At 39.3% G+C, this 72,089-nt stretch overlaps 1 protein-coding gene across 3 annotated transcripts; it reads right to left on the reverse strand.

Annotated features, from left to right (window-relative positions):
• Positions 1-27,553: 27,553 nt before the first annotated feature.
• N4BP1 (NEDD4 binding protein 1) lies at positions 27,554-46,404 on the reverse strand. Of its 3 annotated transcripts, XM_071440349.1 has the most exons (7): positions 45,240-46,401; positions 41,145-42,904; positions 36,709-36,839; positions 36,229-36,325; positions 34,866-34,973; positions 33,250-33,357; positions 27,554-31,173 (listed from the first exon to the last, which is right to left on the reverse strand). In XM_071440349.1, the coding sequence occupies exons 1-7, from the start codon at positions 45,480-45,482 to the stop codon at positions 30,843-30,845; spliced, it is 2,778 nt and encodes a 925-aa protein (XP_071296450.1). In that variant the 5' UTR covers positions 45,483-46,401; the 3' UTR covers positions 27,554-30,842. The 3 variants fall into 3 exon arrangements, with proteins under 3 accessions (XP_071296450.1, XP_071296451.1, XP_071296452.1); XM_071440350.1 differs by lacking the exon at positions 33,250-33,357 and having other exon boundaries at positions 45,240-46,403; XM_071440351.1 differs by lacking the exons at positions 33,250-33,357; positions 34,866-34,973; positions 36,229-36,325; positions 36,709-36,839 and having other exon boundaries at positions 45,240-46,404.
• Positions 46,405-72,089: the final 25,685 nt, after the last annotated feature.

Genomic DNA, 72,089 nt, shown 5'->3' on the forward strand with positions numbered 1-72,089 from the left:
CCCAGCAAACCTGGAAAAGCACAGTTCCAAAGAGACACGTGCCAACAGAGGGGAGAGCCAGTGGCTGGAGCAAGCACTGCTCCATCCCAGGAAAACAGTGCACAGATCCCTGTGTAATCCTGCACCTGCATCTGTCTGAGACAAGCAGAATGCCTGACATTTTCTGCAGCTGATTTCCTACAGCACTCAGAGTATCTCCATAGCTCCAGCAGCCAGCCAGGTCAAACACAATAAATAAATCAGGAGCCTGCTAAAATGTGCACTCAGCCAGAAATAGAGCTTTCAAACAGCTTTGTGGCTTTCTTCGTTTTTTTGGTTTTTTTTTTTTTTTTTTTTTAAACCAGCGGACACCTGGGGGCAAAATGGGGACTGAAGACCTCTCCTAAATCCCTTATCAAATTGATGATGAGATTACTGAGATATATTAGCCTGCATTGTACAAAAGCCACAAAGACTTTGACCTCATTTAAGCTACTGAAAAAACAGAGACACAAAAATGGCAGTGAAAAACATATTTAAAATTAGACGCTGAGCTATTCAGACATGGTGTGCTAAATACTGTTTTGTTCACTGTCAGGGAGGGAGTGCTGTAATCAGGAAGTTCCATAGGACCTGAAAATGACAGTGCCTTGTGGAGGGAGAAGGAAGTGAGAACTAATCCAGTGAGCTCCTCAGTATGTCTGCAGGCAACAAAATGCTTTGTTTGATTTTTGCAAGGCTCTGCACAGAGTTTAAGCTAACACATAAGAGTCCCAGCCCCTGGCAGAGCACCAAGGCTACAAGTTCACAGTGACAAAACTCACAGAACTCCTGCAAACTCCTTGTATGAAGAGGTACAGCTTGGTGGGAGCAAGTGACCTTTGCTGAAAGTCAAAGCAGTATAAACAGAAGTGCTGTCTTTCCATAACAAGTACTTGCATGACTCGGGCAATCCCCTGAACTGAGGAATTCAAGTACCTTTACAAAATACAGGGAAGCAAGACTATAGCTGGAAATGACTTGTCTTGCAAAGAATCTCTGACCGTTTGTTCTTTTTCCATTTGTACTTAAGGAAACATCAGAAAGGTTCTAATTTCCACCATTTTGTGCAGTGGTTCAAGAACAACCAGCACTCCTGATTTCCTTTGTCACCAATAATGTTGTAGAGTTTTCTGCCATGGTATTGTCAGGCAGCTGTCACATTCAAATCTCACTATTAGAGCAGTTGGTGTTGTTTCCTTTAGCTTAGATTTAGTGCTTGTTTGCATTCTTATTTTCTGCCCTTAACTTCTGGGGAATAAAATGCTAGTGACACATGTAATACTTCAGACTTTTGCAATGGATGCTGATAAATATGATTGGTGGAGCTTCTATACCATATAATTGGAAAATCAGTGAAAAAATGGTTATACTACTTTGGAAACTTTGCTCATTATACCTCTGAATAACCTGAAAAAGGCTTAGAAATAAAAATACTGAAATGAATTCATAGGAGGAAATGGGCAGGGAAGAATCTGTTCCTTTTCAATACAACATTTAGGAAGAGACAAAATAAATACAGCACAATCTCAGTCATTTAGATGCCAAGAAAAAGGACCAACTATGTTTAAAATAAGTGATTTATTATGGTTTGTATAGTACATGTATGCACCCACATCCCCCCCAAGGATCTGGATACCAAAGTTTCATGGACCTTCACCTACTGCAAACTGGGAAGGAGGCCAAGAACAACCTTTCCACTTGCTTTGATGGCTGTGTTTTCTATCAAGCCATGGAAAATTGCAGAGGGACAGTCAAAAAGTGAGTGTGTTTCTATGCTTCAAAAATCTGGACTGATCATTTTTGTAAACAGAATCTCAAGGAAAACCCCTCATAAGATCCATGGCAAGGGATATTCAGAGTTGATGCACATGGAATGAATATTGTGTCCATGTTCTGCACATCCCTATTGCTATACCATAAAATTTTAAAAGATATTTTAAAAACCCCAATATGGGCCCTTTGCATTAATATTTACTGTTTGATTTCTGAGCATTTTTATATTTTCCCTTTCTTGCCAGTTAGCACATATTCTACAATTCCCCCTAATGTTGGAATTTTGAAGTGAAGGTCAGAGAGCACAGCAGAGCCAGTGTGTCAGAGGCTGGCCTGATCCACCAGCTGGCTCTGAAGGATCCCTCTGGCCCTCTGAGACAGGGTCTTAGGACCACACATACAGCATTTACTATTTAGAAAGAATGTGAAACATGTACTGCTTCAAATTATTTTAAAAAATTATTTTGATCTAACAGAGAACATCTCTGAGAATATCTGTGCCTTATGAATGGGAAGCCAGAGCAGAAGTGAAATATCTTGAATCCTCACGATGATAACAGATATTTATGTTTTGACAACTGATTAATGCCAAAAATGCAGTTCCAAAACCCAGGGGCAGTAGGTGAGAGCAAGCAGGATTGGTGCCCCAAGCCAAAGCAGCTGCACAGTAGGAACTGCACACCTTACAAGGATGTAACAGTGCTTCATCAAACCTGAGGTAACACCTTCCACAGGTGGAAAATTTACTGGGTTAGTCTTTATAACCTGTAAGATATTGGCATGTGGTAATTTTACAAATTGAAATGCAATTATTTGATTTCCTTAACAGCAAGTACTGCAAAACTGCAAGGAATCCAGGACAGAAAATTTCTGCTGAAAGCCAGAGAAGGTGAATGCAGGCTGGAGCGCATCTGCTCAGTTCGAGCTCTCCCCACCCAGCTCCTTGCTCCCCCAAAGGCTTTTACTGCATCTGGGAACAGCCTCCCAGGTTGTTATAAATTGCAAAAGAAATGTGACTTGACCATGAAACTTAAATTCAATCAAGAAGGCCCATCACTTTGAAGTTACAGCTATATCTCAGGAATTAAATCTGTGCACTAACTAATCAACAATATTGATGTCTTTCATGGCTACTGGTGCTCAGAGCCAAAACCATAAATATTATAGTTATCAAGGGATGTTTTTCTCCATGGATTCATGACAGTGTTGATGTGGTATTTGGTACCTCAAAAGGAGATGCTTGGTACTGCCTTGGCTTGGTCATAAAGGCCCAAATTCATTTACTCTTGAAGAAAATAAATCAGACATTTGTGAAAGGGTAGCAAAGCAGCTTAACATTATTTCTGTTATGATATCAAATGGCAAAACCCAAATATCAATTCAGAGTGAAAACTTCCACTAGTCTGAATTAGAAATTATTTTACTGCCATATCTGTGCAAAGTGATTCCTAAAAAGGTTTTGTACACCTCTCTTGCAAATCCTTATTACACTGCAGCAACATTCTGCATGTGAACTTGAATTTAATTTTCAATTTTTTCTTATGATTCTTAGTATTAAAGGGCACTTACTGGGTCTCCATTAGTTGGATTGATGGTAATTTTTATCTCATAAGAGTAATGCAAATGAAGTATTCAAACCTCCAGACACCTATTGCAGTGCATTGGAGAGAGGCCAGCTTTCACTCACAATGTCCTTTGACTAAATTGAATCCATATGTTTACATGGAATAAAATATTACAAATGTCTCCCAGGGGCAGCCAATCATTATTGAGTGCTTTAATAACCTAAACCAAAAATTCTTTAAGGTGACAACTAACCTTTAGCCAGAAAGATACTTTTGTTTATTTTACTTTTTTTTTTTTTAATAATGCAGGGTGTATTATCCTAATTTAATTCCAACTTGTCATCAACAGAATACTTATCTGGGATAATTTTGAAAAAGCTGTACAACAAACCATTTGTGAAAGGAGTAATAACTTAGTTCTGAACATATGGTTCCAATTTTGTTTTTCCTTCCCCCCCCCAATAAATGTAACTTAGTTGTTGTAGTTTTATTTTTGCAACACATAAATCTGATATCTTTGAGAGAGAGATCTGGACATAAAAGAAAAGCTACATTTACATTTTAAAGCTGCTTCGGTTGCCCACCATTTTGTCCCCATAACAATACAGCCCTATTCAGCAGGGTACCAGCTCTTGAAGTTTAAATTCACAGAGAGGCTACTATTTAACAGGAAATTCCTGGAAAGGCATTTCATCTTTACATTTCTTGGGAAAATTACCTGACGCTGTCTAAACAGAGTTTACTTGTGTCTGCAGCCTGTGCACATCCAAATCTAAATTCTAGATTTCATTGAAATCACTGTGAAGTTGACATGTGAGAACTCAACAGCAGGTCAAGAAACTATATTAATTTTCAATAAATTCAAGCATACAGCAAGGTAGAGTGAGATTCCCACCTGGGTTTCAACCTTCTTGATTTACTTTATTAGGAACTTGTAATATGCAGAAAGTAAACTTATTGTCCATTTCAGTACTAGACAGTATTTTGGTGATCAAAAATGTATGCTAAATATTTATTCTTTTTTATTTCAATTTCTTAAATGCACTTACCAACTTGTATCTGCCCTGGTCCAAATACAGGCCCGGTTCCTGTTCTTGAAGGCTGAAAATGCCCATTCCTCTCCTAGGCAGAAGTGCCACTGGGTGTTTAGTAGAGAAAAACTACTTCATTACTAAGATTCCAGGCACAAATTTCTTTCTTCATCAAAACTTCTCTCCGACAAAACTCGTCTCCCTTCTCTGTTTCAGTTGTTGCAACCATTTTGCATGCAATGAATCTCCTGCCTCATGATTTACCAGGCATATTTACCAAATAAAAATGGTTAAATGTGGCTTTATCATAGAATAGAAGCATGTCCCAAGACTTCACAAGAAGTTTGTAACCAGGACACCTGGTTTTGTACAGTTTTGTAACCAGAAAAGCTGTTTATGTTACATATCTGTTAAAATGCAATATACAGATAGATAAGCTGAAATTCTGCATAAGGCACAGATGGTTCTGGAGAATTTTGTCTGTCCACAAATGCTGTGTGGAGTTACTACTGAGTTCAAAGAATGCTCAGCAACATCAGATAGACTGGAGAGTTTTACCATCCTGTTTTAGACTTCTCTAAAACAAGAGATGGAAATATCTGGGACTTGTTAAAGGCTTTCAGTGCATTTGCCATGTGCAGAGACAATGGAATATGCAAAAATGCATCAGCTAAGGCTCTTAAGTAAAATCCACAGAGAAATACTTGTGGGACTTACCCACCAGACATGCAAAGACCAAGCCAACACAAACACAGATGGTGAAGCCCTTTTCAGACCCTATCTGGTGTCAAAGGCAGCAGAAGGTATCAAATTAATTTTGCAACCTAAAAGTACGTGAGGAATCCAAATTCCTCGATCTCCTTTGCAGCAGCACTTGAGCACTCTAAAAGAGGCACTGATGAAAGAGGGAGAGTTTCTAGTCTTGCTTTGGGTTTGCTACCAGGGACTTCCCTCAGAACTCCCCAGGGAAAGAGGCTGACAAAGCTGCTGGCCCATACACACACATGGCTGCTCCCTTCCCTTCTCCTTGAATTTCATATCAGTTACTGAAATGAGATCCTGAGCATGTCAGTACAAAAATGTCCAGAGCTGGGCTAACACATGGAAGAGATGGCACAGAGAGGATTCTTCCCTGCCCTCCACTGAGGGATGGAGTCACTGAAAATATTCCACCTTTATTCCATTTGCACAACAAGATTTAGGCCCACCTTTTATTTTGAAGGTAGACTTGTGCCCCTCCCTGCTGACAGAAAAGCAGCAGCTTCCAGGAGGGTATTCTGACACTACAGAGGGAACTGCAGTAACAAATCTATAAAAACTGGATTACAGTTCACTCCCTCCAGGCCCCTCTCCTCCCCTGAGGACCCTAGCCCATTAGTTTAAGGGGGTTATGCACTCAGGTTCCCAATGCATTTCCATGGAAGCTTCTAGTTCTTTAAGATCTGTTGCAAAACTGTAGTCAGGGACAGATAATACCACTCCTCTTAAATTGCAGCTATTGCTTGCTTCCAAATTATCAAATCTGGTTTCAGATGCCATATCTTTTAAATAAAGTAACAGGATGTGTCCGATCATTTTTTTCCCCCAGTACCTTCACATTGTAAAGCAATCAAACAAAGGATGCTTAAAGCACGAGGTGTTTAGATAATTTTCATTCATATTTAGTTCCAGAGAATAATTTATAGCATCTTTGAAATGTTTCCATTTGGAACTTAGATAATGGACTGAGAATTGCAGAGAAACAAGGTATTGACTATACTTAAGGTCTGCAAGCGGTACAGAATAAAAGTAACAGGGTTGTAGCACACACATTCCCACACTTCCACACATGGAAAGTTTTTACAGCTACTCACAACTGAACTGAAAATATGCAATAAATAGTAAAAAAGGGCAAAGCAGACAATTTCTGACTTTGCTAGTAATGGCACTCATCTATATGACAGACTAAAAGTAGTTAGAATTAAAGTATTCACCTATGATCTGACATCTGTGCTTTTGCTGAGTCACATCATATAACATTTATATCATCTGTTGAGTCTGGATTTGGCTGTATTTATGCAGGTGCTTTAGTAGGAAAAAGAGCTTAATCTTTTTAGACCAAAATATCTTATCCTGACCATTAATTCTTGGTACCTTAAATGCTAAGGGAGACAAGAGAAGAGAGCTTATTTTAGCTTTTCAGTCTAGATAGGCACTTGCAGCCTGTAAACAAAACAAGAACAGTAAATGACCCAGTAATTTTAAATTAATCTTTAAGGGGCAGACATTAAAGAAAAATCCTGACCACTTCAGAGGTTCTTAATCTGTGCAAGTAGGAAAAAAGGAATTCCCAGCCATCCCTTCACTCTGGGCTCAGCCACAACAATTAACCAGCAAGGATGACCAAGGGCCAGCCCCTGAATCTGTGGCCTGCTCTGCCTTAGTTTGCTTGGACAGACTAAAAACCAGTCTATTTTCTTTCCTCCTGTAGCCTATATTTTCTTTTACATATTTTAGAACATTTTCAGTCCACTCAGACATCCTCCTTCTGCCATGGAAATTTACTTCACAAAAAAAGCAACAGTTGGTAGCCTCCTACTTAGATTGCACTTGAAAACATGCTTGTAGCTGTGAACTTCTACATTCCTTTTAGTTGGAGCTCTTTTGGGTTATTGTTATGCCTAGTACTTCTTGGAGAGCACATTTTCCAGCTGCCATAAAGGAAAAATATCTGGAGGTTAGACCATCTAGCAGTGTTTTCATTGCCACACAGAAACTAGGGGGAAAAAGCAAAGCATTTGTGTTCAAAAAAAAGATGGCAGATTTGGGCACACACTTGCGGACAAATTAAATATGAAAATGCTGATACCACCAGAAAATCAGCTTTACCACTAGGGCTCTTAGGCTTAGATAAAAATTAAAAATATCAGATTGATTTGGCTGTAAAACCCAAAGTTTTTGGGTTTTCTGATTTCCTGAATGGTTTGCAATCTTTGCTGGGTCAGATCCTGAAACAACCAACCAGCTGTGATTTTCTTAGGACCTCTGAGCATATTTGCTCTGCTTTCATCTACCATGGCAGTGTCTGAATAATTTCTATGTCAGAATTAGAAAAGTCCAAAGCATATTCCATAAAATTCTTTGCCATGTGTCTGTCTTAAGAAATCAAATGTTTGAGACACCTTTACTTTAAAAATATAAGTTTTCCCCTTAAAATAATTATTTGGTGTGTCTGGGTTTCCTTGGGCTGAAGCTGGTATCCAGATGTAATTCCAACAGTAAGAAGAGTTTTTCCATAAAGATAATTTGCAGAAGTTCCCAAAGATGTTCAGTGTCTGGGTTTAATCAGCCCTGGAAGCATGTTTCTAAGCCAGAACCACTTAAATGAAAAAAACTTTATCCAGGACTTTGTGATCTACATTGTCCCATGGGAGCACAGCTGCTGTCTTAGCATTTCAGAGACTGAAATTCCATCCTCAGTGTAGCTGTGGTTTGATCTATTAACTACTGTGCCTTGTCACCAAATGAATGAAAAAACCTTGGAAGACAAGATGTTATGTAAATTTAATCCATGTAACAGCAAGACTATTTAGCCAAGCATTACCAGTGGAGAAAGCTGTATTTCACTGAGCATGGCTCCCACAATATATGGAGCCCTGAACTTGGCTCAGCCACAATCTGAAAAGCCCCATCAGTTACATAAGACACAATAAAGAACAATTCAAGCACAGGACTGATGACAGAAGACACATCTAGAGAAGATGTTTAGTGTGCACAGTCCTCTTGAGGAGGAAATCATGCTGGTGGGTAACAACCACACAAGAGGCAAACTTCCTGTTGGTAAAGAGCAGAGCTGCCACCAGGGAGGAATCAATGTCACAGCCAGTTTGAACTTCAAATAACAAAGTGTGTTAGAAAGAGGAGGAAACAAGCTCAGATGCAATTAGCCCTGCCCAGTGAGTGCTGAACAAAGAGCATCGCTCCAGGGCCCCTCCCAGTCCCTCATCAAAGCACTGGAGGGCATCTGCACGGCTCTCCCAGATGCTCCTCCCTGGCCTGGCGGGCAGGGGCTGCTCAGTGGCAGCACTGATAAGGCTCAGCCTCTGTGCTCAGATCACTGGGCAGCAAAGGGAGCACGGTGGGAATGCCCTGGAGGATTTCCCTGAGCCAGTTCCGTGTCAGATACTATCAGTGTGCAGAAAGGACCAGCACACCCCTCTTGCAGGTGAGCTGGGATAGGGACTGGGCTTTCCTGGGAGACACAGGCACTGGAACTCCTCCTGGTGCCCCAAAAAAAGGAGAAGCAGGTAAGTAGAGTAAAAGCATTATTTTCACAATGTGCATCCTTATTTGTGGTCCTTTCTATAAAGCCACAAATACAACAAAACCAGAGACTCAGTCAGTGTGAGAATAGCTCAAGTAAAACATACACTCTACATCCTCTCCTTTCAGAGAGGAAACAAAAAATCCCCCTAAACTTGGGCCAATAAATAACACCCTGTTTCCCTAAACTAAGCGCTTGAAATGGATATAAAAAGTTTCTGAGTATCATTGTTTTAGTGAGGAAAGACCTCAGACTTTCCTCAGAACCTCCTCTTCTGCCTGTTACCACTTCTCCCAGCGTTAATCTTGTGTTAGGCTCCCTGAAGGCAGGGTCTGTCCCTATCACACACTGTGTAGCTCCCAGTGGGCTGCTGTGGATCAGTGTTAGCACACTCCTGAAACAGCCCAAAAATCTCATCCCCATAGTGATCACATGAGGATTTCCTATTCATGAACTGACTGTTAATAAATATAAACTTTATCCAACCATCTGGTAAGAATTTGAGAGTCAAATTCAAATGAATATTGGCTTCTACAGAATTTCAGAGACAGAATTATGCAATTTTAAAGTTTCGTTCAAATGAGGTAGTGATTACTCAAATGAGGAAATGGTATAAATGCATGTTGGGGGAAAACTAATACCTAACACCAAGATTGTGTGGTAGAAGCAAAAACTCCAGAACTTTCATCTATCCAAATCAAAATGTTTAGCAATAGCATTACAATTATCAACTTGTATTTGCTACTACCACATCATTTAATATGTTGTATTTTGATTTTCAAAACTTGGAGCTAAACTGAAGCTACTTCATCATTAAAACCAAAACTGAATTTGCCCAAGTGAAAGTAAGTTTTAGAATTTAACCCATGAAGAATAACATGTTCAATAGCATAAGGGGAAAAAAATCTCAGTGAATTTAATACATCTTGCAGAAAGATTCTTTCAAAGGCTTCCTAATTGAACTTGCTTCAGCTTAAAAGTTTGGGTTTTTTTTAATAGCATGGAAACACTTGAAAGCCAATAGGAACAAGGTGTCTCTGTACATTTTACTTCACAATTAACAACAATACCTATTGAAAAGACAGTTTTTTTCTGCTTTAGAAGTAGGTCCTTTTTAAATAATACTCCTTCAAAAGCTAAACCAAAACACAACTTGATTTCTTGTTCAGCCTCTTTCAGAAAGCCTGCAGAGCCAACATAGAAAAGGTTCTAAGTCTGAAGAGAAGGTGGTTTTAATCCTTTTAATGAGGCAGCAGTAATTGCCGTCGGGGCTCCCTTCACATCAGCAATGTGCTGCCACGCTGCTGCTCTGCTGGGAGCTGTGGAGCGCATCCCGCCTGCTCCCGGGCCTTGGCTTTGCCTCCTCCGGTGGGCACAGCCCCTGCGATCGGCATGACAGAGCCCTGCAGGCGGGTCCTGTTCCACACACAGCTGCTGGAGCGCCTGGCTGTGCTGGGGAGCGCTTGGGAGCCTTCCCTGGGCACTTGGAACTGTGCAAGACAGCGACTGCTGCTGCCCACAAAAGCTCAAACCATCACCTGCAAACTCAGCAACAGTTTTACACACCCAAGGCTAAACAATCGCTAACTATTCAGAGAACACAAATATATTCAGAGCCTGAAAATCCATGCTAAAAGTCTAAATTCCCTGATGTTTTCTCTGCCCTGGCTCCACAAGCACAGAATTGGAAAGACAGGAGGTCAGTTTTGAGTGAGTCAACACTTGCTGCTGCTTTTTCTCACTCAAAACTAGGCCATCTAGTTGCTCTGGATGAGAATTTTTAAAATAAGCCCATTCCTGTGCAACTCACTCTATACACTTGTGTTGAGTCCTAAACATTTCTACACAGTAAGAACTGCATCCTAAATCCTGTTTCAAAATAAAGCAGATCAGTTTGACCCCCTGTACTGACAATGCTGTGCACAGCGTCTGCTAGATCTGAACTTTCCTAGAACAGAGAGATCTTTGAAATCACTTTTGGCATTTGTCTCAGAGATTAGAATATTTGCATGAACGATTGTTTTGGAGTTGCCTCTGCAATGCATTAACTGGAGAAACTGCTCTTACCATATCTGATTCTGCAACCCTTCACAGCGACCTTTCCAGCACAGAAATAATACAGAAAGTATAAAACCAGACTGAGCTGGCCAAGGGCTGCACAGAAGTGTATTCAGAAACTCACAACTTTTGTCATCTCTGACAACCAAGTACTGTGCAAGTTAGCTGAGCAGACTCAAAACCTGATGTACTTGTGCAATCCAGCCCTCTCAGGGAGTTTTCTCCTTCCTAGGAATGTGATTTTAAACAAAACCACATAGCCGAGTTATGCTCCCCCATCACCATTTAAAAATAAACTTATAACTGACTTTTGGTAAACTAATTTTCAAAACTTTTCTGTTGATTGGTATGTATTAATCTCTCAGATAAGTACTATTCTGAGATTATAACCATTTACATAATTATTCATAATTAGCAGGGCTATCTGTGTACTACTTGTTATCTAGGACTTTCTGTTGATTACATGTATGCTACAAAGCAGATCTCAAAAATAGAAGCTTCCATTTAATCTCTTCTGCATTACACAGAAATATTTGGCACTTGTTCATAATACATTAGCTTCTAAGTAACATAATAATAGAGCTAGCTGTCTGACTCAGGGCTATTTCTGAAGCTGCTAATTTGATTTTTTTCCAATAAACAGAAAACTTTCCCCATTATGTTGCTTTTCTGCTTGCAATGAATTATCCCAGATTGCTGCATAACTAGATAACCTGATAAGACAAATTTTGTTTGTTTCATAGGACCTTCATTCAAAGCATCCACTACATACCATGACGACTGTAAAGTGATTTTTTAATAAACATAGTGTATGCTTTTGACTGATTTATACAGCAGCAATACATCTTAGGTAGCAAAGGAGGAGGTGTGTGTGCTCAGGGGGCTGCACTGACACAAATCTACAGACAGGGCATGCTGACAGCTGGGCAGCTGAACACTCAGGGACATGATGTGAGCCCCTTGTAAGGCTGTACCTGTTCTAGATTAACATGACCCTCACAGATATCTTTACTGAGTCTACAGAAAGGGTTTTACCCCATAGCTAAGGAAAAAAAAAATCCTGTTTTGCAGTCATTAATAGTGATGTCCATAAAAATGCTAGTATAAATATTGTAATATCAATAACATGTTTCTAGTTTAATTCACAGCTGTAATTCTAGAGCTGCACACACTCTCTTCCCCTCTGGCCTTGCTCCTGAGCTCAATGGAACAGTTTCAAGGAGACATGAGTGGAAATTTTTTCATTTTGTGCCTAAAAAGCCAGACAAACAGAGCTGAAGGCTCTTAAGGAGAAAAACTGAAAGTTCTCTTGTTCAGTAAGTCTTGTCCATGGAAACTTATTTGATATTTCACAGTTTCAGATATAGGTTTTGGTTTCATGATTAGCTTTTCCAGACTCTTTCAGAACATGAAAATTGAATTGAATACATATTGAATTCATATAACTTTTACTTGTTTTTACTGTAAGAACTGGACTACACAATCACACACAATTTAGTGAATGTGCTGCTATACAACAGTCTAGACCCCACATTTCTCTCAGTTAAAAACTCTGAAATTAATGTGGATTTTTCCAGTGAGAATGCAACTTTACCTCCCATCCCCACCCCTAAACTGTCAAAGATCAAATAACTCCAGAGTGAGTAGCTCATTAAATAACATGGATTGCATAAACAGAATGTTTGATTGGTTCCAGTTTCTCACAGATTTAACTCTAGGGCTGCTTAGTGGAGAGCAGCCAGGTTGTCTGCAGGGACTCATATTTTGCCTTTTAGGTAGCCCCAAATTATAAATGTGCAGTTCCTCATAAAAGATTTAACTGTCATGAATGACCTCTAAACATGCTTCCTGATTTATATACAGCTGATATGACAAATGTATTTCAATAATAAAATCCAAAATAATCTCAGAATTTACTTCAATTTGCCCATGCCACATCTCAGACATTTTCTTTTGCTACAACTAAACTGACTTTTCAAAATATGTGTCTGAACAATTCCTGCTGGAGATTTAGTGTTATTTTTGTCAGCCCCTTAGGGAGTTAAAAGAAGTGTACACAGAAGGATAATTTTCCTGCCATTCACATCCAAATGACCATGCTTAGTGAATCCAAGAGACATAATTGAAAATATCCTGGTACTGTGATTGATCAATAATCATCTCCTGGGGTGTCAGAGAATCCACTAGACAAAAACAGCAGCCCCTCTGATAACCACCTCACTGGGGACAATCCAGATATTGGGAGATTCATTTGTGTGATGAAACAGCAGAATAATGGTGACAATGGCAGTGGCAGCAGAAGAACAATGGAGAGTTGAGAAACAAAATTTTTCTGCAGTGAATGCTTTCCAGCAAAAACCTTTCCCTGCTAATATTGCTGGCAAAGTCCGGTTCCTGAGGACAGTGAGTTAAAAATGCATAAATGTATGACAACTCATATTTGTGCAATAGTTATAAAACTTCCAGTTCTGCTGTCCATACTGCTCCTCTGGTGAATAAGGACTTCAGCAACCAGATTTAGAATTCTCAGAGATTTCATCCAAGAACTTAAACTAGTAATATTTAAATAAGCACCTTAGTTTCCTCTTACATATCTGCTTTCATGGAAGGAAAACAAGTAATGACTGCTACAGACATCTTAATAACAGATTTCATGAGATGTCATGTAAGTCATTCTGATTGCTGTTGTCTGAAATAGCAGTACCACATCTTCATCCCCAAAGTTATTTTCAGAAGGACCAGTCATCTGCAATTACAGCTGACAATGATGTGAGATGTAACTTCAGCTCTTTTCAAGTCACCAGTTCATGGCTGATGAGTACCCTGAGAACCTCCACGTTTGTAACAAGCTGAGAACATTTCTCTTGCTGGGCACGAGGATTCAGTGGGGCAGTTCAGTGACAGAAGGGAAAGGATATTACATTTCCTACTTCAATTCTCAAAGACTTCATTTACACATTTTTTCCTATATTTCCGCTTTTTGTCCTGCAGGACAAAGTAGTAATAGAAATATTTAGGTCAGTTTATGCTGCATGGGTCCTGATACTGACATATAAAGTTGCCCAGACAGGCCATGAAGCAGGGAGGACCTCGGTGTGACACACAGCCACCCATCAGCTGCCCTGGAATTCTCACCAGGCTGCCAGGGAGATCCATACATTCCCGTGAGGACAGAACCATGCACACACCAATCGAGCATCTGGAGATGGGCAGTGCATTTTATGAAGGAAGGAGAAGAATAATAGATGGAAGTTTCTTGTTAGAGGAAGAAGAATGCGTGCCCCTAGGCTGCAATAAAGAACAAGACATCCCAATTCCCATTGTCCTTAAGTAACCACTGCAGCCATCCCCACAGACATCGTTGTGGCATTAATGTCATGCTATGCAGGCCTCCCTCTCCCAGCTCCACAGACAGAACCTTCTAGTTGCACGTTTGGTCACCTATGATTTCAAATGTAGGTCATGTAAGAAAAATGAAGCTCTCAGAAACCAGCCTATTTGTGCTAAGGCCTCCAAGAAGTGCTTAGTTGGCATAATTCAATTTCTTCAGTGTTGTATCAACAAGAATTCTGCTAATAAAATACAAAGTAGCCTTCATGGTTGGAAAAAAAAAGAACTTATAAATGATTCATTATTTTTTTTAAAGTGCCTATACACAAAGAGATCAAGTAAAAAAAAATCTCTTGTAGGATGTTTTTTTTTTTTTAAGAGTCAGGGTACCATTATTTCAGTAATTGTGTAGAAATGTGGAAGAAGTTTTTTGTTGTAGAAAATGTCTTATGAAAAAGGTCCTTTCAGGCTGGGAAGGGAGTGCTGGATTATAAGCCCTGTTATGCAAGCCTGCTGCTCCAGAAGCCAAAACCCTGCCCCATCAATTGCATAACCAGCTCCAAGGGAGATCTTTACCGAGGAGCCTCGATGGAAAGTCAGCAAGTTACCAGCCTTCCCCAGGCAATAAACAAGGCATTTACTGTCTCTTGGCATTTACTGGAGCCAATTGTGCACAATTTGATTTTTTTCCCCCTTCTCATTTCACAGCGTAAACAAAGAAAAACCTGACACTGGGCAGACTGTCTCCTGTTGACACCATTCTGGGCTGGAATCATATTGCCCCTTTGAAATGCTGAACAAGCCTGTAGGCTGCTAGTACAATTCTGAAAGGAAGTGGGAGAGGCAAAAGCAAAACAAGATGCTCTGCAATGGAATGCACTAAAGAAAACCAAATATTTCAACCAATATTTAAATTCCTCAAATGTGGGACAAAACCTACTGATCTCACTCTTAACAACTGAAGCCACTAGAAAAAAAAAAATAGGGCTGATCTATACAGACATGAAAAAGTGTCGTGCTCCCCTAGAGATCAAGAGACACCTCACACATTTATTTACCCTCTTTCTGCTGTACTCTCTCTAGATTGTAGCTCAGTCCTCTTTCAGGGCATGCCAAACTTTTGCCAGGTTTACACAGAATAATAGAGCTGAAAAAACAGCACAACTTCCATTTCCCATGTAAACCTGCTTTTTCTTGAGTATTAATATTTTTCTTCCTCATTTGTCAGTGCTGCACTCCCAGAGCCTTCTGCACATGTATTGTTCTCAGCTTTACTGGTCCGTGCACTGATTTAATATGCAGGATGCTGCACTGTTGCTTTTCCTTATAGTAAAAGGCAAAAGGAGAAGGAAAGATCCAAAGTCTAAGTCTTGAGAGCCCATTGGGCAAGTCAGGTCAGGGGATTACATTTTCCATAGCCAAAACCATGCAAAGGACACATATAAATATTGTAGTTTCTGAGCACTTCCCCCTCTTCCTTATTTCTTTTCGTTTGTCCTTTCAGCATCATTCAGCTTGGAAAGGATTGGAGGTTTCACTCAGACCTCAGGCTGAGGCTATTCTTAAGAAATACAGTTTTGTCAATATTTTTCCTTCAAATCATTCAGCAGAGCTGAAACAACTCAAAAAAGACCTGAGCTACAATTCCTTTATAAAAAGCTTAAAGCAAAATATCACACCCATATCTGAAGAAAGCAGCTGCAGTAATCCAAAAGAAAAATTTACTCAGCATTCTCACACAATTATGTCACATTTGACATGAAAAAATCAGCCACCATCCAAAAGACCCTACCCAGGTACTTCTAAGTCTCTGTAAGCAACCGTAAAAAGCAAAGCAATGTTGCAGTTTGTTATATAGAAGTCAGTAATCAAAGACTTGTGCACTAACAGGAAAAACAACAAAAAAAGTCCTTTATGTTTTTGGTTTCTAGGATTCCTTAGATGTATAACATTCAAACTGATGAAGTTCACAATCAGCACAAATCTCCTTTTCTCCCTTCAATCAGATTGCGCAACAAAAGTGATTGAGCAACCCATCATAGATATCTTTAAGATTCCTTCAATTATCCTGGTCATAGCTCAGTGTGGTTTTTATTATAAACAACTAGATAACCAAATACAAAGATAAAAATGATGAGATTAATGATGAATTAGAAGAAGCAGTATTACATGTTATACACAAGGCACAAGCCAACTGTAGGAACTGTCATTTCTGACTATCTACGATGCAAACCAGCTCTGGGTAAGTCACTTTTTCCCCTTCACAATTAGTTTTCCTATTAAATTAATAATCATTAGTCAGAGCATTGTGATCTTACCTTGGGCACACAGAGAATTCCCTTTACTTTGCAATTTTATTAAGTTGACTGCTCTCATTTCTTCCCAGTTGCTTAAAATCCAGCTGCTTTGTTTTGAGATGCTAAAATTCCCCCTGAAAAACCATTTTGACCATACATGTTCCCATAGTGTTCTAAAAGTCTCTTTAAACACTGACAAAATTAGGTAAGGCATGATGGAGCTTAGAAAAGTAAGGCCTTTTCAGCCATCACCTTGGCCTAGAAAAGCCCATTGTTTTCTAATTAGTGCCTGTTTGAACCTGTGCCAAACAACACACCCTTTGCTAAGCACCCGTTAAAACAGTAAATTACTCAGGTTGTGCAATCCCTTTTAACTCTGTCAAGCCAAATAAATATGGCCTGGACATTATGGAGACACTTCGGGAAGCCAAACTGAAATGTGCTCATAATATATAACCTGAGCTGTTTTCAATTAATAATAAAAACTTCTGGCAGAAGGGTAGTGCTCCAAAAGCACTTGTTTTCCTTTGACATCAATGGGAAGGAGCCATTTAGGCACTTCTGGAAATTCCATTAGGTACATATCTGAATATTCAGTTACTAGAAATATATTTATAGCCAGAATTTTCAATGAGCTAGAGTGGTCTGGATAAATTGCATATTTACAATCCATTGTGGTAGCTAATGCTGTGGATTGTACTTTTAAGAAGAGACACACATCTCCTGAGGCAAAGGATACCCAGATGTATTCTCTGCATGACTTTAAAGAAGTCAATAGAGATTGTCCTGGTGTAACATATAAATTACTCATCTTTTTGATAAAAAGGATTGTATTCCCAGGAAATAAAAATACATTAGGGCAGGTGTATACAGATATAGTCAGGCTACATCAGACATAAGGAACCTGTGGGTCTTATTTTTAATCTGCAATATGACTTTCAACCTAATTATCTCAAGCTCTACTACATAGGCTGAGTTTATTTTCCATCCAAGCACTTTCCGTGAAACAAAAGAAGTTACAGCTGCATCTACTTACAGACAGGATTTTCTTAATGGTTGCAGTCCAGGTCAACTCCCCGAGGTTTAGTTATTTATTATTAAATAGAGATTAATAAATTATTGCAGATACAGGGTTTTTTAAGCTTAGGTATGTTTTTAATGAACTCTGGCAGTGATTAAGGAGCAATTTGAATTAGGTAGATTAATCATAGTTATAAACTCCTAGGAGCAGATAGCAGGTAGATTTGTGAGAGAACATTGTGTGCTTGTCACCAACTACTACTTATTTTGTTGCAAGTACTGCCAGTCTTCACACCCTGACACTGTCAGATTTCCATTCAGTTAGAAAGATTAGATCATGACAGATAAGTTTATGTAATTCATAGGGGACAATACCAGTGGTTAAGGCAACTGTATTTTACCCTGTGTGTAGAAGAGCATTTCATTTATTATATTTACAAATATATAGGACATATCTATATGTGAGATATATGTATATAGTGTATTCTGTTTAGAATAGGGACAATACTATTAAATACTAATAAAAGGACTAAAAGCAGGCTGTCAATAGATTTTAAACACAACTCCCAACACCTGCAGGTTGCCAGGTGATCCATGCTGGACCCTGCTGTTTATACTCATGTAGGCAATCTAAAGAGTTGTGCAAAATCTTTACTGCCAATAACTTCATAGGATGGCAAGTTCCAATAATGATGTTAAATACGTAGTTTGGTGGTTACACTGAATATTCCTAACACTGACTGCATTACAACATATGTAGGAAGGAAGAAGGAAGGACACAAAAATTTATGGTTAAGACAAAAGCCATCCTAAAAAGCAGCAAGTGACAGGAAGACCTGAGGGTCATTGCAACTAGCACTGCTCAGCTCTTTGTGCAGCCTTGTAATACAAAGGGTCTGCAATACCCACATGAGTAATTGGATTATTTCAGCAGGTCTTTACAATGGATTTTTGCATATTTCTACACAAGAATATCAACTAGAAACAACACTCGGCATCTGCAAATGTTTGGAAAGACAGCTTCTCTTCAACTGTAAAAATATTTTGGAAAGCTTATGGCACAACAGTGACACAGCAGGAAGAAGGTTAACAAACCTCAGTTTTGTCAAAGAAAATTTTGATAGGTGACATTTCTAAGCATAGGTATTTACAGATTAGAAAAAGTGCTTTTCAGTTCTGCTGAAAACCAGAAATGGATGCAAGAAAAAGTCAGTATTTCCTACCAGTGGGGTTCCACTGGTTTTGATAAACATTTTTATCAGCATGGGTGGCAGAAGGATCCCTCACCCAGCCACTTACTCATCATTAGATGGGTCATCATGGCATCCTCTCTCCCAATTCTTTATCTGCAGCATTTAATCTCCCAGGATGCAAAAAGCTGAACCCTAGGACAACCATCCAGGTCATTAGGTGAACTACAATTGCCTGTCATCCACATGTCAGGCTATGCAATCTACTGCTCAGCTGTAAACTCTATTGAAGGGCAATATAATTCTATTTATTAACAACACAACAGCATGAGAATAATTATGAACATGATAGAATACTCGTGGCTTCTGCAGGAGCAGGCACAGGGATTTCTTGAATAGTAAACATTAAGTATTTAAAAATGTACTTCTGATTTACAATTAAGTACATGTAATGAAGAAGCCAGAGTTAAAAATAAGTCAGAAATTTGCTTGGGATTCAATATTAACAATTACTCTTCAAAGCTGCAAAATTCAAGCTCGTTCATGCTTTCAGTGGGATTATTTATACTTCTTAACATGATCTACATAGAAAAGCTGGTGTGATCAAGATTATTCTGTTAAATTTAATGTTTTGCATAATGAATGCATGGCACACCATTTCCTATAAATCTCAAATGTGGAGAACTATAGATAAAATAGGTTAAGATATGTTGACATCACTTGCACAATGAGGATATTTCCAAGATATATTCACCTTAAATTCTCTTTGTTTTGATCAACAGTAGCACATTCAAGCACAATTTTTAAATAAAGCAACTCATTATATTATTAAACTGCCAGACCAGACTTCCAGCAGATGGAGTTAATTAACAAATGTAGTGCACTTCAACAGGCAAAGAACATCTAAAAAAGTCAGAGTTAAGAGCAAAATGGTAACACACAGAACATTGATCAATTCCATACCATTTGCTAATGGTGTTAGTGTTAAGAGATCTTGTCTTCCCCAGATTTACCTTGATGACTAAACAAGCATATAATCTGTGAAATTTGTACTCACTCTGCTAAGAAACCCCAATGGCTTTCTGCTGGAAACCTTTTCATGGGCTATTTCCTGTTGACTTGTTCTGCTTAGGTATCTAGCTAGTTTTCCTTGGCAGGGTTTTCTGTTGCCAAAAGACTGGAATGTTGAGGCTCTTACACTGACATGCAGATTTTCTATGTGTGTGATCTCCCCGTTTTACACATCCTGGCTGTTCTGAAAATGCCAGATGAAATTGAAATGCTACAGAGGAAGATGATTTCCTTCCCACAAAATATATGAGAGATGTTTTGTGTCTGCAATTCTGTGTACCAACTAATGTACACACAGAAAAACAACATGCAAACTTGCTGTGGTTTAATTGTTCCTGCAGGGAAACATGTCACACTTCTCAACACAAGTTTTGCTGCACTAACTTTAACTTCCTTTCCATAAGAGCCTGGACTAGGTAATGTCCTGAGGTCCTTTCTGACTCAAATTGATCTGGGGTTATATTGCCTTAGTAAGCACATTTAGGCCCTACCTTGCACTAGTTGTTAACCAAATGTAACAGCAGGGACAATAAAATAAATTTAAGATCTTTTACTAAACATGCTTAGAATTCACAAAAGCATTCACTGCAGAGCATGTAAGGAACATGAGTACTGATAAAGCCAAAGAAAATTAAAAGGCCCCCACTAATATTCATATTCATGGAAACAAGAATTTTCATATCCAAATTCTCATACCTACACATGAGGAATTCATTTTCTTCTACACCTCTTATCAAAAGAGTCTTCTGGAAAATTATCTTGGGGTCTGCCACACAAGCTTGGAGCCTTATTTTTGCTTCAATAACAGTAGATTTTCACAGTTACTCTGTTTATGTGGAGTATTGAATCCTAATTTGCATATATACAGCTATAAAATCTACCCATACAGTAGGATCTCTAAGGCCACGCTGCAATTTGTTTACATAGATACATCACTATTCAAGGACTCTGCATAAGCATTTGAAGAGATGTAAGTTACTGCAGATGGGGACAAAAAATATCCAAGTAATTTGTGTTTATGCTTAGAACTTTACAAGCACTGAAAAACCATGGATCTTTAGATTGCTGCCTTGATTCTACAAATGAAATTCTATTCTATTTTCTTATTGAAAACCTTATGTTTGCCATTGAGCAGGCAAACAATGGGCCAAACAGAACTAATGTACACAATCACAGCAAACATCATCAGCCTCTTCAATAATACATTTAGTGGAAAAATTCAGCCATGGAGACAATTTTCTCCAAACTCTAAAAAAACCAAACAAGCACGTAATCCTGTTAAGGTCAGCTGAATAACATCTGTGGAACTGGAAAGATGGTCTATGATATTCAAGTATAATTTTAGAGTATTTAATAGACATTGTTAATGAAATTCATGAGGCTATAAGCTTCCTAAATAGCAATTTCACTCTTACATGGATAATTTCCAAAGATGGTCCCTGTGCCAAGATTTTTCTTTAATTCCTGAGCTATTTTTTGAGGGAAAACAGTTCCAGTAAATAGATTACAATGGGAACTGTGCATCCTGGCTCAAATAATGAAATCTGATCCTGCCTCCCCAGGTAATGTGCAGTTTCCCCCAGTGAACACTTCAGTTACCCCATGGACAAACCAGCTGGGAAGGTTCTGGGGCACTACAATGGATGAGTTCTTCCACACCATATGCTCCCTGTGAGACCATATGCCCCTTATGGCAGTCCCAGATTAACCCAGTTTGTGTGAACTCAAACCCCACACATGGCACTTTTCTAGGCAACAGGAATAACTAAGAGTCTCTTCTCTCTCAAAGAAACTCCCCACTATGATAACAGAAAGCACCCCCCCCCCAAAAATCCCAAACCTACTTTCTCCAAAATACACCTTCCACCAAAAAATAAGATGTGCCCACCCAAAAAGCAAGCTCAAACAATTTTTTTTTTTTTTTTTAAGTATAGCATACTTTCATTGCAAAGAGAAAGGAAGAGATTTGCATTTTTTTGGTCCAGCTGAAGCAAAGTCAAGAGTGGATTTGCTAGAAGGATTCACTTTATTACACTAGTTAACAAACAAACCCCCACTTTAGGGCATTTACAAATTAAACCCACACTGTAGACCACTTATGATACCTCTAGAATTCAGAGAAACATGCCTGCCTGCAAGTCTTTTCATTTTCAGATCCACAAGCAATTTTGTTCCATGAATGAAATAAGTGGCATGTTCAATATTCCATTTGTGAGTGCATTGGCTCTTGCAACTTAATTAAATGCCTCACTACCTTCACACATCCAAGCATTTCTGCATGGCTGCCTCATATTTAACAATTCACAAGAAACAGAAAATATCACCAAACACTTGTGTAATAAGATATGGCATTGTACTATAAATTATTCTCGTGTTATAGAATCTGTGCTAATAAATACAGAGGCAGCTGGTAGAGAGGCCTTTATGGTTAAATGGACCATCATCTCTTTATCACTGGTTAAGCAGAGGGGAATTCCTGAGCAGACAAACACTTGTAAGAAGCTTACCTCCCCCTGGCTGGCCCGGCAGATTAACAGCACTGTCAGGCACCATGGCTGCTCCCCTGCTGGTGATTGAGGAGACAGGGGCTCCATCCATGATCTTTGCATGCATGAAGCCATTTATTGATCCACACAGCTCAGTTTTTGTACCTTTTCAGGTGTAGCTAAAAATAGCACAGCCATAACATTTATGTAACTAAGTTGCATTGCTTAATCCAAGCCTCCCACAGACCCGTGCAGGCGTGTAGGGTCCTGCATGGCTCCTGCACGCTAAGCACATCATACCAAGCACACCATTGGCTTCTGCACTCCTTCCTCAGGGCTCTGCTTTCCTTTGCCAAGGCTTATGGCTACTGTGGCTAACACATCCACTCCTGTCACAAGTTGAGCAATGCTCTCAGTCCTGCTCTCAAGCTGTATTTCCACATTCCCTCACTTTTATGCAAGGGTTCTGTTGCTTGCTGGTTTTGTATTTTAAACCCATAACAGCTTATTCTAATGGAAGGGATTCCCATCCATGGCAGAGGGCTGGAAGTGGATGATCTTTGTGGCCCTTCCAACCCTAACCATTCTATATATTAAAAAAAAACCCCAAACAAAACAAAACCAGAAACTCAAAAAAATCCACCAAAAAACATGCTTGTGTACCAGTGCTTCAAGTAAGCAATGTAAACATTTATGCTAACTGTTGTACTGAACAGCAGGTGCACGAGTTATGATGGAGGATGAACTATGAGCCTGGAAACCACCAGTAAAAAAACCTCATGAGAGAGGGGGAGATAGAGCTTTTTGACAAGGTCCCTTGCAGGCCAAGAGGATTCTGACTTCACATTAATGTGAGATCAAAGCATCAACACATTTAATGTGCCAAAGACATTCAGAATGGCTCTGGAGTACTTCAGATGAAAATGCACTTTCTGCTTTGGAAAAGTAACATCCTGTGCCAGGTTTTGGACAAAAGCAGACACTTTGATGCACACTGAAGTTCCTATGAAAGCATTTCAAGGTTGGTCTCTGCACCAAGATCCTGAGCTCACTGCCTTTAATGCCAGCAAGTGACAACTACTGGTCCTGATGCTCAGTACCTCAGGACTCACAACTTTCTTAGGTGCTCCTTTTTTTAAACACCAAACACAGGATGGACCCTCTAAACAAAATCTCTGCCTGCACCAACAATTGTAATGAAACCAGTGCAGCCTTCCCACATACTCCAAAATTCCAACTGCTCATTCCCTTGCAGCTGCTTCATGTTTATACCTCTAGCCTTAAGCCTCTCTCCTGAGACCCTTTCCAGCTTCGTGGAAGCAATGATCAGAACTGGAGCTGCACCCAGCTTAGCAAGTCCACAGTTTCACTGGTGATTTCCCCCCTTTATGGATCTTGCAATAAACTGTAGCCACTTTTGGGGCAGTTTACATGGAAATGCTGCACAGCCACGTGGCTGCAGTTGTGCATTTCCTGTGGCATATGACACACTGCTCCAGATGGTGCTAATGGCACGGGATCTAAAATACATTTACCTCCCACTGCAAATCTACATCTGATTTCCTTTCTGGGGATATCACATTTTAGTGATATTCTATGAAGACAAAATATGAGCTTTTCAAAAATGTAAGTGCTTAAGTGCTGAAGTAACACTTCACCTGAAGCACTGTGGTCCTTCAGAAGTTTTATGTACCTATGTATTTCTGAAAATGCCACAGAGTTCCTTTCTGTATCCTTAGGCCCCTAAGAGTCATGAGCTCTGAGTACCTTCTGGAATTAAACCTGCCCTGTTAAAACAAGAAAAACCCCCAAATCATGACTCTCTTTTACTGTGGATTTGCAGATCATGTGGCGTAGAAGAACCTTAAATCAGATGGCTCTGTCAGGTGTTTCCATAATATAAGTTACCCATCATTCCAGTATCTATTCTGTTCACCTGGGAGCTAATTACCTCGTCTGTAGAGACTTGCTTTGGGAGTCCAGGGGGAGTGGGCCATCACAGATCTCTTCAATATGGTGTTTGCTGAGAGCTTCAGGGAGCAACCTGGTTAAAAAGGAACACAGAGAAGGCTGCAGCCACCACGGTGTGTGCCCTATACATACACACATATACACACATATACCTTATTTCTACCAAGATACACTTAACAGAAAATGGGCACCTGTTTCCAAGACTGTTCAGTAGCCCAGAATGTGAAATCACTCAGTAGAACACAGAACTCTCAGAAAGGCTCTTAATTCAGATCAAAAGTTAGAAAGTGTAAAATTTAATGCCTGTTGAACTAGTACTTTACAGTAGGATATGACTCAATGCCCAGCCCTTTCACAGCTGCAGTCTGTGCAGTGAGACAGTAACACTGCCTGTGGTACTTTAATAAGTTGTTACAACTCACAGTCTTCTCTGAATATAAACACAGTTTTCAAACAGACTGTCAGATTTTTACTCGTGGTATAGAACTCGTTCCCTACACCCACCCAGTGGGTTTCAGAGGCTCTGAATGTTTCTGATCATATTCCCCACCCTTCTGCACATTGATATCTGATCAGCCCTCCTGCATTCACTAACCATGAGATAGCCTGAAACAAGATTCTAATGGACAGATTTTGTGCTTGTTTCACCCAGCAAGAAACTGGAAACCAATGTTCATAACTTCAATTTTTCATACTTAGAAAAAGCCCCACTTTCATAGCAGGGTGTAGGACTATTGACTTTTGTGTCACAAGAGCACACAGCCTCTGTTTGTTTGATACCAAACAAGGCTCTTCCTTGCCCACTGGCCTGCCTGCTTTAATTTAGCTGAGTTCCTCTTGCCTGTGTTTCTGTATGTTTACAGCATTGGGAGATATGCTAATGAAACTTTTTCAATGTACACTTAGCCCTTATTTTATGGGAGAAAGAGAATATCTGCATGCAGCACTAGTATTTAATCCATAACCACCACAGCTGAACAGCAGTCCTAAGAAGAAGGTGTCACATATACCTTAGTTGGGGGAAAAAAGAAGCAGACTATTTCTGTCTCTGCCCCTGCAGCACTGACTAAACCCTGATCAGATACTTCAATTTAAGGCAGAGCCCCATTTAATCCTTTTCACAATGCATCACTCACCATTGGTGCATTATGAGACAAATAAAAGACAAGCAAGAGCCCACCAGTGAGGAAAGAAAGAAAGGGTTATAATAATTTTACAGAAACATTACAAACTTACTTAAACTGCTTTATTATTTGTATATAATTAAATATTATATTAAAAGAAATCATAGCCTCCCTTCCCAAATAGCTCCTCAAGCAGCAATTACATTCACCTCCTACCAGAAACATTTGAATAATGTCCCTGAAAGGCCCTGAGACTAAATCCACCAGATGGGATAGATGAGATATCCTGGGCTTTTTCATGAATTATTTCAATCCATCATCATTTGGAAGACTCATAGCTGCTGTAATATTGGAAAGCTTAATTTGATTTCCATTTACAAAGTAGGGCTTTGGTGGATGCTGTAAAACAAAGGATAACAATCTAGCTACTATATCTTTATCTTCTCTGCATTTTTGTTGACAGCAGAGAACAGAGGGCTCAGACTCATGACCCACCAGAGTTTAAACCACTGTGCCAGCTGTGAGAGCAGAGAAACCAGCACACAGCACCCAGCAAGGGCAGCTGCAGTCAACCTCCTGCAACCACCCCAACACCATTTTAGGCCACTACAACGTCTACTGCTTATGAATCAGAGCCCTAAATAATTTTTATTCAAAATCAACACATTGAAGGGTTTTATACAAAAAAATAATCATGTGCACACACTGAGTTGATAGAGACTCTGCAAATTAATTTCATGATCACCCTGATCACCATCATCCTCGTCTTAAACTGTTTAATTTCTAGTGTTATCTTCTTATTCATTTACTCAGAAGTCTGTTTCTGGCTCAAGTCTGGAAGGGAAACAAGTTTGGACACTAGGAGGTTGTGTGTTGATGGTATTTGTTTCACAATAAGTTATATTCAGCCCAGGAAACTTCTCTTTAGATTAGGTGTGAGCAGCTGATAGGCACACAGGCTAAGAGAATAAAAATTTGGTTAAAAGTTAAAATATGGCAAGTTCTGTTTGCCTAATGTAGAGAATCCTTGGACAGCTACAACTATGACAGAAAACATTAATTTATTCCCAATGAATGCCAAATATTACTATTTTAATGCCCCTTCACTTCAGAATGTCAAGAATGCCCTTATCCATATTCTTGGTGTTCTGCCAGTAGATCTGGCAAAAGACTCTGATGTGCCTCTTTAATTCAAGGCCCTCTGCTGTGAAGACCTCCCACACAAAGTATTTATAAACCACAGTGTACCTCCTCCTTCTCCTCACAGAAAATAATCCCAGACATTCACGCTCTGCCTTTTAGATATTCCCAATTTCCGTGTCTGCAAAACCCCTCGTTGAGCTGGGTGTGTTTGAGTTTGGGTTGCAGGGATGCTCCTCAGAAAAAGGAGGAGGAATCTCCCTGCCAGTGCCTCCAGTCTGGCCCAGGGCTGTGTGCTCCGGGTCACTGCCCCAGCAAAGGGCGGCTCCGGCCTCTGGCTCCTGCTCTGCCCCTCAGCAATGCTCGGCAGCAAGCTCTGCCCTCTCTGATGCTGTCTCTGATTTTTAATGCAATACTTCTGAATCTTTTCTTTCTTCTTCTTTTTTTTTTTAATTTTTAAATTTTTTTTTTAATTTTTATGTAAGAATATAATTTCTCATGCACCGATATCTGAAACTCCCGGCAATCAGAATTGTTCAAACAGCAGACTTCTGGCCGCACTTCTGATTTCAAGGAGCTCGTATCAAAGGTAAATATATTACCACCAATTTCATGTGCCTGTCAAACATAAACCACCAGCAAAGCAGAGCACGGTCCCTGAGCCGAGAGGCAGACGGAGCCTACCCGCAGCAGCAGCAGCGAGGACACCGGGAAAGCACCGGGATGCCACAGTCCGGAACCAGCGCTGCCCTCAGGCGGGGCCCGGCTCTCCCCGGGCGGGGCGGGCGAGGCGCGGGCCGGCGGCGCCACCTCCCGTCCCCTCGTGTCCCCTCGTGTCCCCTCGTGTCCCCTCCCGTCCCCGCGGGACACCCGGCCGGACACCGCACAACCCCGACAGCTGGAGCGCCCGCCTTGGATTCACCTTCTTACTGAGAAGGGCGTGTGTTTCTGTATAAAACACGTGCAAACCAGCCTTTTATTTTTGATGAGTAGACTCTTAATATTTTGCTCAGTAAAGATTTATCTTAAAATTATCAATACTAAGACTCAATACTTTGAATATCACATGCTCAATTAGCAACCAGGGAGAAAAATTATACTTGACTTTGGATTTGAATCACAGTGAAAAATGATAATAAAATAAAACTCAATTAATATATTTCAGAATTCTGATGTCTTTGGACTGTTGTTTCTGTTTAATTAAAAATATGTAATATTTTATTTCTCTTATGTACACTTAAAATATCATTCCTGAAACAGTTAAAAATACTCAAGTGGAGACTGAAAAGGGGATCCAGTGCATTCAAACCCAGTTTCTTCTTAAAAAAATGCTTCCTTTGAATTAGCCATTTAAAATTATATAATGCAATCTGACAGAACTTGGTGAGCCACAAGGCAGACAGGAAAAACTTGGGGTTGTCATATGCACCTCAGCAGAGTTTGAACAGTGCAATGGAATCACATTCTAAACATAAATGCATACAATACATAGGTAAAAAATGTACAAATCTAAAATCCATCTGTTTTTTAAAAGTTATCATCAACACCATCTACTTGAGCACTGCAGTATTTCCACTGTGTGCACAGTTACATACCAACATATACAAAACTGGTAGATTTATGTACAAAATTGAGCACAAAGAGTAGCAGTCAGGAAGGCTAGGAAGGCTAGTCTGAACACCACGAGTTACACTGTTGAAAGGCACTTGGGTTTCCATTCTGCGATAAAATAGAGAAACTGAACACATCAGAGAAACACCTGCTTATATAACCAGACTCCTCCAAATACCAGACAGATTAGGTCTCAGAATCTGCAAAGTCATTATTATTCTAAACTGTATTTGTGAAAATAACAGGTCTTATAAATGAATTATAGCAGAGCTACTCCTTTCCAATAAAACAGAGCCATCCAGAACATAATCCAGCCCCAGATTTAAAAATAGCACTTAATGCAGCTACACAGAATTCTAGCAGGAAAGGCATTCATATCAAACATAGCCTGCAAGCTTGCAAAACAGAAGGAAACACTGCCAGCATTAGAAAGACACTGTGAGTCACTGTTTGTCATGGAACTTTCACAGGCACTCTCTCTCTGGTTCAGAAATGCTCTTCCAAAACACGAGCTACCCCAAAAAGGCACTGAGACAGGAAGGAAAGCAGCAGCACTAGCACCGACTACTGGGACTCATCTGAACTTTGCTTGTTGACAACTGCAATGAAATTGTTTACATTACATGCTCTTAAGATGTAAGAGAAAACACTCCTTTTGACAGTAAACTGTTGTATTTGTCACAGAAATCCTGCACTTGGCCCCACACCAGGAATCAGTCTCAGGACTTTACCCCTTTAAAGGGAGGGAGGGAGGGGAAATGCCAGGTCACTCACACGTAAGGGAAAGTCCCTGGTATTTTCCACTCCAAACGCTGCTTCTCGCTGAGTTTTTGCAGCAACCAAGGTTGAATAGCACGAGGCATGCTTCAGAAACAGACTTTGGAGAAAGAAACAGAGAAAGGAGAAAGAGAACCAATCTCTTTGCTCTCGTGACAGGACTTGAGGCTTGAAGCTGACTTGGGGGATTTAGGTTAGACAAGGAAAGAGCTCTTCACCCAGAGGGTGCTTGGGCACTGAACAGCCTCCCCAGGGAAGTGGGCACAGCCCCAAGCCTGACAGAACTCGAGAAGTATTTGGACAATGCTCTCAGGCATGGGCTGGGAATGTTGAAGTGAGGGGGGCCAGGAGTTGAACTGGATGATCCTTGTGGGTCCCTTCCAAACTCCATGAAGAAATTCTCTATGAAATAAAGATTACAATATATTTATATCCCCACAATAGCACCTATAAAGTGGAAACAACGTATGCAATCAGGGATATACCTAATGAAAAGAAGACAAGTTCTTCAAGGAGCATGTTCACACATGTACACAGGCCCCCCAGGCAGTGTGAGGGAGCTGGTGATTATTCTCTTACTATTTATTAAAATTATACCAACTATAGTCAGTGAAACAGGCTTTAAGGACTTGCCTAAGTTTTTATGGGGTTAGAACTCAGAGATTACATAACACTTCACAGGTAAAAACTAGTTCTTGGCAAACATGTACTGGTCAGAAGGACTCTGCCCACCTCAATAGCAAATCTCCCACTCACTTATACAGAATAAAGAATAATTTAGATTTGTCTATTCGGATGCAGAAACATTAAAGGCCTCTCTTCATCACCACCTGTATTTTTGAGAAGTTGTAACTACTGCTCCTAAAACTTTTTTGTTCTTGCTGCAATTCTCTTTCAGGTTGCTTGTGTTCAGGGAAGAGCAAGACTGCCTCCTGTTTGACTTCACAAAATGTGAAAGGGCCATGCAAAAAAGTCTTTCAAACAGTCTTTCAAAATCCCCAATTCCCCAAGTATATTTCAGTTCTTTTGCATATAAACAAAGAGTGATTTCAGACCCCATGGAACTGGAGAGAAAGCCACTAATTCTTTAGGGTAAGGCTCAGTACATCAGAAGTTGAATGTAGGCTCTGGAGCCCAAGTTGTCTTTACAGCCTAATTAGATTTTACTCACATGAATACTTGGCACCAGAGACTGGTTAAAAGGAAGGAGTAACAGACTTAAGCGTGTACAGAGATACAGACAATCTTAACTTTGCTCTGCTCTAGAAAGTGGTCCTATTGGTCAGTTTTTATAAATTATCTTCCTTTTTGCCCCTTACTTTTTGGGATAGATCCCAGAACAGATCTAAAGGGGTGGAGCTGACTACAGCTGTAGCTCTGCACAAAAAAGCCATTTCTATACAGACAGTGTCTCATTCTGTTAGCATCACCCCATTCACACTTAGAACAGACAAAGAATCAGTGCAATTGTTAAAGATATTAAAACTATCCTGAAAGAATACTGATAGTCAAAAACAAGTGTAGATTTCAGAACTTTTAAAGAATTCAGAACACCTTCTCCTGATGAGAGCTGTGAATTTTCGCTTTCTCTTCTAACTACCACGCACAGCACTCCCAGCCCGAAGGAGCAAATGGATTTTCTTGGATTTTCTTGGATTTTCACGCCCTTCCCGGGGCTCCTCACGGACCCACAGCCGCCACCTGCTGGCAGCTGCTCCCACGCGCGGGCCTCCAAACGACCGGAATTCTGCCTTCCAGGAAAAGGGTTCTGTAAAAAGCACTAACACCCTGCTCAAAAGGGAGTACTGCCACTGCTTTAACAAGCAATTCCAGTGAAGCAGAAGACTTTTTTTTTTTTCCCACAGAAAATATTACTAAAAATCTGTAGTAGCAGCAGTTTTTAATTTACCAAAACCTGGCATCTATTAGCTACAGAACATACACAAAAATATCTTTGTTTATACAAATAAAATTAGGTTTTTAATATTCACAAAGTAACATAAAAGAGCGACATTTTTCTTCACATTGATAATCATTAGTCAGAGCAGTTGTGATATAAAAGTTGTGGAAGCATTCAGTCAAGCACCATGGCAGACAGAGCATTAAGATCTCTCATGAATGGATGATTAGATAGTATTTGATCAATCTTCTGCCTTTGATCATAGTCAGGAAAAATTTTGATCAGGGCTTCTCTTAGCTGGGCTGTTTCAGAGGGAGATCTCTGTGGTGGAATTGCTGGACCAGGCTCTGTGTTTTCTTCCCATGGAAGCAATGGGGATGAACGATCATCATACACTCTGCCCCCAGGCTGTTGACTGCTACTGCTCACTTTGGGGAGGAAAGAGGGTGTCTCAGAAGAATATTGTCCACTGCTCTGTAAAGCCGTGTGTGTTGACCAGGAATCTCTGTGGAACAAAATAAAAATTTTAATTAATTAATTAAGCTAAAGGACATTCTAGCTGCAGTTCTCTCTGTACATGAGAGAGAAAAGACAAATGTGTATAACTTAAACATCCCTGCTGCTCAGCCAGTTACTGACTGGAATCAAATGACAAGCATTCTTTCAAAGTGAAACAAAACAGGGGGTATAACAGTTCTCAATATGAATCTGGCACAGCTAACATTATTATCACCCAGGAATAGCCTCAGTATGCTGTGAGTCCTTTACTTGTCAGATTACAGAAAATTTTATGAAGGTATAGATAAAAAGATACATTGAATACATGTACACTGACAGGGAGCATGTGAAAATGCTGACAGACCAGTTCCAAGAGTGCTTCATGAGACTATTCCTCAAATACTTTTGCTCTGGACTGAGCTGTGCTCATATTTAGACCAGGGCCTTGTTTCCCTTGTATGGTATCCTTAATAGGGCAATGAAGTTGTTTTAGCAGTCTCAGGATTTGAATACTCTTAATTATTGCAATTTCATTTCAGACTTTAAAAAGTTTTGCTACTCTATGCACTGCTAGCACTACAAAATATAAAGGTCAGTCTATTTCAGATGCCAGCAGATACCAGAGAAATGTGAAGTGGAACTCATCTTACAGTCTAGTTTCCTACCACCAAGGGAAACAGCACCTAAATTACAGAGCTCTATTTTAAAAGCATTTGGGTTATGCCACCTCCAGTTACTCAGTGTGGAAAGGTTTTCTAACTGCTGAAGATTCTGCCAGTTTCTGATCTTGTTCCTGGTGCCATTTATGCTTTCTGCATCATTTAAATCATGTAGAAAAGTCACAGGGAAGGAACAAAATTAACTCTTTTTTACTGGCAGCTTTTCTCTGTTCTTCCTGGTGTCCCCGTCCACCCCCCCCCCCCCAGCCCAACCCCAAAACGAACACCCAAACATAGTTACAGTTCCAAATTTACAGATATGAAACCAAGCTCTTCTGTGGTCTTCTCAAAAGACTCCATTTCTACAATCAACACACTCACCTACCTCAGAACACTCTGTTTTCATTTTATTTCTCAGACACAGGCAGGTAAAACACAGTGTTCCAAGTAACATCTCAAAGGTTTTGTACAAGAGCTTGAATACTCAGCATTTCCTTCTGGAGTTCTAGCACTGCACTTGCTTTTTTAATGTGAATACACTTATTTTCAAATCAGATCAGCTTGTAATCTATGGTATAACAATGTTTTACTTTCCTCAAATGTTTACAATAGATGAGATTCTTGCTTATTCTTTGTATTAATCCTTAAGAATAGCTTGCCTTTTCTATTAACAATTTTTAAGTTACCTCACTTGTTTTTAAAAGCCCTCTCACTACTCCTCAGAATTCTTAGCATTTCTAATTCCTAAACTGGTGAAAGAAGAGAATATTATTTTCTTTTGAAAAAGAGCAAACTAATCCTCAAATCTTGGCAGTTCATGCAAAGCAAATTCATATTTTGAATACGTGCACATTTAAAAAGTACATTAATCTTAAACGAACAATTTCTGTTCATTAACATTTATAACTATTACTCAAATACAAACAGATTTAATAACAATGCCTCAAAAATTGTTTTGACAGCAGTAAAGTACCCTCAGCCCTGAGGTGAAGTGTCTCCCCGTGACAGAAAACCTGAGTGTTTGTAGCACCTATTGTCCCACTATGAAGAAGTGACCAACCAAGGTGTCCTAGATAACATCAGAGTAATTAACACCACACACCCACATCTCTGGCACCTCTGGGTGCTGTTAACACACCCGTGCATGAAAGCCACCAGAGTCAAGTTTCAGAAGAAGCTTTTGTCATACTTATCTCAGTTCTCAGAGAAATCTCAGTAAGAGACAAATGTCACCAGCAGTTTCTGAATGAACTGAAGTAACAGGAAAAATGTGTTTTGGTTATTTTTTTTTTGTTAAACTGCTATGTGCTACAGTGTTCCTGCTTAATTTACTGTGCTTTACAGGTGTGTGAGTGAAGCAGGAGAACAGTTTATTTCAAAAGTGAAATAACTGCGTCAAACAAAAGTGAAAACAGTGTTTGTACCTAGAACAGCCTTCACTTCGAAGGAAGTCATCTAATCTGGGTCCATTTCTTCCCAAAGGATCATCAGGAACCATAAATATGTCACCAGCAAAAGTGTACTGGAGCAACCTGCAAGAGAGTTCTTTTAAATAACAAGGTATTTCACCCTTGTTGTCCTTCACCTTTGTAGCACAGGATGAATTTCCTTAGAGTAGACACCACATAAGGAGTCCCTGAAGACTAATTAGTAAACCCAGCTAAGACACAACCAGCATTCCCTGTCAAAATAATTCCATGAGAGGTGTGAACTCTCCCTATTACACCACAGAACACAGTTTCCCCCCCGCCCCTTTTTTACAGCGACTGTTTTATGACTGAAGATTTGCAACAAGACTATGGTGGAATTTGCTAGGTGATCAGATTTTTTGGTTGTTCTAACTCCTTTTCCTTGCAAGGATCTTCAGTCATGTAGCTGAAATGCCTGTGTTAGCAGAAAGCCACACAACTAGCAAATATAGCATTAAATGCTTACAGTTAAGACACAAAACTTTTTTTCTGGAATCACTTTGGGACAGGTAGAAATCTGTATTAAAAAAACCCCAAACAAACCCAGTTCAAGTGAAATTTGTCTGCAAGGAGAAGATTTGGTACAGTGGAATTTCCCCAGAAGTAAAACTAATAGCAGATGTTAACATAAGCTCTTAAAAAAACACAGACTCAAGATGCCCACACCAAGCACTCTTACTAAAGTTCTGTGGAAGAACAGAACCTGACTCAGGTAGAATTCACTCAAGAAATGATGTAAAAACCTACACGATTAGCCAGCATCAACTCCATGGTCTCACAGCTACATTGTGAGAATGCAGGGCAAGTTTTTAGTTCCTTATTTCATTAGAGCTATACTGACCCCAGCCACTGTAACAGATGTACCCTCAGAAAATGTCAGGGACACTGAGGGATTAGTGGGGAATTTTACTAACAGAAGATCACACCTCAGCAGTAAAATAACCTGATTAAATTGAAACTGGAAAAAAAAATCCCAAACACCCAAACGCAACAAACAAGAAGAAACAAGCAGAAACAAGTCCACAAGATGAAGTAGGGAATATTTGATAACTAAGTGAACTCATCTAAACCCAAAGAAAAACACTTGCAGGGAAATGGCTGCATGGATATGCTGCAAGTGTTCATTCTGTTTAGCTGTGACAATCTGTCCCACTTGAGTGAAGAGTGATTGATTCTGAATATTTAAAAGTGACACTATATCCTCATCAGCTATGATGTCTCCCTGAAAAAAATGAGCTTTCAGACAAGAGAGGCTGTGAAAGTGGACTGCTCAAACAAGATCCAACACTGACCTTCAGAAGTGACACACGTGCTGTTACACCAAACTCCTGCTTATGAGAACAATTAACACTCATATATGACAGAATATATGAATAACAAGGACATTAGACTACTCAACACATGACTGTAAGGCCATGAATCACCACAGTGAGTCACAGAGTACTTTATTTGGATCTACCAGAATTGCATGACAGATTAATTAAAGATAACAAAATCCCACATGTAGGTAGAATGCATACAACTGCAAGGACAGACATCCTTTTAAGACTTCACAGAAATTCAGTAATTACCTTTTTTGAATAATTTCTCTCCAGGCAAATGATTCTGTCACAAATTCTCTGAAGTTATCATTAGTCACAATAACACCTCCAGTTTTAGCAGCAAGGTGTAACAAAAATCTGTAAAATTAATTTCAATGATTACTAAGATAGTTTGTTTTGCTGAGAACAATCCAAAGACTTAAAAAATGAAACATTTCATCATCCCAAAGTAATCTATTTGCATGAAAACAAGCACCCTGATTACCAGGAAATGACTCTGTTTTTACCCACCTTAAACTTACAACGTTTTGGGTAGCATGCACTTATTCAGTGCAGCAGAGTCTTCATGGGATGTTTTCTTCCCCATTCAAAACCCAAACAAACAAACCCACACAAGCAAAAGCCCTCAAACCCCATGACCTAAATATTTGCACAGGTAAATGGCATGCTTTATGCAGTACAGTATTTATTACACAATCCAACACAAACTCATTGACATACACTTTTTTGCTTAGCATTAATGTCTGTGTTCTGCAAGTCAGTGTTCTGCATGTTAGTGGTTTGCTCTGTCAACACTTTTCAAAAACTCTTTTGTTAAACAATGACAACGCAACTACTGATTTATTAAGAAAAAAATGTTTGCCATCTTTTATAATGTCTCTGAAAATACATTTTTTGCCATTTGAATCAATTTTATCCACAAGATAATGGATGGTGTCCTTTTAAAGAAAAGTGCATGCTTTTAACAAAAGTGCAAATATGTTATTATACCACTTATTTCCACAGTAATCTCAACTGCAGTGCCAGAGCATTTCTTATGAAAGGCTGGGTATAAATAAAACATTAATGAAGTACTAGGAAACTCCCACAGACTCCTAAAGCTTACTGTGTCTCGTTCACTGACAGATGATCCCCACATTTTAAAGTTGATCTTTGCTGGTCAAATTAACTTGGAGGTTCACTGGCTTATGCATTGTTACAAATACAGTGCTCCAAAGACACAGCAAGGTCTGTGTGCCAACATGGCATTAAGAAAGAAATGGAGCTAAATACTCTCTGATCAGCAGCTGATTTATGCCCCAAGAATAAAAAGAAGTTCAGGGATAGAATGGAAAAGCATAAAAACATTACTGGAGGATTAATTTCTTCAGACAGCTTTTTTTTTTTAATTGCCATGAAAATTTGTAGTTCTCCATGACGTTCTGAATACATAATATTGTTTCCTACAACAGTGAAATAATGTAACAGATGTAAAACTCAGTCTTAAGTTGGATGCATAGCTCTGTCTAGAAAGGTCGCAGAACAAGCTAACAGAACTGCACATGAAATATTGAGCTTTTACAACCATTAGTCAGATGTTCAAAAAGACTTTAAAACTACATATATTCTGTACCTGTCATCATGAGCAGCAATTCTTGCTCCTAAAACCATCCTTGCAGGGGTTAAAGACAATATTCCAACATCCTCGAGCTGTGTTAAGAAATTCTGCTCTGTTAAAACATGATTTGACAATTAGTCTGAGATAAAATTACTAGAGAGAAGATAGGCTATTTTTGTACCAATTAAGCTAGAGAAATGTTATTGATAGGTGAAGAATTGCTCATATAAAAAATGGAGAAGAGGAGGTCAACACTAGAAATTAAAGAGCAAACAAAAACCAACCCAAAAAGGCCTCCACTGATGGCACCCCTGCTAGCCTAAAGAGCATTACAGGGTCTCTCACACTGAGTATGGAAACCCAATTACTCATGCTGAGCAGCCAGACTGCTCCTGCTCAACATTTGATGAAACATTCCTTCTCCATTTATTCTTCACACAAGTCCCAAAGAAAAAGTCTGCTTTAATTAAGCAAACATTAGGAAATGTGCCTCACCTGTAATGGAAGGGTCACGTCTTGTTCTCCACTGTGGAACAAACACAGTAATATTTCTGTGGCCACGTTTCCAAAAGTAGTCAACAGCTATTGCAATTCCTCGACAGGAGAAGAATTTCCTCAGACCATGACTGAGGGTGAAACAAAAAAAAGGGAGATTAAATTCACTAGGGTTTTACTACCAGGAAAACAAAGAAAATGGAACAAAACCTTGCTAAGTGAAGCTGAAAGTCCCACATAGAGCCTCAGGAAAAGAAAAGGCAGATGGGTGTTAAAGATAAGCAATCTTCTAAATGGAAAGAGCTCTTCAGCAGAAGAAGAGAACAGATACATCACTTTGCAACTTCACAGCTCAGTCTCCTTTCAGTTTCCTGGGCACAACAACAATGGAGTAATCAGAAGCAGGTTTAGCTTTAAAAAAGAGGCCCATAGTGATGATTTCTGAACTCTACTGAGTATAGATTAAAATTGTAATAATACAATATTGTAGTAGTTCCAAATACAGTCCTACAAAATAGAACACCCTTGGTTCAACTGATTACCAAGGATTACATCTGAACAACTCTCTGATAACCACTAGGGCCTACTCTCTCTTCATTTCAACAGTCTGAACAATTGTTCTGAAGCAAAATAATGAAATTTCTTTGGAGAAATATTTTCAAAACATTGTATTTTGGCATTAATCTTTTTTCTCAATTTAAAAATATAAGATATACATTATCCGTTTTTACAAGTCCCTTAAGTGACTTTCCAAAAAACCAGCAACTGCCTAAAATGAGGGGACACAAAGATTGGAATTGATGACCTTGTGAGGCCCTACCCAGCTGGAATTAACCCAGTGACCCTATTTGCCTGTTTAACACATGGCACAATTAACTGTCTAACCAGGCTCCAGCATTTCCATAGAGGCTACTTTTAGACAAAACAAAGATATGATTGCCTAGAAAAGACACACTGATTGAGCACTGATGGCATGAACAGCCAAAGCATTTCTTGCAAAATAGTGTATAATCTATGTTTTGAATTAGATGTCAAATCACTACAAAGTACTTTTAACAATAAGTGAGCAAGGGGTATTCCTTTTTTAAACCAGTCTCCCAAATAATAGGCAAGTGCTTATTATTAACCCTAATAGTAAGCCCTGTCAGTTTTGAACAGAATCCTATCTTTAAACCCTAATTTAACCTACCAAGAAATCTTCCCAACATAATGGTCATTAAAAGATTTCCATGGAAATATTTTACAGTGAAACTCAGCCTCTAGTAGCATTCATTTATCCTTTTCTAGTTTTGTAAATTCTGTAAAAAATATGCTTATCAAAATGTAAATCTATTAAGGTTCTCTGAATTTAGAGACAAATTCTATATGTAGAAAGGCAGAAAATGAATAAGCCATATCTGAAATACAAAAGGCAAAAAAATCTAACTCCTCTAATTTCCAGAGGAAAAAAAATACTATGCCACACTTGCCCTTAATAAAATTAAGCATTCTTTGTGTCAAGAACAGTCAAAAATAGAAGGCAATTTTCATAGAAGAGTTACTTTTTGTATACCTTCTGGGACATAAGCTTTAAATGCAGTTATCATACCAATGATTTAAGTTAGGCATCCTATTCAATAAATTGCAAAACTCTGTTAAGTATTTTCAATGAATTAATGGTTTTCAACTAGACTTCAAGAAATGCAGAGGTCTCAATATTCATGTCAAAATTTATGCTTTCTCTGCTTGTTCATCCTCCTGTTTAAGAGCTCCAAGCTGGCTGAACTACAGTGTACTGGCTTTTAAGTGTTTAGAAGCTTAGAAAACCAGCTCCAAATTTGTCCGGAATGACCACAAAATTCTGCTCTGCTACAACTTAAAAAAGCATGCAAATAGAAGTAACTTCATCAAACAACATGTAGAATTAATGTAAGCTATAATATGAAAAATATGTCACTGCTAAACTAAATTAAATTAGAAGTGTTTTAACTGAATTAGATAAACACCTGAAGGGACAGCAAATCACCACAGCAAGATGGTCTTTTCAAGATATCCATCTCAAAGACTGCATCTGTTCTCCAAATGCCATTGCAAATACTGCCTTTGCCTGTCCCAGTTCTTTAAAATCCTGTGAAGACCCTACAAAGGTATTTTCTAAATTAAACAAAAGATGATCACAAGCAGCACAAAGCAGCAAAGAGCGGGTTGCCTCCTGGGTCATGTAACACTTTCCCTTTGGTTTGTGACTAAAGTAAACACTGTCACAAATGAGTGGTTTGGCTACTTAAAGAAACACTGTCAAAGGTATTGCCAAAGCCAAGGTTTGATATGAATTTGTGAAAATATGGCTTCACACAGTTTGGAGGCAACATTCATTCTTGTGAACCTGTGAAGAGTAAGTTCATTATTTACTGCACAGGTTAAGGCATACACAGATCAAATTAGAATCAGTTTGCACGGATATACACAGAAGCCAGGAATGCAGAAGGGGGTGAGGGTGCAAAGCATATGGATGCCAAGATAAGGGGGCAAAAGGGTTAACAGCACTTAATCATGGAGCACTCTGACATTGACAAAGCAATTCCATAGGGCTGGCTGTAGCTGTAACAATGACTTAATGGTAGATTTGAGGCAGTACCATTCATACCATGATCAGTACACACACACAGGTACACAATGTGAACACCTAATTCCCTGTGCTAAAGGAACTCGTCAACAAATTCCACTCAGCGTCAGTGAAATGCTCCCAGCAAGTCCCTTTGCATTTCCCAACATGCAAGGGTCACACCTCAGGGAGTGTGGGAGCTTTGACACCAGGAACAGTCCTCTGAGTATGACAAAGGTGAGGATTTGGGAGCTCTGAGCAGTGTCCCACTCCAGGGAGGTGCTGGCACAGCTGCTGAGCCCCAGGAGAGCTCACAGGGCCTCACTCAGCACTGCTGGCTACAGGGCCACAGCATGACTGACTTTGGCCAGCAGGAAGGGTCCCCCTGGCCACAACCCAACCCAGTAACTCCTGGGCTTTCTTCCCCAAAGAGTAGGAACGATGGTGCCCCTCCTTGGGCTATGATTCAGGTAAACAGTTTACCAAGGCTTCAAAGGACAATTCCTTACCCTTTGTTTCCCACCTTGTTTGGGCACCTGATGATTCTGATTGGATGCACCACCACAAGTACATAGTATTTACAAACTATTCTAGGAAGATATAATTCCATTCAATTATTCTTTCATTCTGAGCTTTTTCCACATTTTAATAGAATTTAAATGATCCAACAACTGGATATTGCAGTCTGCCCTCAAAAGGCCTGTTTTCAGCATACAAAACAAGTAATTAAAAAAAATACTTGTTAGCAGCTAGGGTAAACTCTGGGCATTCTCTTACTCCACAGACACCCTGAGAATGTGATAACAACAGATCAAGGTGCTGCACGTGTCAAAAGAAAATATTCTACAGGTTTTGCAGCTTTCCAGACTTCTGAGGCAAGCACTGATTCAGGAACACATACAGCATTAGTCTAAGCATGTGGGTGATGCATTAATACCCACACCCCCATCAAAAAAGGGGGCCAAAAGAACCCTGAACCAGCACAGGCATGGAAGTAGTTCTCAAGGTACTGAGAAGTAAAACTGAGAACAATTCAAAGCAATTTTGCAAACAACTCTTCACTTTATGAAACGCAAGAAACGAGTGAGGCTTTATTTAGCCAGAGGGAAGCTGCAGAATACCTCCATGATCAAACCAACAGGCCCCCAAGCATTGATTATTTAGTAGGACATTTTAATATCTCAATGGTTTGCTGTTTTGAGGCAGCTCTGTCCCTTATGTCTCATAACCAGCTTTCATTTGGTTGGGTAGAAGGCTCCAGGTGTTATAAATAACCTTTTTGGGGACTCTATGTCAATAGCACCCAGCTACTATGCCCTACTCCAGTGTGGGGTGTGTGCAGCCAATCCACTGGGGCGCATTAAGGATATATTGGCACCTCAGTAATGCGCATTCATAGTTGGTAAATATACATGTATACATTTGAAAAGCATAACAGGATCCAAGCACTAATATGCAATGCTGTTGGATGAGAAATATGTCACTATTAGATGAGAACCTCCACTTTAAGACTACAAGATGTTGAGAGCACAAGAAATTCCCCCAAACCACTTAAGTCAACAATAATTTAACCTCGTTGTTAGGCACTGGCAAAGCAAATTAAACTTCATGCGTAACACTGATTGCAACAGAGCAAAGCTTGCCCTGAGATTACTTCTGACTGAAGTGTTGCATTGAGCTGAACACTGGTGATTCAAATCAGGTTACTTTGAAAAGGCACAACTGTGTACATGCACACAAAAACCTAGCTAGCAAAACCTTAACACATGCCACTGCCACCTCTTAGCCCCCATTTCATCTGAAAGTTCAGTGAACTGTTAATAAAAGGATAGCTGAAAAGAACAATACTTACGAAATTGCAACATTGCTTCCATCAATAATTATATGTTTTAAATATGGTTTGCCAGGTTCATTTATCAACTCCAGTTTGTATGGCTTCTTCAGAGAGTCCAAAAATCTTTGAACTCCAGTAACTGAATGATCTGGATGTGGTCCCATTGTGTCTCTGTCTGGATTTGAAGGGTGTTTTTGTGAAGACAGTAACCGGTCTGGGACAGGATGGTCACAATGTGAGGTCTGGGAAAGGCGCTGGTGGAGAGGCCTTGCTTGGGAAGAGCTGCAGTGTCCCAGCTGCTCCTCAGAACCAGGCTGGCTGTTCTGTACAGTTGAGGGCCCTGCAGATTTTTGCTGAAATGCACTTTTACTCTTATTTGAGATATGCTGCACATCTGAGCTCCCTCTGGCTACAAAGCCAACATCTTTTAGAGCTCCGGCGTGCACCGTGCTGGAAGTCACCCCACCATCAGTTTCTATACTGCTTAACCTTGAGTTGTGATTCTTACCAGGGCCACAAACATCTCTCTGTTTATAGCACAGAACTGAATTTTTGCTGGGAGGGAAAGAAGATTTGCATACCAATCTATGCATTTTATCTTCTGCACCAACTTGTGTGTCCGGAGCACCTCTTACTTGGTGATATTCATTTTTTGTCTCCTTAGAAGTATGACTGGATTTAAGTGGACTTTTATTCCCAGAAATGCCTTTGTCTTCTAGCTTTTGTGAATTATTTACATTATTTCCTAAAGGAAGATTGAGAGTTCTAGGCTTTTGAGACGACTGTTCATGTTCTTTTTTAAACTTCAAATTTTCCTTTTCAATTTCTTCTAGCAATAGTAACGGTTCCGCAGATTGTCCTAGGATACCGATAACCTTTTCTACAATATTTTGGGAATATCCCATTGTTCTGAAAAAGTTGACAAGAATCTTATATTCCATCTCCTCAGAGAGAGCATCACCTTCTTTAAGGCAGTAAGTAGGACCATCTGATTCAATGCAGCTATCCAAAACCAGATCAATAACTGCATCAGGGTCTGAAGGATTCTTGTGTAAAGCAGATTTCACTTGTGGATCATTTTCCAAAGAGAAGTGCTTTTTAGGGAGCCTTACCTCCTCATCAGAGGATCTTCTTTTACATGACTGCCTCTCTTTACAGGCCACTGCCTCTAACAGAGGGTCCTTTATGGGAACAAATCTTGTTTCAGAAGCATCAGAAAACACAGTGTCCATTTGCTTTGTAAGCTCAGTTACAGGTGTGTCAGCATTGTTTCTTGCTTCCTCCCCACCTGCCCTTTCTTCTGTGTTTGCAGAAATGACTTCGGAGGTGCTGTTCTGTCCAAGTTGCTCTGAGTTTTCAGAGCCTGTGAGATCTATGATATCAGTCTTCCCTTCAGAAACAGCAGTTTGGGTGAGAGCTAGGAGCTCTCTTTTTAGTGCACTAGGCAAAATCAGTAAATCCATTGTATACTTATCTGCATGTGCTTCCACAAATTGTCTGAACTGCTTTTTAATCTCTGATTCATTGTCATTTAATAAACTTTCATTATTCTCAAAAAGCTTCACAAACTGCTGCACATGACTTTGAGCCATAACAACAGCTTCTGCACCCCCCTTAATACTGAGCAATCCCATTTCCAGCACTGTTACATCAGCACAGGTATCCTGAACAAGGCTGTTGAGAAATAGGCTCTGTGCACCAACGAAGATGCAGTGCATGTCCTTTGGGTAGTACTCCTTTATTTCCAGCTCAGGTTCACACAGTCCCTTGATGTACTCCTAAGAGGAGAAAGAGAGCAGAGTGAATAGTTGTGAAATCCCAATATATCCAGTTAGTTTTTACTAGGTCAGTAATGGACAGAAACATTAGAAAATAAAGCAAACTTAGCATAAGTCATGTCAGAAAGTAAACACTACCAGTAAACAGGACAATAGAAATAAAACACCAATATCTAAAATGATTTTTAAATAGATGTCACAGAAAGCTCTTTTATATTCTCTTGTTTATACCCAGGTATAGTAACAGGTAACTTAATTTGTAGATCAAACAGTTTAAAAGACTGTCAGAAGAGATTTATTTTCCTATACCTATTCCTTGGTCAAAGAGAACTCTTCGTGAATAAATGCCTTTCACTAGAGTTCTACCTAGTCCATAAACCTGAACTTCTAAAAAGTTTCAAAGTGCATTTCTAAGGCTTATCATGCAAGCAGCCACCAGGCTCCAGATACTTCTGTGTTCCTGAAGTTCCAGATTTTCAAACACACACACAAAAAAAAAACAACCCAAAACCCAACCAACCTAATACTATTTCTGCTACCTGTAAGCTACTACAGGTAAATTGGTAAATTCACTATACTACCTTGTTTTAAATGTGTCAAGAGTTCAAAACTCTGTGAATACAGTATATTATTTATTCTTTCAGATAGCATTATTTTTCCCAAACTGCCTCCTTCTGTGCTTAAAATTCTTTAATGTAGTGAAACCAGCTTTTAAGCTGCAGTCGTTGTATTTGCAGAATCCCAAGTATATCACGTCTATTTACTCTCAAACATTAATTTTTTTAAATGGAGCTGAGAACCAACACAAGGTAATGAATAACATAACCCATTTCCTATCTCCTCGAGTTACATCATCACGGGTACCAAGGCAGGCTGCCTCAGGAACGTATCAGCACAAAGTGCTTCCGCAGCAAAACCCACAGGGTTACTCTCCACGCCCTACATGACTGCTTACGCAGAGCAACAAGATAACATAATTGGTGAAAAGGCTACTCTAAATCTAGGAACTTTTGTTTTTAACTAAGTAGCAATGGAGAACGTATACATTATCTGCGACTGATAAATTATAACACAAATTTCTACCACCAAACATTTCAGCGGAAGACAAGCAATTGCACTTTCTATACAAGAATTCCTCCAGACGGTGTCTGAAAACTGTTCTACCTAGAAGAGAAATCAAGTTTCTCATACTTTAAAGTATTAAGAGTAGAAAACATTTTTTTTATCTTGTTAGGAAAAGCAGCAATTAGAAAGCGGAAATCTTGTGCTATTTATTTCTTGTGATTTAATTTCCTGGAAAAAAAGGAAGTTGCGCTGCAGATGCCTGGAGAAGAGTTTCTGTAACAGTTTCTGTATTCTCTGAGCCCAGGCAAATTGATTTAGTGTAAATTTCAGAGTCAAATAATTCAACCCCCTATATAGTCATAGTATTTTCCTTACAGTTCATTGTAAGGAAGTGCATTGCACGTAGAGGAACACGTGCATGACACAGGTAAGGAATCAAGTTTTTGTCTGAAATCAGTCACAAAACACGTGCTCCGAATATATCCGCCCAACGCCCATACATCGAGAGTTTGGGTTGGAAAGGGACCTTCAGCCTAGCTACTGCTCACACCAAACTTCTCATCACATGATTCAACAGCTGTACTTGCCAGGCTTATTATGAGTAATATCAATTTCAGCATCACTGCTGAGAAACTCCCCCCAAAGCTTAGTTGTGCAAGACATTTAACACGCCTGAAGACACTCCACAGCAACTGCTGCCCCCTCTGAGACACAGCCTGCACAGACAGTTCTCTTAACTCATCACAGCTGGGCTGAAAAGAGAACTATCTGCTCCAGCCTGGTGAAAGGTCTGACAACTTTTATACGAAGGAAATAATAGCTGCATTAAGCTTTATTGAGAGCTTTGCCAACGAGCTACTAAATGCGACGGAATAAGCGAAGTCCGTAAGGCAAAACATGGCAACGCCCAAACAACTCCGAGGAATTTCTTGACTCCGGGAGGAAGAAGGAAAGCGAAACATTTTAATCTCGCTTTAAAACAAAGCTCGGCTCATCCCCAGCGGTGCTCCCCCTCAGCTGCGGGCCGGGCTATTTCATAACGCTGTGCCCGTGAACTTCGCTCTTCCGAGCTGAGTTGTTTCGCTTTATTCCTTGCGCTTGTGTCAACACAGCGGGAGACTCCCTGGCACTGGGCACACACCCACCTGCCAAAGCAGTGCCGTTTCTGTTTCCTCCTGGGGCACTCGGCTTTTCCCCACCCTTTCTTCCTCCAACCCGCGGTCCCGGCAGTGCCGGTCCGGCGGGCCCCAGCGCCCCGCTGCCCCCGTACCTTGGCGCTGCTCACGGCCTTCGTGCAGCCCGCCAGCTGCACCCAGATCCTGGCGCTGGCGTTGGGCGGCTGCAGCGCGGGCCGCCAGTCCCCCTGCGCCCCCAGCACGGCCAGCCGCACCTCGAACAAGCCCTCGATGCGGTCCTGGCTGCGCTCCAGGAGGCGGCTCTTCTCGGCGGGGACGGTGAACTCATCCACCCTGGGCTCCGGCGCGGAGCCGTGCGGTGTCCGGCGAGCCGCCATCAGCGCGGGGCGCACAATCCCATCGCTCCGGGAACAGCGACACCGGGAAACGCCGCACCGACCGCCCGCGTCATCGGCCCGCGACGGCGCCGGGCAGCGCCCGCCCGCAGCCGCGCCGCCATGGTTAGCACCGGCGGCCTGGCCCCGCCCAGCCCCGCCCCCCCCGCGGTGTAGGCGGGGCCGGGCCGCCCCCTGAGGGCCGCGGGGCGGGGCCACGGTGGGTCAGGATGCCCGCCCCGGTCGGGCCGGGCCGGTCCAGGGCACACGGCACAGCACCGCGGCCAGGCCGTGCTGTCCCGGAGCAAACGGCACAGCACCGCGGCCAGGCCGTGCTGAGGCTGGCCGGGCAGAGCCGTCCCAGGGCACACGGCACAGCACCGCGCCCAGGCCGTGCTGAGGCTGGCCGGGCAGAGCCGTCCCGGGGCACACGGCACAGCACCGCGCCCAGGCCGTGCTGTCCCGGGGCACACGGCACAGCACCGCGGCCAGGCCGTGCTGAGGCTGGCCGGGTAGGGCCGTCCTGGGGCACACGGCACAGCACCGCGGCCAGGCCTGCCCGGGGAACCTCCACATTGCACAGCCCGTCTGGGCAACTGTTCCAGTGCGCAGCCGCTGCACAGGAAAGAAATTCTTCCTCATATTCAGGTAGAACTTCCTGTGCATCAGTTTCACCACCGAGCAGAGCCTGGTCCGTCCTCCTGGCACTCCGTCTTTAGATAGTTATACACATTAATGAGGTCCCCTCTCAGTCGTCTCTTCCCGAGGCTGAACAGCCCTTCCCCGTAAGAGAGATGCTCCAGTCTCTTGTCCAGCTTTGTCACCCTCCGCAGGACCCGCTCCAGGAGCTGCATTGCCTTCGGCCTCCATTCTCTGCCGCTGAGGAGCCCGGAACTGCACAGAGCCCTCACGGCCTCCTGTCCCCGCCTCCGGGCACTCTCTCCCCGCCTCCCGGGCCCCCGTCCCCGCCTCCCGGTCGTTCCCCGCCCCTCGACTCCTCTCCTCCCTGTCTGTGTGTCCCGGGAGAACGTGAGCGCTCCCCGCAGCCCTTATCGCCCTTATCGCCTGGCACAGCCCCACGGAGGGGCCGCTCCCCGCCCCGCGGCCACAGCCAGAGGCTCCCGCTCGCCTGGCGGGGAAACCTTGGTGTAACACACTCTTGGCACTGGCAGCTCTGGTATTGCCTACTTGGATTTCATTTAAAAATAAATGCGAGCTTTATCCCTTCTAATGCCAGGGGACAAATCCTTAGCTCTGATAGCTCGGAAAATATAGAGAACACAACTTAGCGCCCCTCACGCCATCCCCAAGGCGTAAAGAGACGTGAAGGATAAGATTAGGTATTAAAATGTATCTCTGGGACTGCTGTTGACTTTTGAGTGCCTGGAGCTGACAATGCGGACCAGCTGTTGTACAAAGGAGTAAATGTCTCCTTTCATACCATCCCAAACACAGGTTAGTGTCTTCCAAGTTCCCCTTGGAACTATTTAATTCCTGCTTGTTTTGGCCATCTCTTTAGCATCGCTATGAACTTAGACTTCAGCAGCTGTGCATTAAAGAAATACTTTATTCTTGTGCATTTAAATGTACATATATTGCTTTAATGTACTTGTATGTTAAACTAGGAAAGGCTTAATACAGAAATACGAAATATTTTTATAAAGCCACTTGTATCCCTATTAGAATTTTTTAAGCAAATGACAGTTTGCAGTTCTTAGCCCATAGGAAAATCTCACTAAAAGCTTTTGTCCGAGTATTGCTATATACACTTTCCAAACTGAATTTGAAGTCATTCTTTGAGCCAAATAAAATATTTGTCTGTGACAGTGGTAAACTGAAAAAAAAAAATCTGTGTACACAGGCTGAATTTGCGCACACTCATTCTGCACAGAACAGGGTTTTGACAGAGAGTGTCATATTTAAGAAACATGCTTCCCTGAAGCACTTTCCTGAAGACAATATTTTTTTTCCTGTTTTTGTTGTTTAGACATTTGCATTTTGCTTTCCCGTAGAATTATGCTACAAGGTTGACGCATAAGAGTGCAATCTACCATTTAGGGAGGCAATTTCTGAGGTGATTGGTGCCATCCACTGTTGAAACGCAGACACTGCAGCCGACGTTTCTTTTAGCTATTATTACTTACAAGCGATATTTTAACCAAGGAACTTCATAATAAAAATGAAATTGCTAGCATTTTGGGACGCAAAATATCATTCAGAAGCGGAAAGAAAATTTATTTCTACCTCATCAACACAGTCTTTTGGAATCTCTCATATAAAAGAAGGCTTACTGACTTGTGAATGATGTGGATAATGCTTGGTGCTTTGGGTACTTTCTTGCCTGTTTTTCCATGCTGTATGTTATAAAACACAGTTTCACTGCTGAATTGATTGTATGAGTATAATTCTAGATATATTCCTGATAAATCTGTATTCAAATGCATTACAGAGCTCCGAGGCTGCTCTCAGGGAGGTCACTGTGAGTGTGAGCAGTCGTGGTTCTGTGGCCCAGCCTGCTGAGATCAGGTACCACCAGACATTGTGACATTCAGGACAAATTAAACCCTTTTGAGGTGGAAAAAAAGATGCTATGGAAAAGGTTTACTAATGATTATATACACAGGACAACTATTAAAACAAGTTGGAACTTTCTCCCTGCATTGTTGTGATGCGGACTAGAAAAATTATCATATTTTTACCTTATTTTTGTTTTGGAACTGCAGCCTCTACTTAATCTTCCTCATACTTAGGAGAAATTTCAAGCCTCTTGCCATAAGCACAAATGCAGGTGTAAAACCCTAAATGTGAGCTAGGATGAGAACACTGGAAATTCTCTGACATCTTACAATAGGCTGCTTACAAAGTGGATTTGTTGAGAAAGAATGATTTGGTTTTCCTCCTATGGGAGGAATTTATTTTGCAGTAAAATATCCAAAGTGACAGGCTCTGTTTAGATGTAGGGGAAGTTTCACTTTCCTGGATCTTTGTTTGTATCTTGTAAGTTGATTTTAGAGATGGAAAAGTGCAATATTTTGCTGGTAGCAGTTGAAGGAATTTGACACACCCAATGCCTGCTCTTGCTTTTCTGCTTGGCACACCTGCAGGATATATTAGAGATTTTCCTGAATGTCAGTTGATGCCAAGTTTATTATTTGCATTACTGTTGGGGAAATACTGTAATGGTGATGTGTAAATAGGTGTGGGGTTTTTTTGATGTTTCACAATAGATTGCTTCAGCTGCCTGGTGCAACTGCTTGCTCTTTATTAGAATTTCTGCAATTGAAAATTGGTTGTGTGAGTGATTTTATGAAACTGGGCCTTCCTGAGTAGTTTGGGTTTGGGCTGCATGCTTGAAACAGGAGCTGTACTGGTTGAAACAATGAGGAAAACAAATTTCCAAACTGTTTTTCAGACCCGTGCTGGGTAAATGAGCTATGGAGTCTATGAATGCACTTTACAGATGGTGCTCTGATCCTCAGTATTATGGCCTTCAGTGGGGTTATTTGCATGCATAAATTTAAATATTTGATTGCAGGATGTGGACTTAATATACTAGGGTATAGGAAGTATCCTGCATTAATATGAATAGCAAAAACTTTAATTTGCACAAATAGTAGCATATTCCAAGAGTGATACCTCAAATAAATTCTATGTCTTTCAGAAAGAAATATATAGAAATAATGTGACTAGAGCCCTCAAGTTCTGTGTGTAATATAGTCCTAAAACTTAAGGCAACCCCAAATTCTCATTAGGAAATGGTATATTTTTTAACTAAATTTTTTAATTGTTTTTGTTGTTTACGGAACTACAGAGAAAAAAGCCAAAAATGGTTTGAAATGGAATTATTTAAGATGCTTTATAGAGACAAACTTTTACATCTTGTTCAAGTCCCCAGTTATAGTTATGGTGTGACTGACATTTATGTGTGCTTGAAGCCCTGGTGACTAAGAAGGTGATGAAGATGGTTTCCCTTTTGGAGAATTTGCTGCAATGCTGCCACCTTAATGAGCCTTTAGATCATCAAGTTTTGTATCAAGAGGCAAACTTTTTGAAAATTATCCAAGGTGTAGGTTCTGTAATTAGTAGTTTCTATAACTGAAACTTGATCCCTCAGTTTTAGAATTAATTACTTCTCTTAATTCCAATTTCCTTTCAAAACAATCTGTTGTAAATAATTAAGTCTTCATAAAAGGAAGAAAAGACAAAAGTACTGCAATTACACATGCATCAATTATTGAGAGTGGGTAGTATTTTTTTTTCAAGTACTGGACTCTGCATTTGGGGTTTTTTTGAGGCTTTTTGAGTGTGTTGGCTCAAGTTTCTTAATTAGTTACAAAAAGCTGCAGGTGTATTGGCAAAGGCTGTTATTTAGCCTGGGAAATGTTCCAGGAGACAGTTTTGTGGGGCTTTTTTCTAATGTAAATATTTAGCTATATTATTACCAGTAATTTTAAAGGTTCCACACTGTGTGACTGCTGTGTCACACAGTAAACATTGCAGCTTCACTTGGATGACTGACAGAACAAATGATAACCTAAGAGTACAATCTTTATTGTGAGAGGGAACAGAACACTGCAGAATAACTTGCAGAAATGCCAGCTGGTATCTGAAGGGGTGTCAGCACCATGCAGCTGGCTCTGAGCAATGCAGAAAGTGAGCCATGCTCAAGTGCCACTCTAAGGTAGTCTAAAATAGAGTACTTTGTCAAAGTTTCTGCAAACTACAAAAAATTAAAGCAGCATTCTTGCTAATCTTGCTAAAATCTAGGGATTTCATAAAGCTCTTTCAAATAATTTTTACAGGTTATCAAAAGTGGGACTCGAGCATCATTAAAGTTTTATGACTCTTGCAGCCAAGTGTGTGGGGTTTTTTTAAATTTTCATAAACATTTTGCTAGTACTGGAATTTAATTTCCTTTTTTTTTCTGTAAAGCACTAGGTATGGTTAATTGCTGAGCAATGTGCCTGCATGTGCTGTACCTGTTGGGTGGCTGACTGCTAACAGAATAGGGCCTTACAGCTGAGTCCTGTGTGTTCTGGGAGGTTCAGCTCAGTTTCAGAGTGGTGGGAAGTTGCACCAGTAATTGAAAGGTACAAGGGGTGCAATGAGCTGTGAAGATGTGCTTACAATGGCTTTTTAATGCTTTTAAAAGATGCAGTCTGTACTAAGCCTTACTGTGGGTGATGTGCTTTTTGTTTTTCTATTTGTGCAAAGCAGGATGAGGTATAGAGACATCTATGTCTGAGTTATGTCAGTTTGCAGATAACTTGCACAAAATCTAACTGTTATAAGGTTAAGGCAAGATAAGTGAATATTCACCTGAATGTATGGTCCTGCTGACTTCACTTTGACTGCTAAGCAGACTAAATGTTGATTCACTTCAGTAATGGTTTCCATAATCTGGTCCTAAATTTCAGTACTATTTTAATGTCTGAAACAGTATAGTAATACTTGGTTTATATTTTCTTCTATAGAACAATATTTTTTCTTCAATTACAGATGAGAGTTCCCTCTGAATAACCCAAGCTTTTTCAACTTTTGTGTATGGAGAGTAAGCTGAGCCAGACTTTCTGTACAGTGATTTATACACTGTCTTAGTGTGTGAAGATGTTTCTGATATATTTACACTGCAATTGATCCTCTCTTGAGTGGCATATGAAAACAGTCAAAAATTGGACTCACAGGCTTCTTGAGAGAATAAGGCTTGATGATGTAAATCAGAATATTTCTAAAAATGTCTATAAAATTTTAGTTACAATAACTGGGCATGCTAGGCTTGTGTAATAGTGGTGAAAAAAGCAAATTAAGCTGATTTTCTTTACATAAATCACAATGATGCATTTACATTTGATTCCAGTGGATTTTATTGCATGTCTCAGAGCAAAGGCAGTTCAGTTAAATATCAGTGGAAGGCTTTTTCTAGACAGAGACCTCTGGAAATTGCTTCAACCCTTTAACATTTAGAAAGCATATTTAGAGAAATGGGATGCCTCCATTTATGTGCTTGCTTTCACAGTGGTAGAAAAACAGTAAAATGTTTTCAGAATGATACCATCCCATTTCAGCTTATTCCACTATAAGTATTAGTATTTTATTGGAGAGTCCTCCATCAATATCTAGGAAAAATAAGTTGGAGGTAATTTGCTTTATATGACTGAAAAAATTTTTCGTACCTCTGTCATTCATGTTATCCACTTTTTCATCCTGCTGTTCTGTCAGTTTGCAGCCTTCTCCAGACTATTAAATCCTTAAACAACACACTTCCATCATGCATGTAGAAATATGTAAAAGTCAGGACTATCCCCAGTGGCATTTGAGCTGTATTTTAGCACAGTTAAATGTGATTTTGCCTTGGAAATAAGATGCAATTATTTGAATTACCTCCCTGGACAATGCCTATTCTTGACTGGTTTAAAATCATCTCTTTTGACCCTAGAACATTATATATTGATTTAAATCAACTTCTAAGTCCAGTTAATCCATGGAGATTTATATTATTATTAATTTTTTTTGTTAGAAGAGCATAGCCATGCTGCAAACCTGAACCAGTGTTACTGAGGCAGTGCTATGAGGGCCAAACTTCCTGCTAGAAACCATCAATAGCAAAAAGAAAAATCTGGGATGGAACCTGATTTCTGAACTCATTTGAAAATATACTCTTGGGAAAACATGATACATATGTTTATGACATACAATCTTACAAGTTTGAATAGAATTTATATTTTGCTAAACCTCATCACTAAGCCTGCCTTGGGTCCAGTTCATTTTGAAGCAGTAAACCATCATGAACATTTTTTCCTCTTATTGATTGAGTTGTAAAGTTACTATAAATGAGCAGAAATGGTTCTAACCAAATGTTTCCCAATATACAGGTGCTTCAATTTCAATTTTGTGTGCTCTGGCAATGGATGACAAAATTTTTTCATTTCTCACGCTCTACTGCAGAGGCATCCTCATAAGAATCAGGTAAAATTGTTCCTCTTGTATCAGTGTTTCATTGTGCTTTGAGCTGAAAATGACCCATGCAAGGTCACAGTAGTACTGTCTAAATAACATTAACCATGGTAAGATTTGTGATAAAATAGGCCTTAGTAATAAGAAAAGCATGCCTGTTCATGTCAGCTCATTAACTTGGCTCACTGATTTAATTTTGGTTATTTTTGTGGTGTAAGAACTGGTGAACTGCAGCCATTTCACTGTGCAAGCCTTGAACAAAGGTAGGTGATAACAGTTTTAAGATTAGATATGTTTGGGAATAGTCACAAGGGTGCTGAAGGTCAGATCAAAGGCAACAATGTACCCAATAATATTTATGTAGTTTACTCTGAAATAGAGAAGTTCAGTGTGTCCAATATCTTTAAGAATTGGGGGGTTATTTTTCACTTACACTGGTGGAAATCAAGACTTAACGGTATTGATGTCATTGGGTCTACTGTGGCTTAAAAGCAGAACAAATGAGACACCTGTAAAAGCTCTTCAGTATTTGAGCTCTCTTTCCCTGAAAAGTATTTCAAACAATAACCTTGTAACTTTACCTGCCCACCAAGAAATCCATTCCAACAGTGGCTGTGATATCAGAACCATAAAACTGGGTTAGGAATTGAGCTGTGGTCTTCCACAACCCCAAGGCATGGCATGGGCTTTGTTAGTTTTTAATGAATTGTGTCAAATTGCTACCAGACATCAAACACCATCCTATCAACTTTGCTGTTTGCAAAATATCACTGCTACATAAAAGTTATTTGAAGTTTGAAATAATCAGAAGTGCATGAAGACAAAAAAATTGAATTGAATCTTCATACTTTCTTCTCCAAAATGTGAAACTCCTGAGAAACTTAGATTATAGATCCTCTCTAGCTGCTTGTGCTCCGGCGAGTTTCCTCTACAAGGAAAGGCCCTTCATATATTTTAATTAAAGTCCAAAGAAGAAATAAATTGTCCTTGGCATATGTCATGCTAATGAGTACTAGTTAGTTTGAAAATACATGTTCATCGGTTTTACATGATAATTCCCTTTGAACCAAAACATTGTGTTTGTCCAGAAACATTTTCTGGGAGCAGTAGGGGGCATCATTTCCCTTTTGTAATTCTTCAGAGACATTAACCTCGTGCATTATGTGTGCAAACTGAATTTTCGTTTTGTTTATGGCATTAATCCTGGGGTTAAGGTTGGCCTGTGGTGAGCAATAATAAGTTTAACCTTTGACTTTGTGCAATAAGATGTAATTTATTATTTTTAGACTCTTTGTGAGTGCCACTGCCCTCACTTCTGCTTAAAATAAATTGAGACAAGTAAGCTTTAGATATCAGTGATCTTTACATGCAAGTTATAAATCTAATTTACTTATTGTCTGAGCTCAATTCTTTAGCCTCTGATTATATTTTTTAAACAGTGCAAACATTTTTTGTTTGGTTGATTTATTAGTTGATTTTTGTAATTCATAGAATCTTTGCTCCCTCACACAGATTTCAAACCAGTAAACATAAATCCTGGAATGTCTAAATGCATAGAAACTTTATGAAATGTGGAAACAAAGCAAGCAAGCTAGTCATATGTATAATATTTACTTGCAAAATAACTGAGATAAGGAAAACATTTAAAATTTAATTTTCAAAGGCAATTTAAAGATGATTAAACAACTAGCAGCATATAAATAAATTGTTTCTGTAGCCTTTGCCTTGACTTATAATGTATATGTCATTTATAATTTTTCTTAATTTTAAGAGAAATATTTTTAACTTTTTTCTTTCTTTGAGAAACACTGCTCTTTAATTTGCATTGAATGTTTGAGTTGCCTTTTGGTTTGCAAGTGAAGAACAAATTTATAGCAAATTTACTACTCTCCATGCTCTTCAAGAAAAAAAAAAGTTTTTAATTGTGTACTGTGGGTATTTCCTCTTTTTGTCCATGTGGAGAAGGTGGTGACCCATCAAATATTTTGGGTGAGGTGTGAGGTAGATGCTGATTTCATAAGTGATTTGGTTTAGGATTATTCAGGTAGAATGATTCAGGCTCATGGTAAGACCAGAACACTGAATTTCTCCCACATCTTAGGCTTTATATTTTCATATTAGGACCTGTGTTTATCATAGCAGTAATAATATAAAAATATTTTTGAGTATATATAGAATGTGTGCAAGTTTTAAAGTTTTAAAGGGCAGAAAAACTTGAATAAAAATAAAAGTCATCCTATTTTGGAAGAGTACTGCTGTTTGGTAGGATTCTAAAATAGGTTTTCCAGTCTGGAATTAATAATTTGAATGAAAAAAGGAAGTTAAACCACGTAGATGAAGAAGCTCAAACAATTTATGCACTCTTTCCATGAAAGCTTATATAGAAAATATGTGTGTAATTGCATCTTTTCCATGGCAGGACTGCCCATGATCACTTTATTTGGTCTTCACAGCACCAAGGGTTAGTTTGAAGGTAGTTTCAATCCTGCTCCTAAATTTAAATGTTTGACAACTGAAGAGACTGTTAGTGTCTGCAGTTTGTGCAGGTATTTGAATTTTCTCCAGTTTCTTTGGTATCAGTTGTCTTCTGGCTGAGCTCGCTCACAATCGAAGAGCACTCAGTGGATGAGCTCAGCTCCTGCTGGCTTGTTACAGGTAAGAGATGTGCAGAATATTGCAAATCCAGCAGTAACAGCTGCATCTCATGACACACAATAGACAGTGATGGATTGTCAGAGTAATTACACTCCTTACAATCTTAGAAGAGTAATTTTGAAAATCTTCCTGCAGCATGACTTTCACAGATATTCTTTGTAATTTCTCTTAATTTTTAAGTGTTTTAGATAATGAACATGTAATAGTAAGAATTGAAGACACCATCATTTATGCTAGTTTCACACACTGCAGCTGTGTTGAGTAGAACATGTTTAAATGTGAATTGAGGAGGAAGAAATTATTCAAGTGACACAGAGGAAGGAAAGAAGAAAGGAAGTGCTTTTTGTTTTTTCAAATGTCACACATATGACATTAAAAAGGCAATTTATTTTTTAATAGTGGGCTGTTGTATTTGAGAACACAGAAGCTGTGTGAGAGCTGAAGGGTTGCTCCTTGTTGGTGAACCAATAAAATGTATTGCGCTAAGATGTTCATACTGTAACAAACCATATCACATATTTGCAATAAATACCAGATTCTAAGATTGGTAATCCTCCTCACAGGGTTAGAACATCAAGGGGTGGTAACTTCCATTTGTGGCAAAAGTGTTTTTCAGCTAGTGATGATAAACTGTCACTTGGAGGTTGATCAGCTGTTAAAAAGGATCTCTTTCTGTGCACCAGCTATCCCCCCCCAAATTTGGAATATCTAATGTTGTTATCAGAACTGTTGTGTTTGGAAACTCCAATCTGGAAGCTGAAAATCTCCAGTGAGGGATAAAAAATGTGAGGATACTGCATGTCACTTAAATGCATTAGCCTGCCCCTGTAAGTGGTACAGTTAAGAGATATATACTGTAAAATGTCATCGTTCCCAGTTTGCAGCCACCCTCAGGATAAGTCAAGAGGCCTTTTTCTCTGTCCTTTTTGCAGTTATTAATATTTAATGTGCAGTTATGATAAAACAATCTGGGATAAAATCCCAGGACTCTTCCCAAGACAGATATTTCCTCTGACTGCTGTGAGCAGATCACCCTGAGTGCCATCACCTGGCCCGTGCAGGACACCAGGGGATTATGCCCAGTCACCCTGGGTTTATGAAAGGCAGTTCCTGCTTGAGTAATTCAATCTCCTTCTGTGACAAGGTGACCCACTTAGCAGATGAGGGTAAGGCTGTGGGTCTTGTCTACCTGGGCTTAAGCAAAGCATTTGACAAAATTTCCCACAGCATTGTCCTGGAGAAACTGGCTGCTCATGGCTTGGATAGGCGCCCTGTTTGGTGGGTAAAAAACTGACTGCAGTGTTGGGACCAGTCCTGTTTGATATCTGTATCAATGATCTGGACAAGGGGCTCAAGTGCACCATCAGTGTCCTTGCAGGTGACACCACGCTGGGTAGGAAGGCTCTGCAGTGGGACAGGCTGGATCAATGGGCCAAGACCAGTGGTCTGAGGTTCAATAAGGCCAAATGCTGGGTCTTGCACTTGGACCACAACAACCCCAACTCCAGGGATCCAGGCTTGGGCAGAGTGGCTGGAAAGTGCCTGGCAGGAGAGGACCTGGAGGTGCTGGTTGACAACAGCTGAACATGAGCCAGGTGTGCTCAGGGGACGAAGAAGGCCAAGGGTACCTGGCCTGTATCAGCAATAGGGTGCTCACCAGGACCAGGGCAGTGATTCTTCCTCTGTATCAGCCCCTGGTGAGGCCACAACTCAAATCCTGTGTTCACTTTTGGGCCCCTCACTAAAGGAAGGACACTGAGGTGACGGAGCAGGTCCAGAGAAGGGCAACAAAGCTGGTGAATGGTCTGAAGGGTCAGTCACAAGAGGAGTGGTTGAGGAAGCCAGGGGGCTCAGCATGGAGAAGAGGAGGCTCAGGCAGGGACCTTCTCACTTCCCACAGCTCCCTTACAGGAGAGTGGAGCCAGGTAGGGGTCAGCCTCTTCTCTCAATTGACAGCTGATGAGGCAAGAGGAATCAGCCTCAAGTTATTCCAGGAGAGGTTTAGGCTGGATATTAGGAAAGATTTCTTCACTGAAAGGGTTGTCAGACACTGGAACAAGCTGCCCAGCAACGTGGTGGAGTCTGTCCCCAGAGGTATCTAAAAGATGTGGCACTTGGGGACATGGCTTAGTTACAGACTCGGCAGAGCTGGATTAATGGTTTGACTCATTGGTCTTAGAGGTCTTTTCTAAACTAAAATACTGTGATTCTATGATTTCATCTGCTTGAAATTGTCCCTGTGGACCTAACAAAAGTGATTCTAACATTGTTGTGCTTCTCTGCTGTCTGTGTATCTTTGCCAAGTTGATTGAGAAAGTCATACTGGTATTAGAAAGGAAGGGAATGGAAAGAGAAATCCTGATCTGAAGGTGTTAGTCCTACATTTGCATTGTTGGACTTCCATCTTTCCTGTTCTTTCTCAGAATGGATTGTAACAAATGGTATGTACCATAAAAAACTTAGTTCAAAGCAGCTTTCTTAATTCAAATATATTTTCATTTGATCAAATAAAAATAGTTAAGGCAGCAATGAGCAAACTGCATGACACATAATGGCTACTGTGCAGGAGAGACATATATATAATACATACATATATATATAGTAGAAATACATTTTAAATATACTATATATCAATACATAGCACATATTATATAATATATATGTAATATATAATATACAGTGAATATATATAATATCTTTATATATAATATATATAGAGTATAAAGCTACAAATGAACAATCTATCAGTAGCCACTTAAAAGCTAAGGTCAAGTGAAATGTAGCTCTGAGCTCTGAATACACAACCTAATTTTTCTTGTGTGTTCCTCTGTGCCGTTTCATATAGAAGTTGTAATGACAGAATATTTAGAGATGTTTGCTACCAGCATGGGGAAAAAAAAAGCTTCCTTACTTGTCAGAGGCAGCAGGTATGAAGGTCTATCATGAGACTCTCCATTTTACTTAGTAGAAATCTCTTCCCACTGGATGGATGGTAGTTCTGACAGCTCTTCAATGTTCACATCAAGGAATGCAAGATTTTTCTTTTTGAAAATAAACCCAACAGTGCTCAACAGTATTGTGATCTTCATTCTATCTTCCTTTCCTGGTGAGTTTCTCCTTACTTACAGCAGGGTTTTTAGGTCAGAAGAATGGTTAGCCTTTAAAAATCGAGGGTTAAAGTTTGGGGAGAGAGAAAGTTTTGGCTCATGTAGAGAAGAGAAGCACTTTGGTAGCTGAAGATGAATTAAAGTTTCACAGCAGGGAGCTGCTGCTGACCTGTTACCTCTAATCATTCCAGAGCTTTTCTGGGGTGGACATTTGCTTCAGCTGCAGCTGAGTCATTGGTGTACCTGAATTGATACAGCTTCTGGTACAGGCACTTTGCAAGAGTGAAATGATTCAAAAAAGAACAAATTCTGGTGCAATTAGAATACTTGCTTGTCCACACTAGACATATGTGTTGGTGCAGCTTCTCTCAGTGGCTTTTCATTGGGGCATATTCTCTTTTATAGACAAAGAATTAAATGATGAAGAAATTCAGTGGGAAACTACAAAGTGAGTGAAAATTTGCTCTCACTCAAATGAAAGTGAAATGCTGAGAATTGCTTCAAAATTATCTTGTGTGGGAGATGCTGTATAATTGTGGAGGTTTATTCTTCCCTCTAAAATTTGCACTGCTTTGGCCAATGGCCAGTAGAAGAATTGCATTCTGACAGTTTTGCCTTTTTATAATCCTATCAAATAGTCCTAACTACCCAATTAAGGCACTTTCTCTTCCACTAACATGCTTTTTCCCCTTGTATTTTCCATCAAGACTTTTTTTCCTGAGTTTAAATACTTGAATTACTGCTTCAAAACGACAGTTGAACACTTTTAGGTATGCTGAGATCACTTCAGGTGATTTTTTTCTGATAGGTTGTTATGACTTAAGGGCTCTACAGATCCTAAGCAGTGGCACTGAATGAAGTTTCAGAGCATGTGGAGTCTGGCCGTGGGTTTCAATGTGTTGTCTTTTCTCTCTATTCTCTTTTGTAACAAAAAAAACATTTCTGGGAATTTCCAAGGAGTACAGTGCACTTAATTTTTAGTTGTCAAGATAGCTGACAGTTTATTATGAATAAATTATTTCAGGGTTCATATCTAAAACAAAAGCAAAGACTTTCTTTTTTCTTTCTTTCTTTTTTTTTAAAGCTGACATTTTGAATTTATATTAAGCATAGTATCACCTGGATACACACTGCATGAAAATGTAGACTATTCATAATGAATTATTAACCCAAAGCCTTTACCCTTTCTTAGATGCACTGGAGATGCTCCACAGGATACTACAGGGGTATGAATGTGGGAGAGAATAGGGGGTTTCTAATAAGAGGTATAGAAGGCTACAGTATCAGTGGATGTCATTGTTCAGCAGCTATTTTCCATAAGAGAATTTTCTTTTATTACTGAATGTTGTGCAGAGACCTCTGAATATATCATTAGAAGCACAGTAATTTATGGATTTACTTTAGGTAACCTCCTCATATCTAGGTTAACTGCATAGTCAGGATTGTAGTTTAAATGTAGTCAGTGAAACTCTAATCCAATTAGCAACTGAATTTAGTGCACATTTATAATAATGATATTTAAAATGTCTAGGTTTATTCTTGTCTCATTTCTGTTTGAAGAGTTGACAGTCTCCATGTACCTCTGCAAGACTTTTTGGAACAGTCAGCTCTTTTTTCAAAATGAAATAATCAGCTGTAGATGAGATTCTTCAGCTTCAGGTTTGGTGAACATGGTGGTAGGTGGCTTGAAAATAGTAAAAGGGTACAGGCAGAACTTTTCTAAATAAAAATTGCAAAGTTTGTCTTGTGTTCTTTGATTCACTTGTATTAGATGAATAACTGAAGAGCATCAAGACAAATGTTACAAGTGGAGTAAAACTGCTGTTGATTTCTGTGGACTTTGAATCATATTCTCAGGGTCATATTACTGATTGGCAGAAAGTATAGGATATTATGGGCTTGAGCCTTTTTGCCCACTGTAGTCCTAGAATATGAAAATACATGGAGTTATATAATCAGCAAGCTCCATAAAAGGACCTTGACCTGAATATTATGAGAAGACTTTTGTCTCTTTTCAACTCCTCTAATGTATTTGTTTTAATGCCAAGACCTTATTTAAAGGAAAAAAAAGTAAAATAAGGGTCAAAATTACCCAAGTAACTGAGGAAAAATGAGTTAATCCTTAGTTAATATACAAGCCTCAACCCTCCCAGTTAGCTGGAATACAAGGTTGGAGAAAATGAAGTTTAGCAAGGGCTAAAATAAGACAAAAATTATGCTGGTGAATTTTGCTCTATTTGTGATCATTTTCACAATTACTTTAGTCTTCCAAAGCATCTTACCTGGTTGCTACTCAGTAACTTTCTTAGCCAGTGGAGAGCTGGGGTCTTCTCAATATATGCCTACATGATAATTGTTTTATTTGAAAACATTATTTAGGATGTGAAATTATGCTGTCCTTCTGACTTTCATCATCTCTCTGGAGATTCAACTTTGAATTTTTAAATAATCATTCCAATATTTCTTCCTTTACCTTCTTTCATTTTTGGCTGACATTTTCAACCTGGGATTAATTAGTTTTCTGTCTTTAAATTTTATTAAATTGTACTTAGAAGTAGCAATTTCTGAGTGGCAATGCTATCTGACCTGTAATTCCTTAAGATCAGGCCTAAGTCCAGCATACAGAATTAAAATAGGGATAGAAACATGGTGCTAATGTTGCCTAGCAGAATAAGAGATGCAAGGAGGGCAGGTATTTCTTAAAAAATCCTGCTACAAATAATTTAATATTTTCCTCTTTCAAACAATTTTTTTCCATTTCTAAAAAAGGAAATTAAAAAAGGAAGTTTGAAGGTTCAGTTGAACTGCTATTTGCTTAACATTGAGCACTAAATTAAGCACAGAAAAATCTGTTTTGGTCTTCTATAGCCCAGAATGTTTGAAGAGTGACCAGCAGAATCACTCTCTCAACATTCTCTGATGCTGTCATGCCTTATAGCAAACAGCACTGTTTAAAGGGTTCTGGACTTCACAGATTCTTGTAATCCTTCTTCTGTACTTTCATGACATGTGAAGGTCTGTTTTGTTTATCTTTCTATCTGCAAGATCTTGAAATTGATATTTAGGAATTATTTTACTTGTTGAGATAGCTGGGATGAATTTGACCTCTAGTTTGACAGGCTTCATTTGGCTAAAGTATGGGATATGCTTATGGTTCTTCAGTTGGAGTTAAAAAAGTCATAGGAAGCTCCACAGCTGCATTGAAGAATTTCAATAAATGTGAAAATGAGTTTGAAAATAAAACATAAAAGAATAAGAGCAGTGCCCATTTTCAGCTTTCGACTGTAGTCCTCTGCACAGAAGCTTGAATTTCTACAGACCAGAAGAATTAATAGCTCTTTTTATTTTCTAATTAAAATGTAACCAGCCAGGAGATAGTAGAAAATCTGGCTGCATCTTGTGTTTACAGACCTATGATTCCTGATTTCCAGATCTATATATATTATATCTCTTATAAAAAAATTAGCAGGAATTTCTCCCTGTAAAAGTCCAAAATGGACTTATCACTGACCTGAGTGAAGGGAAATTCATTTCCCTTGATTAACAGAACCACCATTACTGTTATGGTGCAGAAGACAGTAATTAAAATATAGTTAATATAAGCCACCCTCATTTTGAAGCTGCCTCACTTTGCAGCCTGGGGGTAAGCCAAGTCATTAAGTTTGGCTGGAACCCTGAAGGGAAGATACATCTTACTAGCTAAAAACCCAAAATAATTTGGACAGTACTGGCAAAGCAGAAGGCTCCCATGGGCTCCCAGAGCACTGTTTGTGGCCCTTAGTGGACTGCTCTATGTGATGTTAATTCATGAAATGCTGGAGTTGAGTGTTTTACACTTCATTCTCCAGGATGTCCAGCCCATCCTACAAAAGCAATGTCTCAGCATTCAAGAACCTGGCAGTTGACGTGACTCTGATTGCAAAAACACCCAACTTGTTGCAAGATCAGGCAATTAAAAGGAGTCACTTCAGCAGCAATTTGAGTGATTTGTGGATGGACTGGGAATGGGAGACAGGGGAATATGGATAGATAGGGTAAAGCTGGCCTTGGGAACTACCACTTCTGTGATAAAATGAGCACATGATCCTAATTCCACAGGAAGTTGCAGGAGGCACCCATATCTGAGGCTAAATTTTGTGGAACTTGATATTTACAGGGAAAATAAAAACAGGACAAAAACATTCACACTTCCAAAAATGTGCAGATATATCCTCAAGGACTGCAAGAGTTTGAGTCAACATTTCCAGTGTGACTGTCAGTGTCAGTCCCATTATTTCGGTTCTGCCTGTACCTTCCAGTGTTTCCTGTACCATAGCAAGGATGTAACATATGGTGGAAAGATATGTATATATACATAAGTGTATTGATTGGCATGAATTCCTCATTTACTGACTGTTGCAAATTAAACTGAGTCTGCACTGAGAATTATCATCCCTAATAACATCAGCAGAGTTGTGTATCAGAGATGTTTTCAGACTCTAGAAGACATCATGGTATTAGCAGAACAGTGTAGGTTACTCCATTTCTTTAGAATCCCTGTAATTTAGTACTATTTTCACCACAGGTTTGTTCAGCATTCCATTTGCAATAGTGTGTTAGGTGGTGTGAAACACCATGTCTGCTAACTGAAACCAGTTAACACATCTGATGTGAAGAATCTAAGAGGATGCTTGTTGAAGAAAAATCTGTCTTGGGCCTTTTCTTTCTGGTGATAAAGAACAGAAATAAGCTCTGTCTTCCTGGGCAAAAAGTCTTCTCAATAAGAGAACTTCTATTGCCTATGAACGCATTTGAGGTTTTGCTGAGAGAATTTTGGCTGCTGCATTTTTCTGTACTCAATGTGCTGTCAGTAAGATGCTTTGTTAAAAAGTTCTTTGGGACACTCTGTCCTTAAAGAACTATGATACAGAACAAAATTCTGTTTTATTTGTGTGATATAGAAAAGAAACATATCAATGTTCACCATGATTTTATATTTATTTATTTTTTAATCTATTTGTAGGACAATTAGCTGTGGCATGATTGATAAATTCAAAACTGAAAGAGTGGTTGCATGGAGCAGGGAAGGGACAGGCTTGTCTGCCAGGGTTTCACTGAACTATAGCCAGCTCTCAGACTGATCCTACCAGAGAAAGAATTTAGTGTACATTATGGTGATAAAATGAATAGTATAAAGAAGAAAAATCACGTCCAGTTATACTCTATAGTTTAAAATTAGGTGCAAATTTACTTTACTGGTCTGGAATTTACCTCCATGCTAAATAATGGCTGCTATCTCTATTGATTTGGGGAATAACTTAAAGAATTCCTCCAAGCCTGAGTCAGACTCTAGCTGTACTCAGAGTGAAAGTGATAGGATGATAGGATGTGTCTGTTACAAACTTAGCACATCTGCTGGTTTTTGGAGTTTTTCAAAGGAGCTTGAACTCATGTTACTTTGTCCATTACACTTTGAAACTCCTAAAGCATGGACTGGGGAATGTGTGTGTTTTCATAATACATTCTTTTCTTGAGACTGGGATTATTATTTTCCAAAACAATTCCCACCCTCAAAATTCTCCAGTAAATTCATGGAACTACAAATTCACTGTTATATTTTTAGTATCTCTGTGCACCACCTGTGAAGACTGAATGCATGGTCTGGGGTATGCAGAACACAGAGAACTGGTGCTGCAAATGCTTTTGATCCTTGGGCAAAGTGGGAAGCCACATAAGGAATACTCAGTCAAGGCATAAGGTTACCTAAAAAATATTTTCTCAATAGCAGAGCTTTAACTTATGGAAAACGTTTAGAATATCCACAGGGAAAATCTTTGGTTCTTCAGTTTCATATTTAGATTACTGTAGCTGGAAGTTAATTAGCCCTGCTAGCCTTTTTCTTTTGGGCTAATTAGTAAGAAAACTGAATATAAAAAGTCAAAGTCATTTTGAGAGAAAGAACTTCAGCATTTTGTACAGAGCAGTCCCTTTGGAGGATATTATCTCCATAATGACCATAGGATGCTCTCCATTCTGACAGAATGTAGTTCTACAGTCTCTGGACTCATTTAGACGACATCTTAGTCATTAATGATTTCAGGCCTAGCTGCTTGCAATTGCCAGATGAAACCACATGACATGTTGTTTAATTATGCAATGATCAGCAGCCTTTACATTTTAATTAGGGAGCCACTGTAATGAAGCCGTCCCACTTTACATATGGCTCCTTGGGCTGAAAGGTTGTCTTTGCTAATTGGTTGTTTGGAAATGTAATTTTGACACAGGTAGACTTGTCTTCACTTCTAATGTGTTTCCTGATCTCTTTTTTTGATTTAGCTAATTAGTGGTAATAATTTAAAAGCTTCATGGCATTCCAAAACTCCTGCTGTTTACTATGTGTATGGTAGTTTTGTTAACAGATTTTAGTACTGTTATACATGGTGACATACTGCTAGTTCCTGCTCACAATTTTCCTTGGTTTTGTAAGATCACAGGGACTTTAGCATCATGCTATCCTTTCAGTTAGCTGTGTGTGAAACAGATTCTTGATGCAAGGAGTTTAAAGAACTATAATTTTATAACCATTTTGAGTACTCTTTAGAGACTACTTGCATTGGAAAATGCATGATCTTTGGAGTTTAAGTTTTTCAATGATTAATTCATGAATATATCTTCAAGAATGCCAAGGTCTCCAAAATGATGAAAGCTTATCCTTTCACTGCTGTTTGTTTTCATTTCAAATCAAAGCTGTCTTGTTTGTTTGTTTACTTTTTAAAATAATAGTCTGTTCTTTCCACTGGGTTTTTGATAAAATTTTGACAAGTAAAAAATTAATTTACATTAAAGAATCAAATAGGTAAAATTTCCATCTCCCCCTGTATTATATTGTGTGATATGATAAGCAAAAACATTCCCAACCTGCTCCACCAATCCAGCCCACATCCTCTGTCTCTTCCCTGCTTGGTGCTTCATTTCATTTTATTTATAACAATAAAGTAGACTGTGTTCATCTTATTTTCTCTCAGGGATGGCTGTTTATGAGGATCCTAGCTCAAAAATATTTGTCTCTGTGTCCTTTCTCCCTTAAAGCTATTTTTGAGTACATCCAGTTGGACAAAATGTAAGTTGCTTCAGTTAGTCAAGAGACTCAGCAGGAGCGTTCCAGGCGAACGTTACCGCTGCTCACTTGTTAGAGCTCTCCTGGTCAGACTAACATTGATTAAATCCAGGGTTACTTTCACATGACACTCCCAAACCTTTTACCATCCTTCCCAGAGCACTCCTTAGGTTTTCTATTCAGCAGCTTCTGACAGCCACACAGGCTTTAGATCTGTATGAGTTCTCGAAAAATATTGTTTCATTTCAAAGATTTCCTGTGCATTTCAGAAAATCAATCCCATAGTACTCATCTGTTACTAATGTAAAGGTGTTAGAGTGGGGACATATTGTGCTGTGTATTTTTATTTTTATTTTGCCTAGCAAAACAAAGACTTGAGAGTGATGAAATAACTTTGCAACACTGATAAAAATTGTTAATCTCTCAACTGTTAGAACACTAACAAGAGCTTGCACCACCTGCTATCTGGCAGTCCATTAATTTTGTCTCCTGTATCACAGATATTTATGTGCATCACTATTGTACCTTCAGCTAAGCCATCCAGATTCCTTACTTGAAGTGAATAATGTTTGTAGGACATAGAGGGTTATCTTGATAATTACTTCCTCTGCTAAATACTTTTTTTTAATAACTTTTTTTTTTTATTGGTAACTTGTTTTAGCATATACCACTAGGGTCCTAGAACTCTATGGGTGTTGTTAAAATAAGACAATATCAACAAACCTTCTGACAAAAATACTAATTATTTAATAATTGCTAGATGAGATACATAAGGACTGATGTTTTAGCAAGTTTTTTTCTTTTTCCATGATCACTATCAATTTTTTTAAAGTTACCTACAAAAACTTGCTCTAGTATCAAGAACTGTAGATAATTTTTACATAATCAAAACTATTTCCTCATTTTCTTCAGAGTAAATACTGGATTCTCATCATTGCATGGGAGTTAGAATGAAAAATTTCACTGAAATTAATGTTACCTGGGATTTCTGGAAAAGACTGATGATCAAGACAGTTGAGCTGGACATGTGAAGTAAACACATTTATCAGAATGTATCTGGCCAATAGGATTCCATTGTCTCCTGCCAAAGCTTCGGCTTTCAGCCAAATTAGTTTTGTTGTGTTTATACTGAATGGACACAGGCCACAAAAGATAACAAGGTGCAAAAAACTGAATAAGAAACATACGAGGTGGTAAGGAGAATTTTGTGGTGCATCTACTGCTTATTTCTGAACTTTATTTGTGTCATTTCTAAACCTAAAATTTATGCTTGAGCCATTGGATGTGACTATGCATGGTTTTCTGGTTACTTTTTCACATCCAGCAATCAGGACATCATCCTTCATGATGCTGAGTGGTTTTGCCTTTATTCCCCATAGCAAGTGAGTCATTGTTTCATCTTTTCCCTGGTAGCAATGTCTAATTTTATTGACTGCTTGTGTAGGCTAAGTTAGAACAACTTCAGAATAGGCAGCCGGACCATCTACATGCTCAGGACTTTACCAACTCAAGACTTGTACATGCTCAAGAAATATCTAATGGGACAATAAAGCACTTGCTTCTGATCCAAATGGTGTCTTTAAAAGGAAATGGCTTTTACAGTTTTCAAGTTGCTCACACCTTGTCATTTGGAATGCACTACATACAGACATCTCTTGTTAACTGCCTCCTGCCAGGGGACCCCTGTGACACACTGACACATTTACACATTGATCTGAGGGAAAAGAAAAACTTCATGTCATTTCAATAAACCAATACAATTCAGCTCATGCTAACATGAAATGAAATCTATTGTGCTTCTGGTTTTGTGGGTTGAAAGTTTTTTGATGAGAAAAAAATCTCAGTGTGAAATTTGTTTCTGTTGATCATAAATACTTTTGAAAAATGCCCTCTTGATCATCCATGTTCACTTTCTGTTGCATTTTTGATGTTCTTTAAACATTTATTTGGAATTTAGAGAGCTTTTAGTGAGCTGGTCTTTTAAAAATGTGGTTATCACAGGGTACTTAAAAGAAGATAGCAATGTGAATAAATATGGCCATTTTATTTTCTCAAACATGTCAATGTCAAACATGTTTGATATAAGCCTACACTTATTTACCCTGGTAAATTTGGAACTCTTTTTTTCAGCTTTCTAGCTTTTCAGCTTGATGTTTCCAAAACATTTAAAATGAGAGGCCCAAAGATGATGATCATTAAATTTGCATGGAAAATTGAATATAAATATAAATAATAGCTGGATGTTTCAGTAATGTGAAGGTCTTGGAAGACTGATCATGCAAAGAACAATCTTTGCCAAAGAGCCCTCAAGTGATAAGCAGTCTCTGGAATGATAAGAACCACCCCTTTGCATTATGGAGAGATGAGCATTTGATCAGCATGTTTCCAATGTCATGCCATCCCTATAGATTTCCATAACAGGGTGTAGTTCTTTCTTGGGTTTTCTGGTCTTTGAATACATAATTTGGTTAGAGTTTTCTAGAATGTATTTGACACTTTTTAAAGCTTTATAATCACTGCTCATTAACTGTTTACTGATATAGAAGTACTGTTTCTTTTATTAAGTTGAACAATGCCAAAACAGGGCTTTTTAAAGTTTAAATATAGCTTAAATGTAGCATTCTTGTTTCATGTATCATCTTTGTGAGAGAAATTAAGAAATTTAGTATTTATGTGATATATGCAGATATATTTAAAGTTTAGGATGAGTTCAGTGGAACTGCCCAGGAGATGCACTTGGCTTTACTTATCATAAACTCAAATTTATAGCTCTTCTGAGGAAAGGACGGGGCATACACAGTTCTGACTTCTACAACATGAAGGATTCTTGTGTTGTCAGTAAAATGATATGCAGTGGTTAAGAGTGGAAAAGAACAGGCCAGCATTCAGGCAGTTTCTTTCCATTCTGCATTATGGCAGATTACTTACTGCAATGTCTGATAAGTAGGTGTCACATAACCTGTGACACCTTATTGTCACATAACTGATACCAGCTTTTTATTGTAAATCCTTGGAAAAAGAGAGGAAAAACTCCACAATTAAAGACAGGCAAGCACACATCAGTTATTTAGATGAAGTAGATAAAGGTACTCAAATAATTAGCTGGTGATTTGCAGAAATAATTATTTCTGCATTTCAGATTTGTAACTCTATTTGCCAGAATATATTTAAGTAAGATACTTTTGCATTCAAAATAACTATCTAAATTAAAAATATGTTGCCAAAATTTTAGTGGTTGCATTAGGATTTTTATGTTCCTGAATTTTAATAGTGCTATATCAGCATAGCTGGTAAAATACCTGAGAAGCATGAACAGGATTATTGTTCCCTATGGTTGGCTCAAAATATTAAGTATTCAGCCTATATCTTATTTGTGCATTGCACAGCACTATCTGGCATCAGAACAAGATGTGATTTGTTTGCAACCCCAGTGAGGGATGGGGATACCTCCTATAAATGCTTAGCAAAGGACTAAATTGAAGTCTGCTGGCACCAGTGGGAGCAATTCTGTAGATTGGGTTTGGAACCAGGGCCCAAGCACACCCAGGAGGTCACAGGGGATCCAGGTCTGTGTCTGCAGCCAGGTTAGCTGGAATGCCACCAGAGGAATGCCACCAGAACAGGAGCCAGAAATGTTTGCCTCATGCAGGAGTGCAGGATCCAGAGCCCACATCCCTCTGATGGGATGTGTCCACCCGTCTGGCAGAAAACTTGCTGCTCAGCAAGGCTGAGAGAATGAGAGGTTCCTGTGGCTTAAAGCAATGGTCAAGCAGCTGGGTAGAGATAACAATAAAGCCTGACATTGACTGGGAACTGCAAGTGGTTCTTTGTCATGCTAAGCCTCTTTCTCCAATCTGTTTCTCTCCTTTTTACCAGATAAAGTGGAATATTTGATAAAATACAAGATCTTCCCCAGGGTATTAAATATATGCTACATAGCAGATAAGGCATTAGTATGATATAACAACCAGAGTGGTACGTCTTGCTAACTACTGCAACTAATGAATTTTAGTTTTAAACACAAAAAATATGTTTTTAAACTAATTTCTCCATAATTGGTTAAAGTGATTAGTATCTTTTAAAAGACGATTAATGGTATTATAACCTACTATATATCCTTAAATATATGTATGATATGACTTCTCTCTTATTTGGGGAACCTGAATGATAAATATTAACCCTAAATGTTAAAAAGAACTGATAACAGTTGTAACAATATGAGCCCCAGAAATCCCACAGCAGTTCATGGCTTATCATTACTTGATTGGATTAAGCCTGTAATGGAATTCCCCATCCAGTTTCTACAAGATTGCTAAATATCTCACACTAAGTTCCATCTTTCTTTTAGAAATGGTTTTCCATTTTTTTTTTACTGTAGTGCACAACCAAAAGGCCTCATGGTTGCTATATTGTGTTAGTATGAGCTGGTCATGAAGTGTGATTTTCATACATCCTGGGCTACCTACATTTTTATTTCTCCACCAAGCCAACATTCAACCCCATCATATGCATATGAGTTTTTGCTGTATCACTGTTTTACAGACAGAGAGGAGACATGCAAGTGCATTAAGTGTGTCTCTGCAGAGAGAACCATCCCAGAGCAGAGTCCTGGATTGGCACCCCTAGGCCTGTGCCAGAGCCCAGGGCAGTAGGAAGCTCAAGGCAGGGTTTACTGGCTTCAGTGGCTGCTGCTTCAGTCTTTCCTCTTAGATCCTGGTGGATTTCCATGCCAGTGCAAGGCAGCAACAGCACAGCCCCACCCCATTACATCCTTGCTACACGTTCACAGTGACTTCTAAGTCAGCCTTGTTTTTTTGTAATAGAAAACAAGGCACAGAGTTTGCATCCACATCTCATAAATTGGTGCTTGGATCACTCATTTCTCTCCTTAAAAGTACGTGAAAGTTACAGCATATTCAACATGGGGTCCAAATATTCTTCAGAACCAACAGTGAGCCCTGCAGATCTGTCTGCTGAATGCTTGAGGGAGATCAGCTTTCAATTCCATCTTACACGCTCATCCCCAAAAGTATTTGGAAATCTTAGGGATTAAGTCTCTGACAGGTGGTTAAATTCTGCCTTTTGTTGTTTTACAGAAGTAAGTCTAACAACAAATAGCTGTGGAAATATATATTTATTGTGTAGAGAGAATGGGATAGGAATTAGCATTGGAACTACCTTGAAAGTTATAGAGACATCTTGAATATTTTCAGTTTAGACTAAGAAAGATGCTTTGCATTACAGAACTGACCTTGGTGTATCTCAGAATGAGCATGGTGGGGGTCATTTATACCAAGAAAGCTTTTGGCCATCAGGATAAAAACAAATTAATAGAAAAGCCCCTTCTAACAGATCAGGACACTCTGTTAGAGAGTCCTTGTACTGCAAGATCTGTGTGGTGCCCTGAAAATTAAAATTCCAGTCTGTTACTCATAAGAAGAATCTGCTGCTGGTAAAAAGAGCACTCCTTTTTGTTTCTTCATATGAATTACTGAATGTTAACTACAAATCTCATTATCTGTCTTCCTTTTTTAAACTCTTGTGCATACCAGCTTGTATTAAATTGTCTTTTTTACTAACTGGGTGTGGTGAAAAAGCACTAGTTAACAAATGTGGTCACTAAAGGTTGTTTTTTATTGTTTGAAGCTGTTAGTTACATAGGTAATTACATCTCAGCTATTTAAGATGGTTGACTTCATGTTAATCCAATTAAATATTTTAAGCAGTGACTTTATTTAAATAACATTTTTCTTCCAGCACAGCTGCCCCTGAGTTTGACAAAATAATTTTACTGCATGGTGAACTTTGCTAGTACAGAGAATAGCTAGACCAGCTAATTTGAGAAAATTCAATATTTATTTTAAGAAATATATTTTTGTTAATATTTTATTTTTCCTTCTTTATACTTTCCTAATTTCATGTGTGATTTATAACAGCTAATATACGTCCTTGCTGCTACATTGTAACAAGACAATATAGTAGCTGATTAAAAATAAAATAAGTGAAATAATTTTAGCACTTGTAAACACATGAAAATAAAACATTTATATTACTTATTATTCAGCTATTATATTGCTGACATTTATTACAAAAAAGGTATTTTGCAGAGATATTAAAAATTGTGAAACTGACCCTTTACAAATGTACTTTCACAAGAAGCAAAAAAAATAGGCAGGGAAAAGGTCAAAAGTTAAAATTTAGTAAGAAAACAAGATTCTGACTTTTAACTGGCTCCTAGATGTTTTTGAAAAATGGAGGTAATTGCTATTGATGCCCTTGTGGATGTGATCTCAGCTGTCCCTACAGCAGACCTCACACCCTGACCCATGGGGACCATGTCCACCCAGGGAGCTCTGAGGATGGCAATGGCTCTTCCAGCAGGACAGAGCAGTTTGCTGCTTGTGCTCTTTGAAAAGCACTAATGCTGACCAAAATACACTGAACTCCTGGTTCATTGTAGCACAGGAAAGGGGCAAAAGCCAAACCTTGCTTTTTTTCACAAGCTTTAAGTTTTATTTTACAAGCTATTGTTGGAGTAAGGAAAAAAATTAAACTTGAAATTTAGTCTTACTTCTTGGAAGTGAGTTTTTAATAGGAACTTCTCCATAGGACAAGTTCAGTGTCAGTTCCTAGGTTTATTTCTTTCTGCAAACATGGACTTTACTTGCCTGGCAAAAGATATTTTTTCACCTGTGCGCCACTGCAGGTTATTTAAATAAATTACCTAATTTACATATGCAAAATATTAAATTAAAAAGTGCTTTACAGTGACAGGTACAGGTGAGTTACAGAGCCCTT

This window comes from Agelaius tricolor, unplaced genomic scaffold (genome assembly GCF_023055355.1).
Source record: "Agelaius tricolor isolate 1412-34295 unplaced genomic scaffold, bAgeTri1.0.p SCAF_15, whole genome shotgun sequence".
In the NCBI taxonomy this organism is placed as follows: Eukaryota; Metazoa; Chordata; class Aves; order Passeriformes; family Icteridae; genus Agelaius; species Agelaius tricolor.

What these genes read in the sequence shown, in the direction of transcription:
- N4BP1 (XM_071440349.1), bottom strand. Translation starts at nt 45,482, where the DNA reads ATGGCGGCTCGCCGGACACCGCACGGCTCCGCGCCGGAGCCCAGGGTG. An exon ending in AGGCCGTGAGCAGCGCCAAG is followed by an intron (nt 42,905 to 45,239) that starts GTACGGGGGCAG and finishes TTCTCCTCTTAG; the next exon opens with GAGTACATCAAGGGACTGTG. An exon ending in ACGTGACCCTTCCATTACAG is followed by an intron (nt 36,326 to 36,708) that starts GTGAGGCACATT and finishes ATGTTTTAACAG; the next exon opens with AGCAGAATTTCTTAACACAG.